The 72,089-nt window shown below is 38.9% G+C and overlaps 2 protein-coding genes across 3 annotated transcripts in view; one reads left to right on the forward strand and one right to left on the reverse strand.

Annotated features, from left to right (window-relative positions):
* The window catches only part of LOC117977873 (variable charge X-linked-like), a 939-nt gene extending 480 nt beyond the window's left edge, over positions 1-459 (forward strand). Inside the window, exon 2 of the mRNA NM_001427532.1 lies at positions 1-459. This exon is cut by the window's left edge and continues 37 nt beyond it. Within this exon, the coding sequence (NP_001414461.1) occupies positions 1-332 (332 nt within the window). The 3' untranslated portion in view covers positions 333-459.
* Positions 460-19,428: 18,969 nt separating this feature from the next.
* FAM9B (family with sequence similarity 9 member B) lies at positions 19,429-29,686 on the reverse strand. Of its 2 annotated transcripts, XM_008964327.5 has the most exons (9): positions 29,088-29,686; positions 28,195-28,311; positions 27,575-27,695; positions 27,364-27,395; positions 25,495-25,594; positions 24,541-24,652; positions 23,064-23,162; positions 20,682-20,781; positions 19,429-20,575 (listed from the first exon to the last, which is right to left on the reverse strand). In XM_008964327.5, exons 2-8 carry the CDS (start codon positions 28,220-28,222, stop codon positions 20,713-20,715), a joined length of 561 nt encoding a protein of 186 aa, XP_008962575.1. In that variant the 5' UTR covers positions 28,223-28,311; positions 29,088-29,686; the 3' UTR covers positions 19,429-20,575; positions 20,682-20,712. The 2 variants fall into 2 exon arrangements, with proteins under 2 accessions (XP_008962575.1, XP_034806745.1); XM_034950854.3 differs by having other exon boundaries at positions 20,243-20,575; positions 28,195-29,686.
* Positions 29,687-72,089: the final 42,403 nt, after the last annotated feature.

Genomic DNA, 72,089 nt, shown 5'->3' on the forward strand with positions numbered 1-72,089 from the left:
GAGGGAGACGCGGGAAGAAAGGGGCTGCGACAAAGATGGCGGCCGTGACGGCACCTGAGGCGGAGAGCGGGCCAGCGGCACCCGGCCCCAGCGAGCAGCCCAGCCGGGAGCTCCCTCAGCACGAGCTGCCGCCGGAGGAGCCAGTGAGCGAGGGGAGCCAGCACGACCCCCTGAGTCAGGAGAGCGAGGTGGGGGAACCACTGAGTCAGGAGACCGAGGTGGGGGAACCACTGAGTCAGGAGAGCGAGGTGGAAGAACCACTGAGTCAGGAGACCGAGATGGAAGAACCACTGAGTCAGGAGAGCGAGGTGGAAGAACTACCGAGTGTGTAGACGGCCAGCTACTCCCCTATCTCCGAGAGCAGCGACTAAGTTCAGGCCCAGCCGCCAGACCTCAGAGATCTCACCAGCGGGGTGCTTGCCATACTGTTGATAATAAAATGAATGTGTTGCAAATTGATCTGAGTGACTCCGTGTTCTCTGATGGTGGGGAGGGAGGGAGGGAGGGAGGGGGGAAGAGGTGGTGTGTGGGGAGGGAGGGAGGGAGGAACAGGTGGTGTGTGGGGAGGGAGGGAGGAAGAGGTGGTGTGTGGGGAGGGAGGGAGGAAGAGGAGGTGTGTGGGGAGGGAGGGAGGAAGAGGTGGTGTGTGGGGAGGGAGGGAGGAAGAGGTGGTGTGTGGGGAGGGAGGGAGGAAGAGGACGTGTGTGGGGAGGGAGGGAGGGGGGAAGAGGTGGTGTGTGGGGTGGGAGGGAGGGAGGAAGAGGAGGTGTGTGGGGAGGGAGGGAGGGAGGAAGAGGTGGTGTGTGGGGAGGGAGGGAGGAAAAGGAGGTGTGTGGGGTGGGAGGGAGGAAGAGGTGGTGTGTGGGGAGGGAGGGAGGAAAAGGAGGTGTGTGGGGAGGGAGGGAGGGAGGAAGAGGTGGTGTGTGGGGTGGGAGGGAGGGAGGAAGAGGAGGTGTGTGGGGAGGGAGGGAGGAAGAGGTGGTGTGTGTGGAGGGAGGGAGGGAGGAAGAGGTGGTGTGTGGGGAGGGAGGGAGGAAGAGGTGGTGTGTGGGGAGGGAGGGAGGAAGAGGACGTGTGTGGGGAGGGAGGGAAGAAGAGGTGGTGTGTGGGGAGGGAGGGAGGAAGAGGTGGTGTGTGGGGTGGGAGGGAGAGAGGAAGAGGTGGTGTGTGGGGAGGGAGGGAGGAAGAGGTGGTGTGTGGGGAGGGAGGCAGGAAGAGGTGGTGTGTGTGGAGGGAGGGAGGGAGGAAGAGGTGGTGTGTGTGGAGGGAGGGAGGGAGGAAGAGGTGGTGTGTGTGGAGGGAGGGAGGGAGGAACAGGTGGTGTGTGGGGAGGGAGGGAGGAAGAGGTGGTGTGTGGGGAGGGAGGGAGGAAGAGGTGGTGTGTGTGGAGGGAGGGAGGGAGGAAGAGGTGGTGTGTGGGGAGGGAGGAAGAGGAGGTGTGTGTGGAGGGAGGGAGGGAGGGGGGAAGAGGTGGTGTGTGGGGAGGGAGGGAGGGAGGAACAGGTGGTGTGTGGGGAGGGAGGCAGGGAGGAAGAGGTGGTGTGTGGGGAGGGAGGGGGGAAGAGGTGGTGTGTGGGGTGGGAGGGAGGAAGAGGAGGTGGGTGGGAGGGAGGGAGGAAGAGGTGGTGTGTGGGGAGGGAGGGAGGAAGAGGTGGTGTGTGGGGAGGGAGGGAGGAAGAGGTGGTGTGTGGGGTGGGAGGGAGGGAGGAAGAGGTGGTGTTTGGGGAGGGAGGGAGGAAGAGGTGGTGTGTGGGGAGGGAGGGAGGGAGGAAGAGGAGGTGTGTGTGGAGGGAGGGAGGAAGAGGTGGTGTGTGGGGAGGGAGGGAGGAAGAGGTGGTGTGTGTGGAGGGAGGGAGGGAGGAAGAGGTGGTGTGTGGGGAGGGAGGGAGGGAGGAAGAGGTGGTGTGTGGGGAGGGAGGGAGGAACAGGTGGTGTGTGTGGAGGGAGGGAGGGAGGAAGAGGTGGTGTGTGGGGAGGGAGGGAGGAAGAGGTGGTGTGTGTGGAGGGAGGGAGGGAGGAAGAGGTGGTGTGTGGGGAGGGAGGGAGGGAGGAAGAGGTGGTGTGTGGGGAGGGAGGGAGGAACAGGTGGTGTGTGGGGAGGGAGGGAGGAAGAGGAGGTGTGTGGGGTGGGAGGGAGGAAGAGGAGGTGTGTGGGGAGGGAGGGGGGAAGAGGTGGTGTGTGGGGAGGGAGGGAGGAAGAGGTGGTGTATGGGGAGGGAGGAAAAGGTGGTGTGTGTGGAGGGAGGGAGGGAGGAAGAGGTGGTGTGTGGGGAGGGAGGGAGGGAGGAAGAGGTGGTGTGTGGGGAGGGAGGGAGGAACAGGTGGTGTGTGGGGAGGGAGGGAGGAAGAGGAGGTGTGTGGGGTGGGAGGGAGGAAGAGGTGGTGTGTGGGGAGGGAGGGAGGGAGGAAGAGGTGTTGTTTGGGGAGGGAGGGAGGGAGGAAGAGGAGGTGTGTGGGGAGGGAGGGAGGAAGAGGTGGTGTGTGGGGAGGGAGGGAGGAAGAGGTGTGTGGGGAGGGATGGAGGAAGAGGTGGTGTGTGTGGAGGGAGGGAGGGAGGAAGAGGTGTGTGGGGAGGGAGGGAGGAAGAGGTGGTGTGTGGGGAGGGAGGGAGGAAGAGGAGGTGTGTGGGGAGGGAGGGAGGAAGAGGTGGTGTGTGTGGAGGGAGGGAGGGAGGAAGAGGAGGTGTGTGGGGTGGGAGGGAGGGAGGAAGAGGTGGTGTGTGGGGAGGGAGGGAGGAAGAGGTTGTGTGTGGGGAGGGAGGGAGGAAGAGGAGGTGTGTGGGGAGGGAGGGAGGAAGAGGAGGTGTGTGGGGAGGGAGGGAGGAAGAGGAGGTGTGTGGGGAGGGAGGGAGGAAGAGATGGTGTGTGTGGAGGGAGGGAGGGAGGAAGAGGTGGTGTGTGGGGAGGGAGGAAGGAAGAGGTGGTGTGTGGGGAGGGAGAAAGGAAAGAAGGAAGGAACAAGTGGTATGTGGGGAGGGAGGGAAGTGGGGTCCCGCGGGGTTGAGGTCACAGGGACAGGTCACAGTTAGCCAGACAGGAGGATAAGGATTGCGTCATGGCTGAGCACTGGAGACAAATTTCCCCTTCACAGGATGACTCCGCTTCTTATACGGTTTGTTTCTTCATGCACTCTTGCTAGCACATACACCAGGTACCAAGAACTGGATTCTACCTACTTAGGTTTCACTGTCAAAATACCTTTTCGGTTATAGAAACCGATGGAAGAATCGTTTCCATCTCTTTCCTTTCAGCGTCCCCTCCCTACAATCTAATATAATTAAGAAGAAAAATTCAAAGTAGAGAAAAATCTATCTACTTGAAAAAAGCCTTTTTATTTTTGCAACTGAGGAGACAGAAAGTACATTTCATATTTCCATACATTAGAAATACACAGGTCTTTTCTATATCTAGTAGAATTTACTATATACAAATATATGTAAATTTTTATAGAAATAAAATATACAACTATATTTACTATAGACAAACATTATATGTTTACATATGAAATATATACATATAGACAAAATATGGAATATATATTTATATATAAAACATATAAATATAAATAAATGTAAATATAGATTACACACATTAGAAATACACGGCTCTTTTTTGTACATAGTAGAACCTATTATGTATATTTATATATTAATATATCTTATCTTTTTATATTTATAGATGACATATATTTATATTCTATATATTATATATAAAACATATTAAACATATATTTATATTTATAAATAATATATCAATATAGACATCAAATCTATATATGAAACCTATCTATAAATATAAATACATGAAAATAGATATATAAATATAAATATATATAAAAGATATATTCTATATGTGATCATTTATTTTAGAAGGTAAGGTGTTGTGATTGTTGAAGCATCCTTCACAGATAAAAAAAGAAAGGAAATTATCATTTTAAGAAAAATAAAATAAAAATAAAAAATAAATAAAGTACAAAATTCCCAGTTGTCAATAATTACAATGAGAGAATAATATAGAACTTGCTATATATAGAAAGGATGGGTATTTCTAATGTGTATATATGTAATGTACATTTATATATATAATTATATAAATGCAGAGATCTTTTCTACATATAATATAATGCACTGCTGTATTTCTAATGTGTTATATATATTAAACCTATATTTATATATATTTATATGAATACACAGGTTTTATACATATTTATATCAATGCACATGTATTTATATAAACATATAAACACACAGGTCTTTTCTATATATAGTAGAATTTTATATAGTAGAATTTATGATACATTTAGAAAAGACTTGTGTATTTCTATATTTATATTTAGAAAAGACCTGTATATTTCTAATGGATGTATATATAGTTTGTATTTATATGTATATTTATAGATAAATATATAATCTCTGTATGTTTATAGATAAATATATAATCTCTATATATTTATATATCTATTTCTATGTATTTACATTTAGATAGAGATCTATTTCACATATAGATTATATAAATATTTATATTCTATGTAAATATATAAATACATATATAAATATGTAAATATATTTATATTTATATAATATATAAATAATATATAAATATGTAATGCATAAAGATAAATATACAATATATAAAATATATATTCTATATGTGATCATTTATTTTAGAAGGTAAGCTGTTGGTATTGTTGAAGCATGCTTCTCAGGCAAAAGGAGAAAGGAAATTATCATTTTAAGAAGAATAAAGTACAAAATTATCACGATTTAATTTCCAGTTGTTAATAATTACGCAGACAGAATAACTCATGTCCTTTAATCTTACAATGAATAGCACGTTAAACTTTTATGTGATTCTGAAAATATGAATTTCCATATAATAAGGGTTTGAGATGTAAAGCACTAACTTTATAGGCAGTTTTCACTTGTTACATACATTGTTCTTATACCTTTAAAGATGTTAAAATTAATGGTGGCTTTGAAGAGATGGTAGCATCATTTGAGAAACAACAAATGAGTTCTGTTTCATCCTTTCCTTGGTGTGGTCAGGGCTTCACTTCATTAGCTTAGGAAGGGATTTCAGAGCTTTTCATGTTGAACTTGTAGCTGCCTCCTATGGAATCCTACGAAATCTAGGCCACTATACCACAGAAACAGGGCGTTGCCCCATGTCCTGAACACCATCATTTTGTGGTATATTTCTTTTGTATTTCTTATATGGAAATACCATATAAGAATGAGCATGCTTGGTATAACTCAAAGCCTGTTTATTTGCAAGGCTGTATTGACCCTGGACAATAAATATTTGTATGTTACGGATGGGAAACAAGTCCGCATGAAAAGCTCCTGCTGTCTTTTAGGAAAGCGTATTGGCTGTGGTTGTATATCTCTTTCCAAAGGGAAATTGGTGAACTCTCTGCTATAGTTTTTTCCATAATGACAGCATAAAAACTGAAATAAATTTATCTTGTCAGTGGCCACTTTTGGGGTTGGTGTATATTAGGGAGCACTTTTGCAGTGTATTTCAAAATTACATTCAAGGATTAATTTAATGCACCTTATTTTAATGCCATATTTCCATTCAAGCTCTGCATGTCACAACAGTCTGTGATGATTCTTTTGGCATTGAAATAATTATCCGTGGCACTTAAACCGTGTTTCTTTCATCATTTCATGGCAGTAGGAGCTTCAACTGCTATTTGTTGGGAACCCATCCTGACTAGCTCTTTCACTAGGGCTTCATGTTTTATTGTGATGATTGGCAGACTTGTGTTTCAGACATTTTCAGATTTGGAAAGTTACTATGATTTTGAAATTATAGATGCAAAAATGTCATTGAATTTACTTTCACAAACTTTTAATTCATTATAGACAATAAGAGGTTTAATCAGAAATCAGGCCAGGTGCGGTGGGTCACGCCTGTAATCCCAGCACTTTGGGAGGCCAACGCAGGCAGATCACTTGAGGTCAGGAGCTTGAAACCAGCCTGCCTAACATGGTGAAACACTGTCTTTACTAAAAATACAAAAATTAGCCAGGCGTGGTGGTGTACACCTGTAATCCCAGTTACTTGGGAGGCTGAGGCAAGAGAATTGCTTGAGCCCTGGAGGTGGAGGTTGCAGTGAGCAGAGATTGCAAGACTGCACCCACTGCACTCCAGCCTGGGTGACACAGCAAGACTCCATCTCAAAAAAAAAAAAAATCAATAATTTAAGTAATCTTTTAATTTGTTGGAGCATTCACAAATACTACATCTTCATTTAAGTCTCTCTTTATTCTACATGTTATACACACAGTTAAACTAGTTAATAAGAGTGTTACATACTTTCCCTCCTTCTCCAACTACCCACAGTCTCAGGCTTAAAATAAACAGTGGAATGAGTAAAGACCCAAAATAATATAACAGCAAAGGTGCTGTTGACTTTTGTAATCAAATGATAAATATCAAAGCTTCCTGACATTTTAGGCAAATCTTCCTGTGTCCCTAAAAGGCAGATCCCTTTGACTGCAGTCATGAACAACAGGTGATCTTGAGATTCTCAGCTGTCAAAGACAGTTGGTGGGAGAATTTGAAAACACCTTGTACATATTAAAGACCTAAGCATGAGATGATGCATACATACATATATCTCTGTCTCATTAGACCGCAGGAAATAGGACACATGGCAGGAAGGCTCATGTTGATTCCCCTTGACCATGCAGCTTCCTCTGCTCCTGACTCCTAAGAACTTTCTGACCTATTGGTCATTCCCAGCTTCAGATCCCCACGCATACAGATTGTTTTTGGCCCCACGTCAGTGATACACAGGACATAGAATTGCTCTCAAAAAACACTCCGGAATTGAAAAATGACAGGAGAAGCTCAACGCGATGGCTGGGTACCAGAGGGAAGGCCTTCCACTGTTTTGAACACTGATGCTAAGCTCTAGAATAACTGCAGCTGCAGCCTGTTGGACCTGGGCATGTGTCAGGCAGGGTGTGAAATGCTCTCCATGCACGACCTCATTTCTCCCTCACATTACCCCTATGGATTAATCAGGGCTCTGTAGAGACACCACCAACAGGTTATCAGCAAAGACAGATGAGAGGGGATTTATTAGGGGAATTAGAGGGTGAAAAGTCTCAGGACAAGCTGTCTGCAAGCTGGAGCCCCTGGGATGCCAGGAGTGTGACTCAGTCCACACCCAAAAACCTCAGAACCAGGGAAGTGGATGGTGTAATTCTCAGTATAAAAAGAGCCTGAAGTTCTGATGTCCAAGGGCAGGAAAAGAAGAGTCTCAGCTCCAGGAGAGAAAGGGAGGAAAGTGCCTTTCCTCTGCCCTGTTTCTTCTATCTGGGCCCTCAGAGAATTGAATGGGGCCTGTCTCTATTGAAGACATCTTCCCCACTCTGTCCACCAGCTCACGCCAATCTTCCCAAGAATACCTGTGCAGGCTCACCTAGAAACAATGCTTTACCAATTCCTGACGTATTCCTTAAGGCAGTCACGTTGACACCTGAAATTAACCATCACACCCTGTAAAATGAGTAGTGTCCCCACTGGACAAATGAGACAGACAGTTTGAGTAACTTTCTTATACTGCTTATAGGTTATAGAGCCAGGATTAAAACTCAGGTCTGCAAAGATCAAATTCTAAACTCCACCCTCTTAAGGACTGCTGCTCAACACTGTGGAAGCAGTACTGTATTAGACACTGTACAAGGATTGAAGAGGCATTCGAGACACATCCCCTGCTTTAGGGACCACATCCTAGCTTGCATTCATGACAGGAGTCATGTTTCTGTGACTACTATAGACCCCGGAACCAAGTGTGAATTGGTACGCTTTAGGTGTGCATACGCTCTGCAGAAATCCTAAGAAAGAGCCAGATAATTATAGGCTCAATTCATATAGGGAAGTTTTTACGAAAATAGCTTTTAGCCAATTCCTGAAAGAAAATATTTTTACTGGCAGAAAAATGTTCTGCTGGAGAATAACTAGTTGAAGGGCTTTGGGGGAAGGGGCCCTGGACATATGTACACAGAAGTGGGGGAAAAAGACACACAGAATAGAAACAGAATTGAGGACCCTTCAGGGAGAGAAGTAAGGAAAAGTGCTAGCCCAGCAAGCTGATAAAAATATATCTGCCCTGTATTTAAAGTTAATTCCATCTCTTGATGTTTTTTTCATATTATTCATTTTATTATATTTGTTAGTATAGTATTATCCATCTTATTGTCCCATATATTATGGCATTTCCCCCTATATGTGAATATATTACCACATAGAAGGAAATGACCTCATTTTCCTAATACATAATTAGACACATGGATTTATTCCTTTACAAGCAAAAATGTGTCTCCTCCATTACGTATTAAAATGAATAAAACCATATAATATTCCTGAGTTGAATCTTGTAGCTCAATACTTGGACAGAAATGTTGCTAATTTGCACATTTTATGTGGTACTGATGACTCCCACATTAAGGAGTGTTTTTATTGTCTGCTTGGTCACAGACCTCAGTGTTTTGATGAAAGTTCATTCTCAGGAGGCCACTGTCATCAAATCAACTTTGCATATAGAAAACTTATGAAAACACAAACCATTCTGTCCTCACAACTTCTGTTCACAACATTGGCGAATGGAGTCACACCTGCATGCTCATAGTTTATCACCACAAACTATGAAACTACTAAAAGAAAACTGTGGGGAAATGCTTGAGGACACTAGTCTGGGCAAAGATTTTTTGAGTAAGACTTCCAAAGCACAGGCAGTAAAAGCAAAGTCAACAAATGGAAAAACATGAAGCTCAACAGCTTCTGCATGGTAAAAAAAAAAAAATCAATGAAGAGACAACCTAAAGAATGGAAGAAAATATTTGCAAACTATACATCTGACAAGAGATTAAGAACCAGAATATATATATATAATATCATATATATATATATAATGAGCTCAAACAACTCAGTAGCAGCAGCAGCATCATCATCATCATCATCATCATCATCATCATCACCTGTGTGTAGACAACTGACTCAGGCTCCGTGGCTCCTGGAAACTGGAAATGTTCACATAAAGGCAGAGAAAACCCTTCCAGAATATTTCTACACTATTTCCTACACGAATCACTCGAGAACCATTTCCAAAAGCAATAAAGTATATCTGGCCAACCCATGCTCAGCACCATGCTCTTGCAGAATTTTGACTTTGCCTTTTTGATACTGACCTTTGATTTTTTAAAATAATTGTTTTGTCCTTTTGCTTCAGAAATTTACAAAGCAAACAGAAAACATTATTTAGGAATGACTGACTCTGTATTACTGAATCAATTATTAAATTTTGCTGAATGATTGATCTTGGAAAATAGAGATGTAACTACTTCTTGATGTCAACTGTAATTCAAATCTCATCTCGGTAAAGAATTAATGAAATGCTTAGCCAGGCATGGCCAATGGAATCAGAACTAGCCCAGTCTTGCCATAACTTTCTGCTTCCTTACCATCCTGAGTTTCAGTGGGCAACAGATTCATTTTTGGAGATTACTATGGAAATCTCTGCAACAGTTTTTCCACTCATAACTTAAGGCGTTCATAATTATTGCAGAAGTTTCTCAGTCTCTCCATGTGAAATTTCTCTTAGCTATTGGATTTTAGATATTTCACAGTTCCTTTTGTGCTTTTAAACACACAAGCCCAATTCTGCTTCTTTAAGTGGTTTTGTGTTCCAGTCGCCTGCTCAGAATATGCCTGTTTAATCCTCCTCCTATAGTGATTGATCTGTTTACACTATACTATACTAGACTGGGGAAGTTTTAAAGTTGAATCCAGCTTTTTAGAATGCAGACAGCTGCTAAATTGGTGACAAAAATGAGATGCTACCTTAAAAAGTCTATCCAAAGGTACCAAAGGTACTTGCTGTATGAGGCATCATAACTTCCTGTGAAAATGAAAGCTATGCACTTTTTGAATTAAAAACAACGGTGCACATAGATATACATACACTCCTGAGCATGCATCAGGTGTGCCGCACACATTCACACACACGCCTCCTCCCCCACACACACACATTATCTTAGAGTGTGCCTTGGCATCCTTCTTCACATAGACATACGACATTGTTGAAGAGACCCAGCTCTGTGTGGTCAGTCTGTGTGCCCAGCATCACCTTTGTCCCTCCACAGCTATGTGCCCACTTTGTGTGGTCTTTATATTCTTCTGAAGAAGAGTCAGGTTACTCATTCACTTTATTTGTGTACACACTTCAAAAAATATATATTATAACATTTCTATAATATCCAATAAAAGGATGAAATTAGAGGATGTAACTTCTGACCCAAAAAAGGACAAAATAAAATGGTAATAATCAAGCTAAAATAAAACAAACGCAAACAAGATAGAATAAAAGTGATATGAAAAGCAAGTATACTAACAGAAAGTACAATATAAGATGATAGAAATGAGTCCATAAACACAATGGATACAAACAGATTAAACTCTATAATGAAAAGATGAAGACACAAAAGGTTTGAAAAGAAAAAGATGGAAAACAAAATACCAAACATGTATCAATCCAAGGAAAAAGGCTTAATTGTATCAACATCAGATAAATTAAATATTAATGCAAAAGTCATTCTTATTGGTAAAACAGTTATCCCTATGGGAAAATCTGTTAAGTTCTCAGATAGCTATAACAATTTAAATCTATATGCATCTAATTAAATGGCATTTATATATAATATACATAAAAGAAAAATTAACAGAATGAAAATAGAAATGAACAAATCCACCATTATACTAGGATAATTCAGCATATTCTCACCAGCTGTGAGAATGGTCTATGACTGGCATAGAGATCAAACTAATATAAATATAAAAGATTTAATAGTTTAATAAGCTCCTTGTAATGGACATATATAGAAAACTACATGAAATAATTGGAGAACACGTTCTTTTCAAGCGTTCCAGAAAATTTTCTAAAACTTGGTTACCCACTTGACATAAAGTATGTCTTCTCAAATTTCAAAGAATCTGAAATTTTCTAACTATAATACAAAAATTAAAAAGTTAATGCCTAAAGAAAACCTTCAATGGCCCTGTATATTTAAAAATGTAAAAAGACACACAAAGATCACTATGAGTTAAAAGAAAAATCATAATAAAAATAAAACTGTGTCTAGGAGAGTTTGATAATAATAACAAACTCCCTTTACTCCATTCATAATTTAAGGCTTTTATAATTATTGCAGAAGTTGACAAAGTACATATTTAAAAGAAAAATTTTACCTTTAATTTTTATGCATGGATCTTATTTGGGCCATAAGCCAAGCACATGAATATGTGTGTGTGTGTGTGTGTGTGTGTGTGTGTGTGTGTGTGTGTGTGTGTGCATCTGTATATATACAAGATATTCTACTCTGGGGCAGGCAGAAATGTCTAGGAGTTGGGATGAAATGGAATTGGCCATGAGTTGATGACTGCGGAAGCTTGGAGAAGGTCTGTAGCTGTTTCTTGGACCATTCTCTCCCTCTCATCCTTCACCCCAACGAGTCCTGTATCTAGTCCCATATAACAACACCACACACTGAGACAAATATTTTTGTCAGCTTCTTACATACACGTTGAGATGACTTTATACATTTACAAGAAACAAGTAAAGGCATATATGTATTTTCCCTTGTTCACATAATATATAGTATATCGTACACGTCCATTTACAACCCACTTTTTTCACCTAACATCATATCTCAGAAAGTCTTCCTTATCATTTGATTGTAGTGGCATTCCCACCATTTGGACACACAGTATTTTATTGAATCCTTCCTCTCCTGAGGAACATCTAGGGTGTCTGTAACTCTGTGCGAAGGCTAGGGCTGCCGTGAACAAAACTGTGCATCTGCCACGTCATCCATGGGCAAGTGTCTCTGCAGGAAACATTCTCAAAAATGGAACAGCTGGGAGAGCTGGGTCCCATATCTAATCATTAATACATTTTATTACTGGTGGATATTACCAAATATTTCTCCTCGGGGATTGTACCAATTTATACTTGTACCAGAAGTGTGCAGGAGTTATTTGCAATACTTTAATAACCCAGTGCCTTTGCCTCCTTTGCCTGGAATATGCATCCTACCCTCATCAGATGCCATCCTCTGGGAGATGATTTAAGAGGGATGCCTTCCATGACAATACCTCCTGGGCTGCACTAGGAGACAGACACGTGCCCCTAGGGGTCCCGCAAATGCATGTCTCACAACACTTCTCACACTGCATTGTGATTGCCAGGGTTCTTCATTTTCTCAAGCTCCAGAATACCAGTTCTGTCTTATTTGTCTTCTTTCACCTGTACTTCCTACCATGCCAGACCCACAGGAAGCTATTGGAGTGTTTGTAACATGAATCTTTAAAAATGGGCTGAGGTCTCTATGGATTACATATACTTCCTAAATCAATTTCCAAATACAAAAAAAAAAAAAAATTCAAGCAAGAAATAAAAAGCACATATTTTAAAAGAGCATTACAGTGTGGAGATTCCTTGAAGAACTAAAAGTAGAACTACCATTTGATCGAGCAATCCCACTACTGGGTATCTACCCAGAGAAAAAGAAATCATTATACGAAAAAGATACTTGCACACCCATGTTTATAGCAGCACAATTCGCAATTGCAAAAACATGGAACCAACCCTAATGCCCATCAATCAACGAGTAGATAAAGAAACTGTGGTATATATACACAATGGAAAACTACTCAGCTATAGAAAGGAATGAATTAATGGCGTTTGCAACAACCTGGATGAGACTGCAGACTATTATTCTAAGTGAAGTAACTCAGGAATGGAAAACCAAACATCACATGTTCTCACTTGTAAGTGGGAACTAAGCTATGAGGATACGAAGGCATAAGAGTGATACAATGGACTTTGGGGACTTAGGGGGAAAGGGTGAAAAGAGGGTGAGGGATAAAAGACTACAAATAGGGTTCAGTGTATACTGCTCGGGTGATGGGTGCACCAAAATCTCAAAATCTCAAAAAAGTAAAGAACTTTCTTGTGTTACCAAATACCATGTGACCAAACACTACCTGCTCCCCAATAACCTATAGAAATAAAAAAATTAAAATAAATGTAACAAAAAAGCATTACAAAATCAAATTCAGAAAAAGAGATATGAACATAAAAATGACCCCAAAATAGCAACTTTCAAATTTTGAACACAAATAAGGATGGAGCTATTTTGTTTGTTTAAGTGCCTATAGAAATTGTATTATAACCAAACAGGCTTTTGTAGTCATTTGTAGAAAAATAAGTACAACATAAAGTGAATACAGTAATAAAGAAAGTTGTATATCTGTTATAAATAAACATATACATTTTTCATATATGTCTATAGGGCAATGTCCATCATTCTGGAGAAGTCGTATGGAGCTGTTTAGGACATTTTAACTAATGTTCCTTAAAAAAAAAAAAAAAGAGGCTGGGCGCGGTGGCTCACGCCTGTAATCCCAGCACTTTGGGAGGCCGAGGCGGGTGGATCACGAGGTCAGGAGATCGAGACCATCCTGGCTAACACGGTGAAACTCCGTCTCTACTAAAAATACAAAAAATTAGCTGGGCGTGGTGGCGGGCGCCTATAGTCCCAACTACTCGGGAGGCTGAGGCAGGAGAATGGCGTGAACCTGGGAGGCGGAGCTTGCAGTGAGTCGAGATTGCACCACTGCACTCCAGCCTGGGCGACAGAGCGAGACTCCATCTCAAAAAAAAAAAAAAATTTCTCCTAAGTTCAGACACTGCTTCATTGATTAATTCATTTGTTAATCCATCCACTCACTCAATATCTCCGCAAATATTTATGGTGGCCTTTTTTTTTTTTTTTTTTTTTTTTGGTAAAGGACTATGCTAGGCCAACATGGTGGCTCATTCCTTGTAGTCCCAGCAATTTGGGAGGCCAAGTGGGAGAATCACTGGAGCCAGGAGTTGGAAACTAGCCTGGGCAACATAGTGAGATCATGTCTCTACTAAAAATAATAGCTAAATTTCAAAAACATATTTTAAAAAAGGACTATGTTAGTGCTATAAGGTATCCAAAATTTATCTGATAAAAATTCCAGGCTCTGTAAATTTATAGAAGAGGGGAAGATAATTTTCTTTTATCAGTAAATTATATCATTGTACTTAAAATGTTTTTCATTGGCTTTGATTTTAAGAAATGTAAGGAAAACAAAATGGTTTACATTAATCATATATTGTATATATTCATATGCAAATATTTACAATATGTATTTAAATGTATATGTGATATATTATTCAATCTTGTTTGTGGATTTAGAAAAAAAAAAGAGATTGATACATTTTAAGAAAACTTCCCTGTATGAAAAAAATTTCTGGAAACCGTAAGTGTGAGCTATCTACATTAGTGTTTCTGTGTTTGGCAAAACAGTATTACAGCCCAAACGGGAATGGTTGAGGACAGATAACTTGGCCAAATCACCCTGGCTAGAAAAGTGAGGAGATTGCATCAAACTCACTCCGAAAGCCAATCAAAGAATAACTTGAAACCGCTTTCAGTCACTTGGACTTTGCTTCCTGGTCCTTAGTGGCAGCTAATGAGGTTTAGAAATAAGCACATGTATGTGTCTATACTGAAGGGAAGAAAATAAATCCACTATGGCACCAGTTCAAAACACTGCATGAGCAGTCGAGAGAAACAATTTACCAGAACATGCTTAATGGTAAATCAGAAATGACATGTATGAAAACATGGGGCTGCAACTTGAAAATATTGGAAAATGAGTCATCTAAATTTGCAGAACCAATCAGATCTTGGACTGATACACTTTGTAAGTTGCAACTGCTGGATACCATGTAGCTATGTGATCAAGAGCATCTGTAATGATGAATGCTTCATGTTCACACAGCTTTAAATGCCTGATTTCTGAAATGATCAATCATTTATTAGCTGTAAGGTAAGGGCAATGACGTATACAATCTTCTCCTGTGCTTAGAGATGTTAAAATTCATGTATGGTACTACAAAGATAAGAACATGCAATAAAAGTTCTAAACTATGTAATAAAATCCAAGGTAGGATTTTTGTGGATTATGTGTTAGTAATGATATTTTAAGAGAATATTAACATTTTGTTAAGCAAATATATTAATATATTAATTATTCAATAATTTTAATTATGATTAATTTTATCATAAGCATTTTCTTTTCTATTTACACATAAGACCCTTACAAATTCAAATAATAAAAAAAGATGTTTTTAAACTGTACTCAGGAATAGACAGACATATGTTTTAAATAAAGAGAGTCTATTTCAACACGGCAAAACCCCATCTCTACTAAAAATACAGACATTAGCTGGTCATGGTGACACATGCCTGTGGTCCCAGCTACTCATGAGGCAGAGATGGGAGGATCACTTGAGGCCGGGGGCAGAGTTTGCAGTGAGCTATGATTGCGCCACTGCCCTCCAGCCTGGGTGACAGAGCAAGACCCTGTCTCAAAAATAAAATAAAAATAAAATGAAATAATAAAATAAAAAACAAAGCACATAGGTCAGCTGGATGCAGTGGCTCATGCCTGTAATCCCAGCACTTTGGGAGGCTGAGGCAGGAGGATCACTTGAGGCCAGGAGTTCAAGACCAGCCTGGGCAACGTAGTGAGACCATGTCTTTACAAAACACACAAAAAAATTAGCCAGCATGGTGGCACATGCCTGTATTCCCAGGTATTCGGGAGGCCTGAAGTGAGAGGATCCCTTGAACTACTGTATACAATTTGCAGCCAGGTGGAAGACAGTACAGACTTCAAAGCCTCCATTAACTCAGCAAACCCGTTCCTCAGCCCATGGACACATAGACAAAGACTTACACTCACATCATTTGCTTATGGGAGCCAGCGTTTCTCCTTAGGAGTAGCAAGGGATGAGCTTTTTATTGTCACCGTGGCTTTTCAGTTTATGCAAGTCAACACCTTTGAACAAGGGCTGAGACCAGGATGGAATCCACGCTATCTCCCTCTTTATAATGGTGCCATTTAAAAAATTATTTTGTAAAGATGAGAGCTTGCTATGCTGGCCAGGGTGGTCTCAAACTCCTGGCCTCAAGTGATTCTCCCATCCCTGCCTCCCAAAGCGCTGGGATTATAGGCATGAGCTACTGTGCACACCTAAAACAATGCCATTTTTAAGATGAGGTGCATTTAAAGAAAGGGTGTATTTGGTAGGCAAAATAAGTACCCTCCAAAGATGTCCAGGAACTCATCCCTGGAACCTGTGAACATGTGAGACGACAAGGCAAGGGAGGAAATGAGTTGGAAGGTGCTATTGACAGGTACCAATCAGCTGACCTGAAGCATGGATATTATCTTGGGTTATCTCTGGGGGAGTCCAGTGGAATCCCAAGGGTCTTTCTAAGTGTAAAAGAGGCAGGAGAAAGGAACCAGAAAGACAGCCACATGACAAGGATCCGACCCCAAAAATGCTGGCTTTTAAGATGGAGAAAGAGGCCATGAGACAAGGAATGGTGGGAGCTTTCAGAGTCTGAAAAACACAAGAAAACAGCTCCTCCCCTACAACCCCCAGAAGGGACACTGCCCCACTGTCATCTTGAATGTTAACCCAAAGGCACTCAGTCCAGACTTTACATGAAACTATAGAACTGCAGGGCAATAAGTGTATGTTTTTACTTTTAATTCCAAACATTTCACTAACTTATTTTAATTGACGAACTTAAATGGTATATACCATCTACACCAGGTTGCTTTGAAATATGTATACATCGTGAAATACCTACACCGAGCTAGTTGACGATTGCATTACTTCACCTAAGTATAATTTTCTTTGTGGTGAGAACTCTTAAAATCTACCCTCTTAGCAATCTTTAAAAATACAATATTATCATTAGCTGTTGTCACAGTGTTTTACAATAGAGCTCTTGAACTTACTCCTCCTGTCTAACTGAAATCTTGTACCCTTTGGCCAAAATCTCCCCAACCTTCCACCTCCCCCGGCTCCTGGAAACCACATTCTATTCTCTGATTCTGTGAGTTCAACTGTTTTAGATTCCACATAGGAGTGAGATAATGCAGCCAGGATCACTGGCTCATGCCTACAATCCCAGCAATTTGGGAGGCCAAGGCAGGAGGATCACTGGAGGCCAGGAATTTGAGACTGGCCTGGACAATGCAGGGAGGCTTCATCTCTAGAAAGAAAAAACGTGTGTGTGTGTGTGTGTACATATAATTATATAATATATATATTATATATATAATATATATTATGTGTAATATATATTATATATATTATATATATAATATATATTATGTGTAATATATATTATATATATTATGTATATAATATATATTATATGTAATATATAATATATTATATATATTATGTATATAATATATCATATATATTATATATATTATGTATATAATATATCATATATATAATATATAATATATTATATATTATATATATTATGTATATAATATATCATATATATAATATATAATATATTATATATTATATATCTTATATATATACTATATAATATATTATATATAATATATATAATATATTATATAGTATATATATAAGATATATAATATATAATAAGACAAATTATATATATAAAATATATATATTTTTTATATATATATAAAATTTGTATTATTATATATCATATAATTATGCTATACATATTATACATCTAATATATTAGATATATAATATATAAAGCATAATTATATAATTATGCTATAGATATTATAGAATTATGCTATAGATATTATATATAATATATAATATATATTATGTAGAATATAATATATATTATATTATGTAGAATATAATATATATTATATTATGTAGAATATAATATATATTATATTATGTAGAATATAATATATATTATATTATGTAGAATATAATATATATTATATTATGTAGAATATAATATATATTATATTATGTAGAATATAATATATATTATATTATGTAGAATATAATATATATTATATTATGTAGAATATAATATATATTATGTTATGTATAATATAATATATATTATATTCTGTATAATATAATATATACTATATTATGTATAATATAGTATATATTATATCGTGTATAATATATAACATATATTATATTCTGTATAATATATAACATACATTATATTATGTAGAATATATAACATACATTATATTATGTAGAATATATAACATAAATTATATTATGTAGAATATATAACATATATTATATTATGTATAATATATAACATATTATATTATGTATAATATATAATACATATTATATTATGTATATATAATATACATTATATTATGTATATATAATATACATTATATTATGTGTAATATATAATATATATTATATTATGTGTAATATACAATATATATTATATTATGTGTAATATAGAATATATATTATATTATGTATAATATATAATATAATATATATTATATATAAGTTGGATGTGGTGCACACACCTGTGGTACCAGCCACTCTGAAGGCTCAGGTGAGAGGATCGCTTGAGCCTAGGAGGTCAAGGTTGCAATGAGCTATGATCGTACCACTGCATTCTGGCTGGGCCAGAGCGACACCTGGTCTCTAAAAATAATATGACTTCAAGTACACAGTTACTCTTTTGAGGTAGTAAGGGGTGGCATGAACATCAACTGTTCCATCATTAAGTACATTGTGGCCTCTTTCTTGTCCTTCCACTATCGAGTAAATAGTAGTCAGATAACCCAGGATGTACAACAGAACTCAGACATGGACCTCTGCAGTGCTTATTTTGGCTCTGTAACTACTGAAAGAGATCTCAAATAAGGATCTTTTTAGAAACTTAAAGTAGTACTTCATAGTACTTAGTAGTACCAACACACGCTTTGGGTAAAAGGAAAATCCTTTATGAAAATGCAAACTTTAGGAATTAAATGCTCCCCATAGGGACTCACTTATTGCTGTATACATGACTGCAGGCAGAAAAACACAATCTGAATGAACTTGTTTTTTTTCTTAAACTTGGAAAACCTAGAAAAGATGAGTGGTATACAGGGGCCAATTAACATAAATAGCACGAGGAAAAATGAGAGGAAGTCACTCCTCTCCTCCCAATGGGAGTACTGTGTTTTGAAGGATTCATGAATGGAATTTCAGAAACTTGGCAAAAGAATACATTTACTTCACTTACTCCATATATATTCTGAATTTCATATTTACTAAATAAAGTGTTTCCAAATGAACATTTCTTTTTTTACATGTAACATGTAAAACTGTTTTACATGTTACATGTAAAATTGTTTTACATGTAAAAACATGTACATCTTTTTAACATGTTACATGCAAAAAATCTTTTTACATGTTGTTATATGTTGTTACATGTGAAAACTGCACATTAAAAAAAGGAAAGGCAGGCGAATTCATCATTCAAGTTTTTAGATGTCCATATAAACTTCCACATAATCCACGAATATTAAACTGGATAAACAAAGCACTCTACATAATTTACCTTGCCACAGATGTGAAATAATTGTAAGCGTACATAAATGTTAACAAAATGCTTTCATTCAATTCTAAGGGGAGGTAGCATTGAATGATGGACCAAAACAAACTAAATAGCATTTTGATGTCTGTGGAAATGACATACCCACAAACCAGTGGCTCAGCACTGATATTAATATATCTTGCTCAGTTGCCTTAATCATTTACAGCAGTATAAATTTTTTTAAGAACACAGACAGTAAGGTGCTTTTAATAATTTTGATGTGGCCATAGAGTATATCTATTTTTTGAAGTCCTACTTTCATTGGAATTGCCTCTTTATCCTAATGAGTAAATACAAAAGAACGCACAGATAAGATAGCTTTTGTCTTCTTCTTCTTGTTTTCTGAGACAGAGTCTTGCTCTGTCGCCCAGGCTGGAGTGCAGTGGCACAATCTTGGCTTACTGCAACCTCCAACTCCCGGGTTCAAGAGATCCTCCTGCCTCAGCTTCCTGAGTAGCTGGAACTACACGTGCGTGCCACCACGCCCGGGTAATTTTGGTATTTTTAGCAGAGATGGGGTTTCATCATGTTGTTCAGGCTGGTCTCAAACTCCTGACCTCAAGTGATCCACCCGCCTCGGCCTCCCAAAGTGCTGGAATTACAGGCATGAGCCACCGCACCCGGCAGGCTTGGTGTCTTCTTTTATTAGAGGAGAATGTACTTTTCTATGCCCGTGCTTTCTACGTTTTTGAAACTGATACAGATCCACAGAGGTGAACTGAAATCTAAATTATCTTTAATGTTAAAATTTAGTTGACCGTGTACATAACTATGCAATCCCTGCTTTCTCACAGAAGTGTCTAGGATTCATTCAACAGATCATAGAAACGAGGTCTGGCATTTAACAGACAAATGACAGAGGAGCTATATGAATTTATACAAGAATTATCAAAACACTGTCATGTAGTTTACTGTAGCTCAAGTTGTGCTTGTATCATATAACATAGGTTCAAGTTCTTTCTTCAGTCATCAGAATAACAGAGGTTGAAGAGACAACTGGGTAAGTGCCAACTTTTCCAAAAGCTGTTTCAAAAAAAAATTTAAGTAACTGTAATACACATTTCTGCAAATAAAATATTCCAGTGCTACATCAATCCTGAGTTTTTAATATTAAATATGCACTACTTACAGTTCTGACATGATTTTATTTAAAAACATGTCTAGTTATCAAGTTCACTGTCTTCATCGGAAAAAACTCTGTCACAAAAGTCTTCAAAGTCCTCAAGAGCCTAAAAGAAAAAGTCTAGTTCACTGACAAACCACCACTTTATATCTCGCATTTTAAACAGGGTTAATTAAATGTCAAAAGGAAACAGCTTTTAATATTCAAAGGATGCCAGTTATTCATTTCAAATAGAAAAAACTATAATCAATACATGGAGCTCCAAATACCCACTTAAATTTTTTAATGCCAGATTTCAGTGACATATTATTTTAGCAGGTCCAACAGTCATGTACTTTGCTTAAATAAAATGGGTTGAAGAACATCTTAAGGTCAAGATGGAGCGAAGACAGAAAAAGACGGGCAGGCTTATATCATGAAATATTATATTTTTTTTCAGCAGGTGGCGACCCATGTATTATCAGCAATAGCCTACATAACATGGTTTCCATTGAAGGGATAAAATGGTTGGTGATATGACCTCATCAAGTTAGAGAAAACGTAACTGTGTTTGAAATATATACTCTTTACTCAACAAATAGTTCAACAGTTCCTACTCCCTAAAATGTTGTGGGTTAATGCTGAGGAAGATGTAAAAAATGAATACACAATCTTCCGTATTTCTATGACATGAGCAAATGCACAAATAAAAAACAAGTAATACAAAACTTGTGTAACTGCTATGGAAGGGCAACTCACTCGGGCATGTAGCCAAAAATGGAGACTGATGTTGATTTAGTTGGCGAAAGGTTTCAATCAGTCAAAAAAAGATTTTAAAAGCATTGTGAGGGAAGAGCATGAGCAAAGCATGGGAGTAACGGTGAGTTCCTTCAGGGAAGGCGGTCAACCTGGAGAAGTGGGAGGAAAGACAGAAGGTGGCAAAACAAGCCTAAGAGGGGGTCATGTAAAGGGGAGAGTCTCTGAATATCTAAGAACTGAGACGGGGCATCACTGACAGGCTGGGAAGACGGAAGGGCTGGGAAGCATTTTAGGAAGGGAAGGATTTTAGAAAGATAATATTGCCAATCAATGAAGGATGGCTCAGAAGAGAAGAGAGAACTCAGAAAAGAGTTTAATAGTACAGGTAAGGAAGAATGAGGTCTTGGACTAGGATAGCCGCAGTGGGAATTTAAAGAAAGAAATTAAAGGACCATTACAGAGGTAAAACTTGCCTCGTGATAACTACATGGGAAGGATAATGAACTCAGAAGAGTCCAAGATGATAGCAAAGTTCCTAACCTAAGAGGTAACATGAAACATTAATACTGACAGGAAAACTTCTAGTCTCATGTTCATACCAATTAATAAATGGTATCTGGGGAACATTATAGCAACATGTTCTCTACTTGTAACTTCTATTTAAATAACTGTTTGTGTATAGATAATCCTCAAGTTGCTTGAAAATTTTATTTTCAAACTCTTTTCCCAGTTTATTTAACACATCTCAGTTAGTGTAGAGAAGTGACATATGAACATGTCTTTTCCAAGGTTATTAAAAAGAATACCAGATCTCCCCAAAAAAGATTCCACTGCTTCCTAAATTATCTACATCTACATGAAGAAGAGGTCATTGTCTGATGATAATTTGCTAATGTGCTGTACAACAGCAGATAATTCGCAATTCACAACGTGTTAATAATCTGCTGGCTTTCCCATTCTGTTATGCATCTGAACCATCTCTTATGATTACAAATTGTCATGTAAAACCATTACTAATAATTTTGTAAGTGAATATGCCATAAAACACTCCTGTGTTTCAGCAAGAAATAAAAGACACACAGTAGCTACGCTTGCCTACTTCCTATTTAACTAAAACTCTTGAAACAACACAAGTAAAAAAGCCATCCAGAAAGGATTTATGGACCTCTTGCCTTCCACCATAGATTTGTCATTGATGTCCTGAAAACTGAAAATAAAATCTTCATTAAAACCCATTTATGCCTAGTGTTCCATTATCGGAATGCTAAGCTTGTGGGAATCATATATATCCTACTGCTCAAGGTCATGGCCAAGGTCTGATTTTTCACACACAAAAAAAATTTGCAACCTCTGGCATAAATAGGTTAATGTGTTAATAAAGTGTCAATTTTATACATAAGATGTGTATTTCTAGGTAAAATTTCCAATTTACCTTTTCCTGTTCTAAATAACTCCCACAAACTATTCATGAATCCTAAAAATACATTTACCAATTATATTATATCTGGAACAATACATTCAAAGTGAAAATGCTAAGTAATTTGAAATGTATAATCAAATGTCTTTCCATACATTCAGAAACAAGCAGACTGTCTTCTATTATGCACGTGTTGTATTTTATAATGTATTATGTTACCAAATAGAACAGACCTTTACGAATTGGTCACGTAGCAGCTTCATCTCTTTCAGCCTCTCTCTCCTAACACTTCTATATTGTTGCCACCTCTTCTGTTGTTCTTGAAATATTCTCTAGAATCCCAAAACAAAACAGTGATAAAAATTGGGTAAATTTTAATACTTACAGAACATAATTCTGCATTAGCTTTAAAGGAATACTGTTTAAATCAATACCTCTGAACACTTTCTTTTAGACAACATTTAGTACCAATTTTAAACAATTGTGTTCACCAATCACATGCTAAAATGATGTATTAACCTTTTTTATCAGTCATTAAGTAAAGAATTTTCTTACTTTTACATATTCAACACATATGTCCTAATTCTTGATTTCCAATGAAGAGTATTTGATGAACCTTCCTATAATTTGTTGACCACAGATAGGTAAGATCTATACAGAAATTAACTAAGAAAAATTCTTTCTAAGATTTTAAGCACGTATTAAATCTCGGTCATTTCAATATGCACATAGATGAACCACCCAATAATGATTGCCTTTCTGCACCCTGACCTAATCTCCAACAACAGTGTTCTCCTCTCCTCTACGTGGCACTCACTCACACAGTCATCCCCTAGATTTTGTCATTCCCAATGACTTCAACACCTACGTAATATTAATAATAGCAATGATAAAGAGCAACCATGGGTCAGATCACATCCTGAAAAACTTAAATAAACCTGTTACACAGAAACCCTTTGATCCTCCAAACAACTCTGACGTAGGTACTCTTACCCTGTCTCCTTTCGTAGATAAGATAATTTGCCCATGGTTTCCGAGCTAGCAATGGTCAAGCTGAGATAAATAATTTGCCCACGGTTTCCGAGCTAGCACAGAGATAAATAATTTTTCCATGGTTTCCGAGCTAGCAATGGTCAAGCTAGAATCCCAAGCAGTGTGGATGCATAGTCCCAGCCCTTGACCACTGTACTCAGCTGTTTCTCCATCTTCCCAACATACAGCCACTACCTCCCTGCCATCGTAGGTCACTCACTTCAGTACTACAGCTCAGGAGTCTGTTGGGACCTGACACCCACTGAATGGAGCACTTTTTACTGCCCATTGCCCACCCCCGTGTGCTCAGATAACTCAGTCCCAGCTGAAATTCCACAGCCAGTCATCATATCCCCATCCCTGCATCTATGCCCTGCCCAACTCTCCTTCTATCAACGTGCGCAGCTACACCCCAACCCAGGAAATTCCAACCCTACAGCTGCTTTTGCACAAATATGTCAACCGGGCTTACTTTAACTTCTTCATCGTTATGATGCTGACTTCAGTTGGACCCCTAATGCTGCGTGGCAATTATATTCCCCTAGTCCATTAGTCCACTAACGGGCCCCCCTCTCTGGGCTCATGCGCTCTTCCTTCTTTGCTGGATTTCTGCATGAACTACTACTACCTGAGACACTGATATAACAGGTTATACATAAAGCTAAGCCTGATACCAACAATTAGTTCTTCCTCTTCTCCCTCTTCTTCTTCTTCCTCTTTCTGCTCGTCTCTGATGTATTCTTCAAGGACATTTAGCAACTTCAGAGAATGTATATAATCACGTTTCTGCCTGTAACACATAATAAGTAACACGGTCATACGTCATAGAGAGATGAAAAATTAATCCTATTCAAACCCAAACTGACTTGACATAATTTATACTATAAAGTAGCAAGGGAGTAATAGCAGCTGAAATCTTCTTTTTGGAAAAAAGTGAAATGAGTTACTCTCATTTTGAAAGGATTCTTTTCTTCCTGACTACTAGAGCAGCTATCTTACATTCTTTACCTGCTGAAGACAAAGGAGGGTTTACTGCACTATAACTTTCCCAGAAACATTTTCTCTAAGAGCAGTTTACTTTCCATTTCCTCTTACTGAATAACATATGGGTTCTCATAAGTAGGTGCAAGAATATCATAGCCATTCATCCCGTAAGATTTCCCAAAAGAAATACTTCACTTAACTATTTCTCCACTTTGGCACACCAATGATTTTGTAAAAGAAATAGTGAAAACAATTTAACTAAAATAGATAACTTATTTACAACATAAGGTTATCCCTTTCTACATAATTGAGTATCGTTAAGGATCTACAGACTAAACAGTGAGAACATTTATCTTATATGCAGCTACCATATTTCTAGAAATGGATAAACATTAATTTTACAGGAAGGCTATTTTTATCTGGAAGGCAAAAAGAGGTCATCTTCATTGGCTTCTAGGTAATATCTCTTAATTCTGTTAAACTGAGGTTATAAAACTAAAGAAACTTACCTACTTAGAGAACAATCAAGTAATATATGTTGTTCACTAGAGACGCCAATATGTACAGGATAGTTTTTGAAATTATTTGCACCAACTAATACAAAGAAATGATATAAATATCATTATGCAAAAAAGCCAACAGTCATACCTTTTAAGTTGTTTTTTTCTCAAAGCATGTTTACTTTTGTTCTTTATTTTGCTGCAAGCTTTATCCATTTTCATCCTTTTTCTTTTTGCAGTAAGATCCTCTTTAATGTCAGTTAGATAGTAAATGAAAATGGATTAAAAGTTAATGTTGAAAAGTAGTTTCTTTGCATATACTGACATCAATATGGGACTTTATGGTTCAGCAATTTCAGAAGGATATTTAAAATATAAAATTCAAAGATCATTTCAAAAAGCAAGATTTACTCACTTATTTTCTGTAAAACCTTTCAGGTATTAACATTCGCATTTCAATTCCAGTTGGTATAACTGAAAATCACTTAATTGACAGATGATGAAAAAAAGCAAATAATTAAAAGTCTCTATTTTTTAAATGTGCAGAAAGAGTTATAAGCACAGACTTTAATTTCTACATTTATAAAATGTCCTACAATTCAAAGGAGATGCTTCCATGAAATACTGCACAATTCATTATGTAAAGCACACAAAAAAGTATCTTATATAATAAAACCCTCAAAAGGGTAGAAATAACTTAATGCACAATAAGAAAAACATTTTTAAGCAATCTAGTGATTGATGCTATTAATTGTATTTTAATAAAAGAAGCAATGGCCATGAGTATAAAATTTTAGGTTTAGGTAAAGAAATACATTCAAAAACACTTTTGAAATGTTTTCTTGGAGCTTTTTATATGACATTTGTACCCATAGTGCTGTGTTTCAGAAAACTGTAATACTGCAAGGAATGCTTTCCTAAACATGATTTCACATCAGAGCTCTACCATCAATTGCTAAGAATAATTTTCAGCAATCATAAAAGATTTGTACCGCAATGCAAATATTTTTTACATACAGTCTCCATCTATAACGCCCAATGTATTAGGCAGCTCACAAAACCAGCACTTTGTCACCAAGCTTTCCAAATATACTGCTTGTATGAATCATCGCTAGAGAAGAGCTGAAAACTGAATTGAGCTTTTTAAAAATAAGAGTATTGTCTCCATCATCTCTACAGAAATTTTCTCAAACTTTTTTGAAAATATGGTCCTATAACAGTGTAACTAATATTTCACACAGCAATATAAAGTTTATGAGTTTTTGGATCCAATTACATGTTTCTCACTAGGTAGAAAAGTTGTCCTTACTTTTCTACTACACAGTTTATTACTGGAATAATAATAGAAAATGATTTTAGAAAATTCAATTTTCTCTTGTACTTTACAGAAAACAAAATCAGAAAGCTGTGACAATAGAACAGCTAAATTAGGAACATGAAAAACTCATATTAAAAACTCTGAGTACAGACGGACAGGAAGAGAGGAACAACACACAACTGGGCCTACTTGAGGGTGGAGGGTAGGAGGAGGGTGAGGATCGAAAACCACCCATCAGGTACTATGCTTATAAACTGGGTGACAAAATAATCTGTATACCAAACCCTGTGACATGCAATTTATCTATATAACAAACCTGGACATGTACCCCCAAACTTAAAGTAAAAGCTAAAAAAAAACCATTGATATATGACTTAATCTGTGTATACTAAAAGGAACGAATAGAGCTGTTTCTCCTCCAATGTCCTCTAATATCCTCCAAACAATTATATTTCCACATGTATGAAAGAAAAGCCATCCATCTCGCTTCACCATTATTAGAAGCATTCTCACATTCCACATCAACAATCAAAAAGGTAAGAAAAATTTATCAAATAGATTACATTAAATACGTATGTTAAATGCTACATATGAGAAGCCATTTAAGACAGTCTTGTCGTCCACTAATTCATATAACCTACTGCAACAGTTGTATGACTGAAAACAATTCATAAACTACAGATAACTCCTAAAACATACCTGCAGTATCTTCTGGCTTCTTGGTATTAGCCCTGTAAAAAAAGTTACATCAAAATTTTAACAAAATACTACACAAAATGCCATGTTTGTTGGGAAAAGAAATGTCTTATGTGAAATGTTCTGCATAGAATAGAACAGTGATGACATGGTCCAAAGCTGACTTTTCCTAAAAGACCCTATCCGACAGGCAAAAGTGACTTAAACACTTTACCCCGTGTGTTCATCTGTTTCAGCAAAAGGTTCTCTTTCCCCATGCTCATCAGTTACATCTTCCTCCCTTGTTTCTGTAAAACGGTTTCTTTCCTCACATTCATCACGGACTGGATCCTTTCCTGCATTAAAATGTAAAAGACAAACCTTTTTTAGAGGAAGATGCTGCTGTGGACATTTTTTGTGGAGAAATGTACTAGTTGTAGACTTTTTTTTTGGGGGGGGGGGGCTCTCTGCCAATTAAAGCTTTAAAGCAGAGCTATACATGGAATCACCGGTTCCTGACCATTTTATCGAGGGACTTTTGGAAGCCCTTCGGGTTCAGGTTCCAGTAAACAACGTACTACAGTTCAGACCCCTTGGATGTCAGGACTGCACCCATGGAGAAGAGCTGCTCTGAGAGCATCTGTAACCCTGCTATGAGGGGGAGCCTCCCACGGGAAGCCTAAGGCCCTTGAGCCTGCTTTGAAAACCTGGCGCATCTTAGCACGTACACAATGGACTCCAGAGCCACGAAGGGGCCTGGGGCCTCGGGCTGCCCCTGTGCCCCCAGCGCAGAAAGCAGACAGACCGTCCTCTTGGGCGTGCACCTTCTTCCGGGTCCCCTTGGTCTGTATTTACCTGCATGCTTCTTCCCCTGGGCCGCCATAAATTGAGCCTCCAACTGGGCCTTGGCAGCCCTCCTGCCCACAGGATCCGTGGCTGGTTGTCCTGGGAAGCTAGAGGCGATCCCCGAACCTGGTGAGCGCAAAGACACACTAAGGAAGCTAAGGAAACCTGGCATCGGAAAGGAAAGCCATTGGGATCACAGGTTCAAGAAGGGTGGGGCTGGCCCGCCCTGGGTCTCATGTGGGAGCAGGAGGGGACGGAAAAGATGCCAGTGTCCCCTCCTGTCCTGGCCCGTCCAGCCCGTCCCCGGGGCTGGCTGCAAAGCTCACAGCTGCCCCTCACACCTGAACTCCACGGCCTCTGCGGGATCCTCGCCGCGCCTGTGGGACAGAACTCAGCCCTACCTCTGAGTCACCCAGCGACCCCATGTGGCTGGGAGGGCCGCTGGGTGACACAGGATCTCCCCAGCCACCTCTAGGGGAATGTCAGGGGCTGCACTGCCACTCGCCCGCCTGGACGCACAGGGGACCCCCGGTGACCCCCGGTGACCCCAAGTGTCCTGTCCTGACGGGCAGCCGGGCAGGAGGGCCTCACTCAGACTGTCCCCCACAACACCCCCGCCTCACTCCCACTTCTCCCCCCCTCGGCCCCTCCCCCCAACACATGCACAAGCCCCCAGGACCCTCCCGGGCCCTAGGGATCACCCAGGCAGCTCCAGCTCCCTCCTTGCCCTGGCCCACCCCAGCCCACCCTAGCCCACCCTCAGGGCCTCGCCCTGACCCAGGCCCCAGGCGACGACGCTGGGGCCATTTCCTCACAGGTCGGCGGGCTGCCCAGCGCTTCACACCCTGGTTCCCAGAGGGCCTCGTGCCTGCGTTCCCGCCTCCCCACCACGAGTGCTTCACCTGAGGGACCCCTGATGTGGCGCCCTCAAAGAACCTGCAGGCAGCGGCACCACTAGGACCTCTTAGAAAACGGGTCCTCTCAGGAAGCTGAGGCAGGAGAATTGCTTGAACCCAGGAGGCGGAGGTTGCAGTGAGCCCAGATCACACCACTGCACTGCAGCCTAGGCAGCAAGAGCCAGACTCCGTCCCAAAAAAAACAAAACAAAAAAACAAAAAAAAAGAAGAGAAAACGGGTCCTCAGTTCTCGTGAGAGCTGCAGGCAGGACTTCCTGTGCTCCTCGCTGATTGGTCGGCTCAGTGCACATGCGTGTGACGGGCTGTGTGGGGCGAGGCCCCCTGCTGGCACGCCCTCACCCTTCCCCTAAGTGACAGCCCGTGGTTGCTGTGGACTGGGGTGGGGGTGGCCCTTTGGGGCCTCTGTCCCCACAATCTTTCAGCTTCTCCTCCTGGGGAGGGACACAAGGACTTGGGATGGAGGCCAAGTGGACAGGGCCTGGAACCTCGCCCTGGGGCTTGTTCCAGCCACCCCTGCCCCGTTGGCTAGAATGGCCATCACCCTGTGGGTGGAGCCCAGGCTCCCTCCCATGCCCTGTGTGCTTCCAACATGCCCAGCTGCGTCCTTTTTAATCAATGGATTGTGCTTTTATCGTTTGTGTTTGTTTGTTTTTGAGACTGAGTCTCACTCTATCGCCCAGGCTGGAGTGCAGTGGCAAGATCTCAGCTCACTGCAATCTCCCCTTCCCAGGTTCCAGCGATTCTCCTGCCTCAGCCTCCCGAGGAGCTGGGATTACAGGAGCCCAACACCACGCCCTGTTGTTGTTGTTGTTGTTGTTGTTGTTGTTGTTGTTGTTGCATATTCGGTAGAGACAGGGTTTCACCATGTTGTCCAGGCTGGTCTCGAACTCCTGACCTCAGTTGATCCGCATGCCTTGGCCTCCCAAAGTGCTGGGATTACAGGCGTGAGCCACCGTGCCCAGCCCATAACCTTTTTTGTTTCCTCACTACTTTTCTTTCTCATCCTCATGCCCCAGACTTGCCCACAAACCTTCATACTCCAGACTTATCCAGACATATGCCACAACCTTCACCCACAAATTAATGCCTTAATACTTATCGTTAACTCAGCTTTTTCCCACCTCCAATCCCCTGTAATAGGGAGAGAGTTGTTTCGGAGTTGGGAGTGAATAAATATTGCCTAAAGTTTGTAAATCAAGATACAGAGTTTCATTATACTATTGAAATTATAAAGGCAGTCATCAGGAAAACTAATCCACAGCCTTAAATGCCTATATAACCAAAAAGAGCACACACAAAGCATACAAATCCTGTAGTAAAAGTTGGAAAATAAAGAAAATACTACAGAGACCATAACATAACATAAAGGAACAGAATTAAGGCCAAGTGAATCTGTTGAGCAAGAAATATGAATGAGATAAACTCGCATTCTAAAGGAAATGACTTCCAACTTGGATCAAAATAAAAACCTAAGTATATGCTGTATGTAAGAATGGAATTAAACAAAATGATACAAAAAGTACATATCAGAAAAATATGAAGAAAAGGAAAATATGGATCTGAGAATTGATATCTCATGAATGTAAAATAATGCAAAAAATAAATGAATAAACTAAAGGCAGAGTACACTGAACAAGAGAAGGGCACAATCTACTCTGACAATCTCACATGAATCATCTTGTGCTTAACACAGCATCAATGTGACTAAACCCAAAACCGTAGAAAATAAAAGCAAAACAATCAATGAAAATGAACAGTGATATGAGAGTTTAAGCTCCGTCTGTCCAGGAGAGACCAAATACAAATGTATTGTCTTGGATACAGGCATAGTATCTTAAATTGCTCTCTTGGCAGTAGAGTGAGCATTTTCTTTCACTTTCAACCAATGAACCCTCACCACATCCTATAGTACTTCCTTGGCCATTACTATCTTCTATTCTACCTACAGTTTCCCAAAAGATTAAAAAATTAGAAAGACTTCATTCTCAGCAAACTATCGCAAGGACAAAAAACCAAACACCGCATGTTCTCACTCATAGGTGGGAATTGAACAATGAGAACACATGGACACAGGAAGGGGAACATCACACTCCGCGGACTGTTGTGGGGTAGGGGGAGAGGGGAGGGATAGCATTAGGAAATATACCTAATGTTAAATGACGAGTTAATGGGTGCAGCACACCAACATGGCACATGTATACATATGTAACAAACCTGCACGTTGTGCACATGTACCCTAAAACTTAAAGTATAATAATAATAAAATTTAAAAAAAATTAGAAAGACTTACATTAGCAAATAGGAGAAAAGTTTTCTTGTTGTTGTTGTGTGTGTACACACCTGCATGTAAATGTGTGTGTGTGTGTGTGTGTGTGTGTGTGATGTTTGTTGTTTGTTTTTTTGAAATGGAGCTTTGCTCTTGTTGCCCAGGCTGGAGTGCAGTGGCGGGATCTCGGCTCACTGCAACCTCTGCTTCCCGAGTTCAAGCGATTCTCCTGCTTCAGCCTCCAGAGTAGCTGGGATTACAGACGCCCGCCACCAAGCCCGGCTAATTTTGTATTTTCAGTAGAGACGGGGTTTCACCATGTTGGCCAGGCTGGTCTCGAACTGCTGACCTCAAGTGATCTGTCTGCCTCGGCCTGCCAAAGTGCTGGGATTACAGGCATGAACCACTGCGCCTGGCCTGGTTTTTTGTTTGTTTGTTTGTTTAATATGAGAGCCAGCACTAAATGACCTTCAAAGTATCTTCAAAACTTAAAATAAATGTTCACATGATATATTTTTCACATTCAGTGTGAGTAAAGCATGGAAGGTAATGTTCCATTCTGGTGCATTAAAGCATAATGGTGTTGTATTTGAGAAGAGAGAAAGGGAGCTGTGGTCTGGAAACTGTTGCCCAGAGCACTGGAAAAACCACCTTAGAGCTGTTTCAGGCTGTTTTAAGTTCCAGATCATTTTGAATTCCTGCCCTAGAAGCTATGCACACTCAGAGAATGAGTTCAGTCTTGACCCATGATATTGTACTGAATACCTCAGCTACTTTTCTACAGATTAAATAACATAAACTCCTTTTACTTTTCTTCACAGTTCTTAAAATGAAACTTTAACAATGTCTCCTTGAAGGCTTTAAGAGGGCTTCAAAATTCTATCTTTCTTTCGTATTGTCTTTTCTTGTTGTTAGTTTGTTTGGTTTTGGTATAAAGGGAGCCTAAATCTGGTTGCAGTTAGTAGGAATCTGAGAAGGCTAAGTTCAAAATCTCAGAAAGATTTTCTTTATATTTTCTATGTTTTATATTCCTTTCATAAATTCTGATATGAATATTTTCCCAGTAAGAATATTTGTATCGTGCTTTAACATTTCATTTATCTTTGTGTGCGAATTAGCATTTGTTTTATTAAAACAATCTAAATGTATTAAGGAATTAGATTATAGGGAAATTAAATTAAAACATAATTTAAAAGAAATTATTATATCCAGATACTGAAAAACAGAGGTATAAAGATGTTGTGACCGGGTCCAGGAGGAAGGGGGTCAGGGAAAATGATGTACCAGACTAATGAGTGGCTTGGACACTGTATTAGTCCATTCTCAAATTGCTATAAAGAACCAAGACTGGGTAATTTATGAAGACAAGAGGTTTAGCTGACTCACGGTTCCACAGGCTGTACAGCAAGCATGGCTGGGGAGGCCCCGGGAAACTTACAATTATGGTGGAAGGTGAAGGGGAAGCAGGCAACATCTTCACATGGCGGAGCAGGAGTAAGAGAGTGAAGGGGAAGGTGCTACACACTTTTAAACAACCAGATTTCATGAGAACTCACTCACTATCACGAAAACAGCAAGGGGGAAGTCTGACCCCAGGATCCAATCACCTCCCACCAGGCCCCTCCTCCAGCATGAGGATTACAATTTGACATGAGACTTAGGTGGGGAAACAGAGCCAAACCATATCAGACACAAAGTTGAGCTCTTCATAAAGCACAAATGTTCCAAACCGGAACAAAGGTAGGTTAGCATTTTCCAAATGCCAACCTCCAAAGACCTCCAGATTAGGACTTCAAACACGTTTCAAGTTTGTCACATGGCTCTCCTTTTACTTGACTGCTCTCCAGGAAAACCAAACTTTACCCCACATGCCTCTGATATTATTAATGTTCCTTCCTAGGCAGACAAATCCTATCAGAATTTCAGACCTACCCTAAATGTTTCCTCTTTAATGTAGCCATTCACCCAGTGCTTTTAAATATGTGAGACACTCTTTCTTTTTGCAACCCATTTAGAGCTTTTATCTGTCATGGGAAATTTGCCTTATATTGCAGTTATCTGAGAAGTCATATTCCCCATTAAACTACATCTGAAGGTCCAGAACAGTTTCCAAGGTATCCGTATAATATGGAGCACTCAATGTACACTGACCATATTGAATCCAACAAAATTGAAATTAATGTAGCTTTTTATCTTTAAAACAGAAAAATAATAACGAAAAAGCCACAACTCACAGAGTACTTGAACTTGCATCATTCTGCTAAGTGGTATTTTTATGAGTCCTAAATGCTCTGCACTATGCTAATGAAAGACAAGGTTGCAAATAATTGCCTGGGCCTCCCAGAGAGACGTTGGTACAGCATTCTGGCCTGCTAGTTTAAAAAAAAAAAAACTTTTTTCTCGGCCTAGAAAAACAGGTTCCTGATTTGTATAGTAGAGGCTAGCTCCTTTCTAAATTATGTGCAGACAACATTGGTCTGTATATTTGAAGTGAATTAGTGTCTTTATGTAATCCCTGAAGGTCTCCATAATTCCTTGTTAACACGATGGAGTTTCTGATGTGCTGTCTCCCTGCACAATCACAGGTTACTACAGAGAATGGAACTCAGAAGTCAACAAAAACTCTTTATCAAGTATGACTACAAAGTAATAGAACTTAGATGGCATAATGTAAATGAACACTTCTTTGTCCTCCAAGTTATATGAGATGCTATACATATAGTACATCCACGCTATCATTGATCAAAATGCTTATGAAAGTACTTTCAGCAGCTAGGGCACATTCTTCTAAACATTCCTAAAGGTGGCAAATCCCCAAAATATGAGGGGCATGTGGGTTTTCTGAATACCCAAAGTTGTTAAAAATCAATTATGGGGCCAGGATCCTAACTTTGGTATGTGTGTACGAACGCTTACACACTTGCAAGAGTGAATGCTTGTGTGTGGGCATGTGCACATGTGCATGCATTCGTGTGCATGGATATGAATGTGCATGGGTGAAAACATGCAATGTATGCATGACATGTCTTTTATCTCTATATCAGCACAGGAAGAAGCATGGAACAATAAACACTAGAATGATACATCTCGCCATCCCTGGGTGTGGGAATTTCAGATACATTTTATAATATATTCTTGTTTATTTATATTTTCTAATTTTTCTATATGCATTTCTTGCTTATGTAAGAAGCAAATAAAGAGAAAAAAAGGAAAAAGGGAGACAAAGAAAAAGTATCTCTAAAACCTTCACAAGTTAATCAATTCTGATGAATGCAGTAGTCTATTAGTTTCCCACTGCTGCTGTAACAAATTACAACAAAGTGAGTGTCATAAACAATAAAGATGGATTATCTTACTGTTCTGGCTGTTAGCAATCCCAAATTTATCTCACTTAGCGAAATCCAAGGTGTCAGCAGGGCCGGTTCCTTCTGAAGTCTCCAGAGGAGAATCAGTTCCTTGCCTTTTCCAGCTTTTAGAGGCTCCTGCACTCCTTGGCTTATGGCCTCAATTTCCATCGTTAAAGCCAGCAACATCATGCCGATTCGTTCTCATGCTGCCAGCTCACTGGTTCCCTCTTCTGATTCTCACTGTTTCCTTTAAGGACCCTTGTGATTACATTGGACCCACCCAGGTAATCCAGAATAATTTCCCCCATTTAAGATTAGCTAATTGGCAACCTTGGTTCCATGTACAATACTGATTCTCCTTTGCCATGTAAACTAATATAGTCACAGATTCTGGGAATTAGGATCTAGACATCTTTGAGAGGCCATTATTCTACCTACTACAGGTGGGTAACTGGAAAAAGTTGTGTTCCTATCACAATTTGGCTAAACTATATCATTTTTCAACACCTACCTTATTGATCAGCATATGGTAGTATTATGCTGAAGAAAGAATGTCAGTTCAACAGTTTTAATGACTCCCCAGACAGCCATTGCCTGGCTGAGACCTCTTGAAAACAATAACTATGGGCATATTTTGGGCTGAGTCACAGATACTATGGAGAAGCTGCTGTATCAGAAGTAGGAGCCTGAGGCTGGACCACACTCAGACACTAATCAGCCAAATGCCATCAACCAAGATGTCACCATCCGTAAACTTAGCAATAAATGAGGAGGTTGGGTCATACACTAACTCAATCCCCTCTACTCCGTGGTTATTTGACAATCATGCAAGAAAAACCTACACCCATCAGTGTCATCTAAAAACATCATTCCCATTCCTACTTCCAATCTATAATACAGGCTTCCCATTCAGGCAAGGAGATCTCAGACTTCATCCCACACACATTGAGCTCACACACAATTGTTTGACTTAGGAAGCTCCCATCAGCAATAATACCCTCCTCTTTCATCTCTACTGTATTCCATATTTTCTAGACCGTTTGATTTGCAAACATTTTTTATTGTATTTGTGATTTCTTCACACAGCAGAAGTTTTCAATTTTGGTGAAGTTCAATTTATTACTTTTTTCTTTTTAGATCATACTTTTGGTGTCATATCAAAGACATCTTTGCCTAATCTCATGTCATGAAGATTTTCCATTATAATTTTACATGTTACATTTAGATCTGTGATCCATTTTGAGTTAAGTTTTGTATATGGTGTGAGGTTTAGGTGAAGTAACTTTTTTTGGTAAATAAGTGCTCAATTGTTTCAGCATCATTTGTTGAAAAGACAGTCCTTTCCCCATTTTTTCTTTGCATCTTTGTCTAAAACCCAACTGATGACATTTGTATGATGACATTTGTGTACTCAGTTTCTTCTATCTGTCCGTGTGTCCATCTTTTGTCCAATACAACACTGTCTTGACATTTGAAGTATGTTGTGTGGAGTTCATAGTTATCTATTGGAAAGTTGGCTACTTTTCCATTTCCTAAAATGCATTGCTCACATTTTACAGGAAACTGAGAAATAATATAAATTTGTAAATATAACTTTCAACAACATTAAAAACATGGTATAACAAAAGTGAAATTTAAAAGGACACTAATAGGTACTTCAATGTAAAATTCTCTGACATGTCTATATTAAAAACGTGTTGTAAATATCTGATTCTTGTATATATACACAGAGTCATCATGAATAAAGCAGTTACCAATTCAGGCTGACTTCAGCTACTTTTTACGGGCATCTCAATCACCACGAATGGCATATTGTGGACTTGATCTTTCAAAATGAAGAAATACTCTTGGTAAACTCATGAACAAAACAGTGTACGGTCTACCCTCAAATTATATAAGAGTTACAATCTTGGGAAAATCCAATGTATATTAAAATTGTGGGGAAAATATTTTTGCTTTACATAAAAGTATTTACTTGTAGCTTCTGATAATTATGAACAGTTTCTCACTTACTTGGATGTCAAATGCCACCTGGATTGTCATGCTGCATTGTTCAATGTATTTGTTGGACACTACCTCACTCTGCGTAGTATGCACTGCAATCCTCTAATAATCAAGACAATTTAAAAATTACCCTATAAATACCCAAAAGTTCCCTAGCAGGGAACCACCAAGCTTCATTACAACTCATGGCCTTATAATGTATTAAATATCTGGGTTTTACGACAAAAACTCTTTTTGTCTTGAATGACCTCTTCAACAACCTGAGTCATGTATAAAGGTTAAATAGTAGTAGCAACTTGGTTTTTATTTCCAAAGCATTAAACACGCTGGGCTCTGATAAACACGCTTCGTGTGCCACAATCAATTAGAAAGCTATCCAGTGTGAATGAGTTTCTGACATTGAGAAATACTGCTGGCATCTGTTAAACAGGCCACAGAGATTGGGCTCCTCATACATACCACTGCCTTTGAGCTACATTCTCCTTCTAATACCAAAGGTAAGGCCAAGTGCTTGCAAAGACAACCGTCCAATAGGAGCTACCTATGCTTTGGGACTAAACATATATTCTATTCTCTTAATGTAGCAGGATTTTTGTGACCTTGGGACAATCTTACGTAGTTCAAAGGTACAAGAATGGTCCACAACATTTCACATGTTGCAAAATGAACTCTATGGACAGCACATTGGCACATAAAACATAAAAATGGACAGATCTCATGAAAACCTTCCTCTTTGGCATCACATCAAATTTTAGTTTAGTTTGACTCATGCTTAGGCAAAGCACCCCTGAGATAAACAGTCTACTTGCTACTGCAACAGGAAAGTAGTGCTTGAAAGGGGAGGATGCCAAATTATATGTAGTGCAGCTATATAATAAAGAGTTATGAATTCCAAGCAATTTGGACATTTCTAAGGTTATATCAGAGGATGGTAACTCTGTGCAATTGAACAAGAAGGAAGGTGCATTTTTTGTCATTTCATAAAAGTTTATTGACTGTAGCAATTCATGATATTAGAAATAACTGCACATTTAGAAGGGGGCTCTTAAGTAAAAGTATTTAAAATTAAAAAAAAACAATTTCCTGACCACAATTACTCAAGTATAAAAATTGAACTTATTTCTGCATGTGTTTCTTCTTTCCAAAAGATAATTTTTAAAATTTTTTCTTTAAAAAAATGGGGATATATGTGCAGAATGTGCAGGTTTCTTACATAGGTATACGTGTACCATGGTGGTTTGCTGCACCTATGGACCCATTCTCTAAGTTCCCTCCCCTTACTCCCCTACCCCCAAACAGGCCCTGGTGTGTGTTGTTCCCCTCTCTGTGTCCATGTGTTCTCATTGTTTAACTCCCACTTATGAGTGAGAACATGCCATGTTTGGTTTTCTGTTCCTGTGTTAGTTTGCTGAGAATGATGGCTTCCTGCTTCATCCATATCCCTGCAAAGGACATGATCTCATTCCTTTTTATGGCTGCATAGTATTCTATGGTGTATATGTACCATGTTTTCTTTATCCAGTCTATCAATGATGAGCATTTGAGTTGGTTCCATGTGTTTGCTATGTGAAACTACCATTGACATTCTTCATAGAATTAGAAAAAACTATTTTAAATTTAATATGGAATCAAAGAAGACCCCATATAACCAAGAAAATCCTAAGCATAAAGAACAAAGCTGGAGGCATCACACTACCTGATTTCAAACTATACTACAAGGCTAAAGTAACCAAAACAACATGGTACTGGTACCAAAACAGACATATAGACCAATGGAGCAGAACAGAGACCTCAGAAATAACACCACACATCAATAACCATCTGATCTTCGACAAACCTGCCAAAAACAAGCAATGGGGAAAGGACCCTCCTATTCAGCAAATGGTGCTGGGAAGGTGCATTTTTAAAAAAATATGAAGCATAAAATTCAACAAAAACACTTTGTGGGTTTTTTTGGGTTTTTTAAATTATTATACTTTAAGTTCTAGGGTACATGTGCACAACGGGCAGGTTAGTTACATATGTATACATGTGCCATGTTGGTGTGCTGCATCCGTTAACTCATCATTTACATTAGATGTATCTCCTAATGCTATCCCTCCCCTCTCCCCCTACCCCATGACAGGCCCTGGTGTGTGATGTTCCCCATCCTGTGTCCAAGTGTTCTCATTGTTCAATTCCCACCTATGAGTGAGAACATGCGGTGTTTGGTTTTCTGTCCTTGCGATAGTTTGCTCAGAATGATGGTTTCCAGCTTCATCCATGTCCCTACAAAGGACATGAACTCATCCTTTTTTATGGCTGCATAGCATTCCATGGTGTATATGTGCCACATTTTCTTAATCCAGTCTATCATTGATGGACATTTGGGTTGGTTCCAAGTCTTTGCTATTGTGAATAGTGCCACAATAAACATATGTGTGCATGTGTCTTTATAGCAGCATGATTTATAATCCTTTGGGTATATACCCAGTAATGGGATGGCTGGGTCAAATGGTATTTCTAGTTCTAGATCCTTGAGGAATCGCCACACTGTCTTCCACAATGGTTGAGCTAGTTTACAGTCCCACCAACAGTGTAAAAGTGTTCCTATTTCTCCACATCCTCTCCAGCACCTGTTGTTTCCTGACTTTTTAATGATCTCCATTCTAACTGGTGTGAGATGGTATCTCATTGTGGTTTTGATTTGCATTTCTCTGACGGCTGGAAAAACACTTTGTTAAGTTGAGGAGATGGAGGCAAAATTAGGGACAACATATAACAAATATATGTTGTTATAATATATATTTCAACAGTATTAGACCAGCATTAACAATATATGTCTAGTTAATGTAGTTATGCTAACTACTTTATACAACAGAGAACAAGAAATATTTGTCATGTAAGAGTTTTGAAAATTGTGTCATATTTTATATGGTCCAGGAGCATCTTGGTAATAGAATTATAAGATATTTCTCTGTTATAAGTGTAAAATATATTTTTATGCAAATAGTTTCCTGTTTTTTTCAGTTTGGCATAATACAGATACTTATGTACCAGTATTTGATGTCCTTAGAATAGATATTTTGAACTATAAAGTACAGAATAATTATCTCACCATAACTTAACAGAAAAAGTAAATTGGAAGTTTAATTGGTAGTCAATTTACATAATCTAAATCAAATATCCTTATTTCTTATCTCCATAACAAAAATATGGGTTTAGTTTGGCATTGTTGAAAAAGCAGGTGTTTTTGTTTGTCTGAAAAATTATCCAGTTATCCTCATTCATCATTTGACTGTATCTTTGAAGACTGCCTGAACATTCTACATTCTTCTCAGTTAAGACAAAAAAATTAATCCAGGTTGCTCGAATTAACATTTGTAGAAGACATATATACAAAATACAACTATACAATATACATTTTTTCCAAGCATTTGGGAAATTCACGAGGATAGATCGTATGCTTGACCAGAAAGCAAGTCGCAAGCTATGAGAGTCCTACAGATTATGTTCTCAGAACAGAAAGGAATTAAAATAGAAATCAATTACAAAATAAGATTAATATCATACCTCCAATTATTTTCAAATTAGGCAACATACTTCTAAAACAACAAAAGCCCAAAGAGGAAATAACAGCTGAAGTTAGACAATATTCTGAGGTGAATAATGAAAATAAAACATTGGATATTGTGGGGTACAGCTAAAACTGTGCTTAGAGGAACAAACCTGCAGTGTCACTGAATGGATGTGCCCTGTTGATGTTTTCCACTTTTGTCCCAGGTCATCCTCATTCTTTGTCTTTTAGGGAAGTCCTATTGTCTCCTGAATCCAATTACATGAAAGCATATTTTTTTTTCTGCCTTAAGCATAATTTTATGCCCTTCACTACAGACTTGCAATGCACAGCTTGAGGCTAAAGAATTGTCTAGCTATGTTTTGCTATTGTTTGTGTATTTCTAGATATTTAGTATCATTTTATTTTTCTTCGATCTACCAAAAACTGGCTTTTGTTTTGCTTTCTTTCTTCTTCCGCTTGACTGATTGCTTAAGGAACAAAATCTGACATATCATCTGATTAAAATGCCAAACACTCCTGTATCCTATCTTCTTCAGATATGCTTCAAAAACATCCCTTATATTAGCGAAAGTCATTCATTCTGCATCATTGTTTATAACTCACTCCCTAGCACAGAAAATAAGGCTCTTAGGAAGAACAAAAGGAAGGTAATTGTTGACTTTCCACCCCATCGGGGCCTCAGATAATAGGTGGAATTTATGCAATCCTTCTTTTGATGAATTACACACAGGACAATAAGACCCACACCATGCTTCACATTTTTGGTAATGATTGTCCCCCAGTGTTTGAGGTGGATGGATATATTAGTCTGTTTTCATACTGCTGTAAAGAACTACCTGAGGCCAGACATGGTGGCTCATGCCTGTAATCCCAGCACTTTGGGAGACCAAGGGAGGCGGATCACCTGAGGTCAGAAGTTTGAGACCAGCCTGGCCAACATGGCAAAACCCTGCCTCTACAAAAAATACAAAAATTAGCCAGGCATGGTGGCAGGCACCTGTAATCCCAGCTACTCGGGAGGCTGAGGCAGGAGAATCGCTTGAACCTGGGAGGAGGAGGTTGCAGTGAGCTGAGACAGCACCACTGTACTCCAACCTGGGCCACAAAGAGAGACACCCTAAAGGAAAGAGTTTTAATTGACTCACAGTTCTGCATGGCTGGGGAGGGAGGCCTCGGGAACCTTACAATCATGGCAGAAGGCAAAGGGGAAGCAGGTACCTTCTTACATGGCAGCAGGAGACAGAGAGAGCTAAGGGGAAACTGCCACTTTTAAACCATCAGACTTCATGGGAACTCACTCACTGCCACGAGAACAGCATGGGGGAAACAACTTCCATGATCTAATCACTTCCCACCAGGTCCCTCCCTTGACATGTGGGAATTACAATTCGAGATGAGACTTGGGTGGGGACACAGAGCCAAACCATATCACTGGACATAATCAACTTTCACCTATCCAGCATAAAAATAAAACTCACTAGTTCCTATCCCAGGGGACTCTAATCTAACCTAGGTAGGTGCTATGCAGGTAGATCAAGCACCCACGGATGGAGTAACAATCAGTCCTGGACTGCTAATGCTTGATGATACCTTGGAGATCCACTAGTTCAGAGAGCTTCACTTCATGCTCTGAAAGCCCCAGTAGTTCTAGGGAGTTTCTCGAGGGCCCCTGCAGGAGACTGGTGCAAGGAAGAACGAACACCACCAACACCCTCTGCCCAATCATCTGGTTTCACACAATGCTAAGGAGTCAGACCATATCTGAAAAGAAGGTACATTCTCCATCTTGCTAGACATCAAAGTGCAGAGATTCCATTGATTTGCTCTTTCAGTTCATTAGAGGCCTATCCAAGCCAAGCATACACATTTCCCAACATGGCAGGTTGTCTTTTGTATCCATATAGAGTTTAAGAAATACTTTGAGATTTCTTTCTCCACGTACTACCTCCCCAGCACCACTCACATCCCACCAAGTGTTTGAAATTTTGGGGGTGGCATTAGAAGTACATATAGTCTTTTTTTCTTGAGATGGAGTTTCGCTCTTGTCGCCCAGGCCAGAGTGTAGTGGTGTGATCTCAGCTCACTGCAACCTCTGCCTCCCAGGTTCAAGCGATTCTCCTTCCTCAGCCTCCCAAGTAGCTGGGATTAAGGTGCTCACCACCATACCCAGCTAATTTTTGTATTTTTAGTAGAGACAGGTTTTGCCATGTTGGCCAGGCTGGTCTTGATCTCTTGACCTCAGGTGATCCACCCGCCTCGGCCTCACAAAGTGCTGGGATTACAGGCATGAGCCACCATGCCTGGCAAATACAGTTTTAAGAAAGCATCTATTACAATGTAAATATATTACCTGCAATGGATCACGAATCCAGTGGCCCCACGATTTAGATCACTCCCTGCTCCCCTACATTTCGAAATATGGGATGTGTCTGTGGCTGAGTGTGGACAGGAGTGAGTGTATGGTGACATGCATATGTGGGTGGATGTGTTTAAAATTCCAGTTGAATAAACCTACGTATATCATGTGTCACTGTTTTCCCTGATATCTAGATAAGTAAATGTGCACCTCATTTCTGTGGGGACCTCAGGTTCCTACGAAATATCTCTTCAGATTCTGGAGTTGGGGCTGAGAATCTCTGGACCATTGTCCATCACCTCTTGCCCTGAGTCCCTGCTCCTTGCTTGTTTTCACAGTAGGTGGGGTACTTCTGCTACCTGTTATCTATCTGTTACCTGCTTGGCTCAATTCTACCTCCTGCAGGCACATGGGCCCTGTCCTTATTCCTATGGCACCACTAATGCAACCCTATCGCATCTAACAGACCTTGCTAAAGACTCAGGGATTTTTAAAAAGGGAAAGGTAGCAGAGAATAAAAAAACTATAATACTTCAAACTGAATATCAGGTACCACCATACTGAAAGCCCATCAGCCATTCTCATCCGGAAAATTCCTTATTAGAATCTTTACATATTTCCGGGGCCTGCCCTTACTCTATAAAGAATCTTTCATTCATCAAAAAAATATTTATTGGAAGCTTGTTTGCCAGACATGGTTCTAGATGCTAGAGGTTCAGCAGTAACCACACAAAACAAACTCCACCATCATGAAATTACATTTTCTATAGCCCTTCTTTTTTGAGCCTTTGAACTTCTGAAGCACCCTGGGCCAAAAAGGAACCATGGAAAATTCGTGTAGCTCTAGTACACCAAGAATTTTTTATCTCCCATTGTTTTAACCTCCTTCTTTCAATCCAGGCAAGGAGCTTTACTTTTCATTAACAAGAGTAATTTTCTTAGGTGTTTTCCTAAATGAAAGAGAAGCTTCCACCTTGATATGGATTCTACCTCCTCTAAAATGTTGAAATGGTTCTAGTGAAAATTTTAAATCAATGTTCCTTTCTCTACATTTGCCTTTTCAAAATCTTCCTCAATTCAAATCATTCCTCAGTTATAATGTTAATAGTCACTATGAAATGTGCTTCTTTATGTAATGAAATATGGATGCCCCACAAAATATTTACATGTAAGCACTAAATAATATTTCTTGAAAAAGCCAGCCAGAGGTTTATAAGTGTATGAATTTAGATTATATAAGTTCACAACTCTAATTTATGAACTATTGACATGAGAATATATTTAAATGGTGATCTCATACCTATTAACCAATAAAAATCATTACAATAAACAAGCAAAAGGAATAGAGATAATATGTTTTACTCTGATACTCTCGTATTGAATACTTGCTATTTGTATGACACTATGTTACATGTTTTAGGGGATGAAAAAGTGTCCTTGACCCTTTATTTATATCCCCATGTCACCCCTCTTCAGAGAGAAGCTTCCTGAAAGAATAGGCATTGCTCAGTCATCATTTTCTCACCTCCCACTTCTTCTGATCTTTGCCATCTGGCTTTCACCCCAGCCACATCATTAAAATTGCTTTTGTCAAAACCACTACTTTGCTTTTTGGCCCTTATCTTCCTTGACCTTTCCACAATACTTGCCATTGCTAGCCATTCCCATCTTTTGGGAACTTTTACTGCCGTGATTGTCAAGGCAACATGCCATTTTGCTTTTGTCTCTCTCATGAGCTCCCATTCCACTGCCTGCCATTTCAATGTTGGTGCTTCCCAGGGTTCGACCTTCCACTCTCATTTCTTGCTCTCATCCTTTCTAAGGGATCTCATTTTATCTGTCATTTCCAACACCCGTGGAATGTCTACAATTTCCAGTGACGTGCCCCTACTCCATTTCTCCTCCTAAGCTCGTATTTTAAACTGCTTACTGGACTTCTCCACTTGAATGTTTTATTCCTATCTCAACCCCACAATAGCCAAAACTCAAGGCATTATCTTTTCTTCCTCCCTTACTTTCATCACCCTCCAGATGCAATCCGTGTTCATGGCACCACCACCCTCTTAATACCACTCCCCCAAATTTTAGAATCATCGTACCATCTTCCCTCTTCATCACCTTTCCAGTCACTAACATTTTTCAGTTCCATCATCTTAACACCACATGTCCTCCTTCTCCTTGTGATATCCACTGCTACAGTTTTTGCTAAGATTTTCAAAATGTATCATCTAGAATATTGTAATTGTTTCTTAATTGGTGTCCTTGAGAACAGTTTTGCCATTCTAATCTATTTTTCATTTTCTTGTGATGTTGATCTTTCTAAAATGCAAGCACAATCAAGTCCTCCTACTATTTAAAGCATTACTAGTTATCCGCATTTCATAATCACAAAAGTCCAAACTGATTGTCATTACATAGAACCTCCTGCACAATCTGCTGCCCTTCTATCTTTCCAATCCCATCTCCCATCTTTCCCCAGACCTCAGTCACACTGAAAAACAGATGGTATCCTCGAGCACACCATATCATTGTTTTCCTCTGCACACTTACACATGCTGTTCTCTTTTCCAAATATGCCTTTATGAGACCCTTGCCTACCTCATAACCCTACATGTCCTTTGAAGCATAACTTCAAAGGGTCTCTTCTCTTTGAAGCATTCCTTGAATCCCCAGGAAAGGTCAACTTATGCGCCTGTGGTCTGTGAGAGATGCATTGGAAATAGAATCAATAAGATTTCACTTGATTTAGATAAAAAGAGATAATGTGAGATGAGTAAGACACTTCAAGGAAGCTGAGCCTAGAAGCCAAGAATGGTGTTGAGCCATTACTAGAGAAAAAGAGAGCAAAAGAAGGATAAAGTTTTACAAAAAAGGTGAAGATCTAGGAGTTTATTTTTTTAAACAAATTCTTTATTGAAATGTAACATATACAAGGGAAAGTGTACAAATTCAAACTGTGCAGAATGTCTAAATTTCAAGATAGACAATACCAACTGTTGGCAAAGTTATGCAACAATACTTATACATTCCTGGAGTATAAATTGGTGCAGCATTTTGGAAAACTGTTAGGCGGTATCTAATTAAACTGAACACGTGCATATCTCATAACCCAACAATCCCATTCCTAGGAATATACTCAACAGATATGCTGACATATGTTCCCCAAAAGACATGTACAGTATGTTCACAGCAGATGTATTTATTATGACAAAAAAGTAGAAACAATCCAAATGTCCATCAAACCTTGAATGGATGAATATATTGTATTATATTTATACCATGGAATGCTATTCATCAGTAAGAGTGAGCAATATATCACATGCACAAGCATGCATGAATTTCAAAAGTAATGCTGTGTGAAATAAGTCAGATACAATAGAGAACATACTCTATCATATATAAAGTACAAAAAGGAACACAATTAATTTATGCTTTTTGAAGGCAGGATGGAAGTTAGTGACCAGAAAGGTGTAGAAGAGGTGCTTCTAAGGTGTTAGGAAGGTTCTATTTCTTCATTCAGTTGCTGTTTACGTGACTGTGTTCTATTTGTGAAAATTCGTCAAACTTTACACATGAAGTATGTGCATTTTCTGTACATTAAACTACAATGAAAAAATTTTCAGTTTACAGTTAATTGAATTTTCACAGAGTGAACAGTGCCATTTAAATAACACCCAGTCAAAAAACAAATGCTACTTGCACTTCAGAAGCACCCTCTGATTAACTGCATCCCCCAAAAGTAATTCTAATTTGATTTCTATCACCACAGATGAGCTTTGCCCAATTTGAACTTCATATAAATGAAACCGTACAGTATAGACTCTTTTGTGGCTTTTTCTCAACATTGGAAAGTCTGCTTTTGGACAGGTTGAATTTGACGTGTCTTATGGATATCCAGATGGAGATGTTCTGGAAGAGTGTAGAAATACCCACATAGAAAGCAGAAAGTTCACTCCCTGGACTTAAATAGTTTTTCTCTTTTCCTCTTGTGCCTCATTATCCTAAAGCACATTTATGGCAGGTAGAGATGCAGAGAAGGAGGGAATACTAATTTATACAGTTTCTCATATTCTCCAAATAGCCCTGCTAGAATGTAAGCTTCACAATGGCAAGGACTTTGTCCTGCTCACTGCTGTTTCCTCTATACCTAGAAAATATCTTGGCTCATTACAGATACTCAATACATAGATGTTGAGCTAATTAGTTATAGGCAAAAATTGGGGAATCAACTAAGATATTTGAAACCTTGGGTTTGACCACACCCATTAAAGGGTAAACTGAGGAAAAGGAAGCTACAACAGAAAAGGCAGTTCCTTGAGGAATGTCTATACTCAGGAATAGAAAGAAGCTATACTGAAGGGGAGACTAAAAAATCAATCAAATTATACTTTTAGTACATAAACCCATTTTAGTAGTTTCTTGCCAGCCTTATAGACATAGATCTAGTTGCCATGACTAGACAATTATTGGTCAATTACAAGCATCGTTGCATTCACAATAGAAGGCTTTGCAATGTGTGACTTAGGAGCTACATTATGTATTTTTTAATCAACTTGAAGACAGAATTTCATTTTCCTTGAATCCTTAGGATTTGAGCTGTCAGTAATTATGCAAAGATCATCAAGTCCATGAAAAGTGCATATCATTTGAAATGCTCATTAGCCACAAAACTGATTTTTCTTTTAGTTTCTGATTCATTAAATCCGATCATATTCGTACTGTGAAAAGTGTCAGGAGCCCTGGTGGGAGGCTGACTAGCCCATCCATTCAAACCTGCACAAAAATTCCCTCTCCTGCCTGAGCCCCAGGACAGGAACAGCTGATGCCCAAGCAACAAACTTTGTCTGCAAAGTATTACAAAATAAAAGCAAACACACAGGTGTGGACTTTCACTAGGTTTCTCTGGATGTGTATCTAGAGTTTCCCAGATGACTGAAGTGTCCACATTCCAATGATTCGCTTTCTCTTCTTTAATTCAATTTATATTATATTTGAATTTCACTTTTAGCATTATCACATTTCTTTCTCTGGATTTGCATAATGTCTAGAGTTTAGAATAAGCTGTAAGGTTCAACGACATGTTCATTTGTACGACTGACGCTATGCTATGTAATTTACATTGGTCTGTCATCCCAATTAGATTAAGTTCCTTGACTTGAGGGCAAGGCTTCGTCATACTAGTTGGATTAAAAACACATGTGGTATGGGACAAAGAAAGTGTGTAAATACTCAAACAGTTGTTAATTAATTAAGATTCTTTTTACATTTAGAAATATTGCAAAATATCCCAGAGTGTTGGCTTTCTATGATGATAACTGAACTTAGAATAGTTTAGGAAAAGATCACAGTGTAACTAATTTATTCATATATATGGGTAATGATACATTATTCCTGGGCAGTGCTCACATGACAAAGAAAGTAAAGAAAGATGGCAGCATCTCCTCATTAATCAGCACAGACAAAACAAGGAGGACTCATGTTTGTCAAAGCCCCGATGCATGTCTCTTTGCCAAGGAGACCCTATCACCTTCATCCCTTCCAGGTGCACAGAGAAAGCCAGGCCTCCCCTAACAAGCCATGTGGCCAGAAATCCACGTCTGCTCCTCAACTGGGCATTTTCAGCTATCACCTGAGCAGCCATTTCCCGTCTTCAGCTATCTTATTTTGTTTTTTGAGTAACAAATTTATTTTGGAAATTGGGAAAATACCAAAAAGTACAAAAATCATGATAATAAACACTCACACTGTTAGTGCTTGAATATAGTTGATTTTTGCTATGAATATTTTATGTGTGATAATCACATGGCATATTCAAAATTGCACATATTTCTAAAAATTAGCACCTATAATTTTATAAATAACATATGTTTACTGTTACTTTTTTTAAATTCCTCACCAAAAAAGATTTTTAAAATGGCCAAAATCAGGCCGGGCGCAGTGGCTCACACCTATAATCCCAGCTCTTTGGAAGGTGGGATTAGACATAGGGTCTTAGGCTTATGGAAGAAGAGAGATGAAGGGTGGAAAGGTGTTGATAGGAATATTAGAAGCAGATAAAGAGAGAGTGTGTCTGAATCATTAACGTAAGTTTTACAAGTGAAAGAATTGCACACCTTTGAGCGCCTGTTGATTTAAGCTGGTTGACTGGGAAGATGGCATTTCATGGTAGTCAATACCAGGATTTCTCCACCTCAGCACTACGGACGTTTGGAGCAGGATCATTCTTTGCTGTACAGGGCTGTCCTATGCACTGTACAGTGTCGAGCAGCATCCTTGGGCTTTCACCTACTAGAGGCCAGTGGCACACCTTCCCCAGACAGCAAAAAATGTCTCTGGACATTGTCAAATGTCTTCTGGGGGGCAAAAATTGTTCCAGGTTGAGGACCACTGCTTTCTATCTACAAGCAGAATAACTGGGGTTTGTGACTGTTTTTTAACTGCATCTTGGCTTTTGTCTTTTTGACTTCCCCATGTATCATTGCAATAAGCCCAGCCAACTGTGGTCACCCTGACAGTATCTCAGCTGTATCTTGAAAATTATATTTAGTGACAGGTTTTATTCAGTGTTCTTTTCTTTGAATAGGGAAGTACTCTGGAATACCCATAATGGATGTGATCAATATTCAAGTCTTTATTACATCACCTTCCATGCAGGGCCGGTGAATTCCTATGGACTATTTCTACATATTTGAGATTATTCTGCATGTACTGATTTTGGCCTTTTTTTTTTTTTTTTTTTTGAGGCGGAGTCTCGCACTGTCACCCAGGCTGGAGTGCAGTGGCACAATCTCGGCTCACTGCAACCTCCGCCTCCCGGGTTCAAGCAATCCTCCCACATCAGCTTCCCGAGTTGCTAGGATTACAGGCATGCACCACCACACCCAGCTAATTTTTTTTTTAATTTTTAGTAGAGATGGGGTTTTGACATGTTGGCCAGGCTGGTGTTGAACTCCTGGCCTCAAGTGATCTGCCCGTCTCAGCCTTCCAAAGTGCTGGGATTATAGGCGTGAGCCACTGCACCCAGCCTGATTTTGGCCATTTTTTAAAGCTTTTTTGGTGAGGAATTTAAAAAAAGTAACAGTAAACATATGTTATTTATAAAATTATAGGTGCTAATTTTTAGAAATATGTGCAATTTTGAATATGCCATGTGATTATCACACATAAAATATTCATAGCAAAAATCAACTATATTCAAGCACTAACAGTGTGAGTGTTTATTATCATGATTTTTGTACTTTTTGGTATTTTCCCAATTTCCAAAATAAATTTGTTACTCAAAAAACAAAATAAGATAGCTGAAGAAGGGAAATGGCTGCCCAGGTGATAGCTGAAAATGCCCAGTTGAGGAGCAGACCTGGATTTCTGGCCACATGGCTTGTTAGGGGAGGCCTGGCTTTCTCTGTGCACCTGGAAGGGATGAAGGTGATAGGGTCTCCTTGGCAAAGAGACATGCATCGGGGCTTTGACAAACATGAGTCCTCCTTGTTTTGTCTGTGCTGATTAATGAGGAGATGCTGCCATCTTTCTTTACTTTCTTTGTCATGTGAGCACTGCCCAGGAATAGTGTATCATTACCCATATGTATGAATAAATTAGTTACACTGTGATCTTTTCCTAATGTCTTAGGCTTATGGAAGGGGTCCAGAAGTTCATTAGTGTTTGCCTGTTGGATAACCATTCCTCATCTTGTAGGAACAGCTCCCTTATGATCTCCCCTGTCCCCAGGCCATGGGGAAGGATGAGCTTCAGCTGGGATACTCCATCCAAATCTGTTTATGCAGAGTGCAACTTCCCAAGAAATCACAGTCGGTCCAAGGATGGGTGCGTCTGAGGCAGCGCAGCATTCTGCAGGGACTTCTGCTGAAACTCTTAGTAAAGAGAAGCAATCTGTTTCTTGCTGACTTAGAATTTAGAGAATGAAGGCTGAGGGAAACGTACCTGGGAACGACGCCAACACACAAGGCAGAACAGAGGGTGACAAAGATGGCATTATTGGTACCCCTGGATGCATTGTGCCTAAAACCAGAATCCTCCTGAACTTCTCAGTTGTGAAAGAATAACTTCCCTTTTCAGCTTCAAGCATTTCAAGATAGGTTTCTGTGCCTTTCCATCAAGTGGCCTGGTGGCTTCCTCTCTTCTATGACTCCGTGGCTTCTGCTTTCTCTGTTTCTGTCTACTCTTTCTGAGTATATCAGACCTAAATTTCTCAATGATATCTCATCAGTAAGCCTGTTAACACCCAGCTGAGAGCTGGTTATGGGCAGAGATGTAAATCAAGCACAGAATGTTTCTCTTGTGTTAATCCCCCTTCCTTGGTTCTAAAGACATTGACTGGTGTCATGGGCTCCCATTATAACAAGTATAACCACCTCTGACCATCTCAGAGGGGGCTGTGGACACAGCAGATAATCCAAACCTTCTCCAAGTAGACGGAAAGCAACAGGTCAACCAGATCAAGTTCTGCAGTTTCAATCAATGCACATAAACTGAACTAAGACATCAAGCATTTGTTCAGGAAGGATTTGTGGGGGCCATATTTTCTGGGTCTCTGCATATCTAAGAATGCCCTTCCTATAACACTTTTCTTGAAAATCTGTAAATTCCTCTCCATTATATTTGGATATTCACGTTTTCAGAGGAGAGGCTGAGATGATGTGAGTTTATTTCGGTTACAAGCAACAAAACCCAATTCACTTAATATAACCCAAAAAGAAGAAGAAGAAATATTGACTCAATGTCATTGGTCTGGCTTGAGTCACGTGCTCAACTCTGTTCAGAGAAAGGGCTTCCTAATTGATGCGCCTGAATCCCATGGTCAATCTTGCACTAGGTGACAGTTTCATTTGATTGATAACACCAGGCAGAAGAGCTCCTAAAATAAATGAAGGGCCACGTTACTTAAAGAAGGAAAGGGAGAACTGAGGAGCAAGTAGAGAGGGAAATTCCACTGAATTTTTAATACCTTATAGATAATTTTTTTTCTCCTTAAGTGCATAAAATGTCAATCCATTTTCTTAGAAGTACTTTCCATAAACTAAAGAAATTTTTCAGTTTTGTCTTTTTTTCCATTTTTCCCCTCAAAACAATCTTAACTACCTCTGATGTCAATTTTAATACTGCTATTGCATTTTTAGTTTCCTTGTATTCCTTCTGGTATCACCCATCTTGTTTCCTCATGTTATCCTTTGTTTTTGTTGTTGTTGTTGTTGTTGTTGTTGTTTATCTTACCCTATTTTCCTCTTATTACTTTATTCTCTGGCCTATTGCCTTACATCATTTTTTGGGATTCTAAACAGTTTTCTAGAACTCTTTTATATTTTTTGATTTGATTCATATTAGAGGTTCACTCTCCCTCTGAGGTTTCAGAATGATATTGTTTTCTAATTCTGCACGTTTTCCCACAGCATCTATATTTGTTTGGTTTTGTTTTGTTCTTGTTTCCTGGTCATATGTAAAAAAGGACTTACCCATTTGTGGCTTCTGCCACAAACAGGCTGCATAGATTGCACTCATCTTTAAATCCATTGGGAATGTTTTTCAAATTCCATCCTTCTATTAAGACCAACTGACTGATATACATAGCTCCTGGTTTGAACCCCAATGTATAGCAAGTTTTCATTTATCATTTGCCTTTTACCTGCTCTACTGAAATGAGATCTTCCTGGTTTTCCAATGCCAGAGTATCCATACTCCATTCCAAAGGAGTCCATGAAAAGCTGCAGTTCTCTAGATGCATTTCGATTTGGTTTATGCCGACTATCCACCGCAGGATATTACATGCAGCCACCAGCTCCACCCAATCCTCTTCCTGCCAAATATTTCCAAAATGCTGTTTTCAGACAAAAATGTGGGGGCTTACAATAGCTACCTTAAAAAAGGTATGGTTCCGTCTTTGCTTTGTAGACCCTGCCTTTCTTTATCATTTTCTTTATTGAGGAAAAATTAATAAATAAAAATTGTATATATTTAGAGACCCTCTATTTCTGGCCTAAGAGAAAGGAAGTGGCAGAAGAGAGATCTTTGCATCTACATTCATGTAGACCAAGAGATCTATAATGTTCTAGCTAGTTCTATCAAATGAAATTAGTGGAATTTCTTCACAATTTATGGCAATAAGTTATCTACTGGTTTTCAGAGGTAATAGGGTGAGAAGTGAAACCCAAGAACTGATGACCTTAAGAGAAACTGGAAAATTTCTCTGATGTTTCATCAATTTTTAAAAATTCTTATAGTTACAAGCATACAAACCTGAAACAAACAAACAAAAAAGTTTCTGTGTGTGTCTAGGGCAGTTTGGCATAGCAAGGAAAAAGGCATTATGAGCTTCTTTGTCCTGTTGTATAGTAAAGCTGGGGGAAGAAGAATCCCCAGATTTAAGGAATGACAGAATCTGCAAAAACAAACAAGAGGAAGAAAACCTGATCTTCTGTAAGGAGAAAGAAGGTCTATGGCTTTGGAACTAGCAACCTAAGACTGTTCCAGCAGCTATAGGCATATATTACAGGTTGCCTCCAGAGTGTGCATGTGTGTTGTGTGCTTGTGTATGAACCAATGTGTGTGTGCACTTGTAACTGGGGCTTCCTCGCATGCTTCTCTGATGGCAACAGCATAACATAACCAGCAAAATCATTAGCCAGAGAGTCTTGGTGTTATAATTACTCTATTATTTCTGCTTTGAAAAACTTGACAGATCTCTTCAACAAATGGTGTTGGGAAAACTGAATATCCACATGCAAAAGAATTAAATTGGACCTTCATCTTACAGCATACACAAAAATCAACTCAAAACATAGGAGAAATTTAAACGTAAGACCTAAAACTTTAAAACTCCTAGAAGAATGCATGGGGGGAAAGCTTCATGACAGTGATCTAGGCAATAATTTCTTGGATATGACACCAATAGAATAAGCAACAAAAACAGAAATAGGCCAGACTCTACCAAACTAAAAAATCCTCCTCACAGCACAGGAAACAATCAGTGGAGTGAAAAGGCAACCTATGGAATGGGAAAAAAAATCTGCAAACCACATATCTGATAAGTTAATATCTAAAACATATAAGAAACTTCTACAACTCAGTAGCAAAAATGAAAAATAATAACCTGATTTTAAAATGGGCAAAGGACCTAAATAGACATTTCTCTAAAAAAGACATACAAATGGATAACGGGTATATGAAAAGGAGCTCAACATCACTAGTCATCAGGAAATGCAAATCGAAACCACGATGAGATATCACCTCACACCTGTTAGGATGGCTATTATCAAAAAACTAACAATAGGCCAGGTACAGTGTCTCACACCTGTAATCCCAGCACTTTGGGAGGCTGAGGAGGGCAGATCACTAGAGGCCAGGAGTTTGAGACCAGCCTAGCCAACATGGTGAAACCCCATCTCTACTAAAAATACAAAAACGAGCTGGACATGGTGGCACACACCTGTAGTCCCAGCTACTTGGGAGGCTGAGGCAGGAGAATCGCTTGAACTCAGGAGGTGGAGGTTGCAGTGAGCCGAGATCATGCCACTGCAGTCCCGCCTGGGCGACAAAGCAAGACTCCATCTAAAACAAAACAAAACAAAACAAAAATAAACAATAACAAGTGTTATCAAAATATGGAGAAATTGGAACTCTTGTGCATGTAAAGGAGAATGTAAAATGATGTAGCCATTATGGAAAACAGTATGGAGGTTCCTCAAAAATTTGAAAATGTGCTCCAGCAATCCCACCTCTGGGTACATATCCAAAAGAATTGAAGTCAAGATCCCAAAGAGATATCTGCACTCCCATATTTATTGCATTATTCACAATAGCCAAGATATGGAAACAACTTGAACGTCCATCAACAGATGAATAACAAAAATGTGGTATATTTTGTCGCTTTGTCACCCAGGCAGGACTGCAGTGGCACGATCTCTGCTCACTGCAACCTCCACCTCCTGAGTTCAAGCAATTCTCCTGCCTCAGTCTCCCAAGTAGCTGGGACTACAGGTGTGCATACAATGAAATATTACACAACCTTAGAAATGAAGAAAATTCTGCCATCTGTGACAACATGGATGAAACTGGAGGACATTATGCTGAATGAAATGAGTCACAGAAGGACAAAGTCTGCATGACGCACTTATATGAGCTCTCTAAAGTAGTCAGACTCACAGAAACAGAAAGTTGAGTGGTGGTTCCTGATAATTGGGCGGAGAAGAAATGGAGAATTGCTATTCAATAAGCATAAAGTTTTAGTTATACAAGATAAATAAATTCTATACATCTCCTGTACAACATTATGCCATATTTAACTTGACAGAGTTTTCTATTGTCAATAACAAAAAAACACCCCACAATTGTGCATTTGAAAAAACCAAAACAGAAATCCATTCAGCAAAAAATGTTTCAGATTTATAAACTAATAAACTGTATACATTTGAGCAGGGTTCATTATCCAGGTCTTCTTGAGGGATGGATTGCTGAGAGGTCAGAATCATGACCTGCCATCCCTCCACTGACTTCCTAGCCTTCTGGTTGACCGGCAGCCCCAGTGACCACAGCAGGGAATGTCAGCTTCTGTCTTAGTTTAGTTTCTTCACAACCAAAAGTTTTTGACTGCACTTTCCAATGTTGCTACTGAGAGTCTCAATTTTCCACTGACTGTGTTTTTCTATCTGGGTACTTTTACCCACCTGTGATCCACTCCTATCGTTCAACAGAGTTTACTTTCCTTGCATTGACTATTACAGTGAACTTTTCCTAGATGCTCTCTGTAGGCCACTTTTAGCAGTGTATAATTTCCTGCTAGTCCCATTCCAAAATAATATATATATGCAAATAAGTCCACCAATACACATTTCAACAATTGCTTTTTCCCAAAGGTTATCTGATTCCTCAATTTCTATCCTCTTAAGGGAGTCAGCAAATATGGGAGGGTGAAGAATAGATTTTTCTTTGCTGCTAAACTTCATCACCAATTACCTTTTTGCTTGCTCGTTGATAGAAAAGGCAACTAGAATCACGAATCAGCAAGTTAATATTTGCATCCAAGGAATGGTTTAAAGTAATGAGCAATAAAAACATATATGAATATTTCATTTCTAAGTCAGTTTCCCCCTTAAGTTTTCTAAATTGTTTATTTGCAGAGTCAAATGCCAGGCTGTCTTTCCCACTCTTTAGAAATGACAATTGTTAGATAGAAAAAGAATCATCATCCATTGCAAATGACCAATATGCATTATAAGACAATGCCGAAGGGATTCAAATCAATGTTAGAGGTTTCAGGGGGGTTTTTACTATGTAAACCCTAATTCTATAATTTCAGAGCTGGTAACTCTCATTTAGAACATATTTTTATGGATTCCATCTCAAATGTGGTTCTACCAAAAAATACTTTGTTTAAATTGCCTTAACATTGTGAATTGTGCTCACTTGATGAGAGCACATGAGGAGTTGGAAGTATAATGATATTCTAAAAATACCAATGATTTGCACATTCTTTTCCATCTCAGAGCAACTGGATTTATTACACATTTTTATCTACTTGCAGGCATGGAGTAAGTGGTTAGCACGGACTCTCCAAGTACTATTGTGCTGTTAAAATGAAATGATCAAACCACAATCTAAATTTGTAAATTGAACCATACTGAGTGTGTTCTCAATGAGACAATGAAGTCCATTCTTCCTTTAAATCAAAAGATAATTTTACATTCTCTAACTCTACTCATCAACTTGCATTTCAGCCTTTCAGCAAATGGAGCTGTAGCAAATATCTTTGCACAATGTCTTTGCCCAGACTCACTCATTCTGTGAGTCTGAATTATATTGATTATCCATCTGTCACTATTATAACCGTCCCTCACCTGGACATTTGATCAATAGCACACAGTCTTTCTTCCTTATCACATATCTTCTTAAATTCTTCTAAATGTAACCACACAACAATCAACAAGGAGAAAAGGGGAATATATATATACACATATATATGTATACATATATACACATATGTATACATATATACACATATGTATACATATATACACATATGTATACATATATACACATATGTATACACATATACATATATGTATACATATATATGCATACACATATATACATATATGTATACATATATATGCATACACATATATACATATATGTATACATATATGCATACACATATATACATATATGTATACATATATGCATACACATATACATATATGCATACACATATATGCATATATGTATACATATATGTATACACATATGCATATATGTATACATATATGTATACACATATGCATATATGTATACATATATGCATACACATATATGCATATATGTATACATATATGCATACACATATATGCATATATGTATACATATATGTGCGTACACATATATACATATATGTATACATATATGTGCGTACACATATATACATATATGTATACATATATGTGCGTACACATATATACATATATGTATACATATATGTGCGTACACATATATACATATATGTATACATATATGTGCGTACACATATATACATATATGTATACATATATGTGCGTACACATATATACATATATGTATACATATATGTGCGTACACATATATACATGTGTGTATACATATATGTGCGTACACATATATACATGTGTGTATACATATATGTGCGTACACATATATACATGTGTGTATACATATATGTGCAGACACATATATACATGTGTGTATACATATATGTGCAGACACATATATACATGTGTGTATACATATATGTGCAGACACATATATACATGTGTGTATACATATATGTGCAGACACATATATACATGTGTGTATACATATATGTGCAGACACATATATACATATGTGTATACATATATGTGCAGACACATATATACATATGTGTATACATATATGTGCAGACACATATATACATGTGTGTATACATATATGTGCAGACACATATATACATATGTGTATACATATATGTGCAGACACATATATACATATGTGTATACATATATGTGCAGACACATATATACATATGTGTATACATATATGTGCAGACACATATATACATATAGGTATACATATATATGCAGACACATATATACATATAGGTATACATATATGCAGACACATATATACATATATGTATACGCATATATGCAGACACATATATACATATATGTATACGCATATATGCAGACACATATATACATATATGTATACGCATATATGCAGACACATATATACATATATGTATACGCATATATGCATACACATATATACGTATATGTATACGCATATATGCATACACATATATACGTATATGTATACGCATATATGCATACACATATATACGTATATGTATACGCATATATGCATACACATATATACGTATATGTATACGCATATATGCATACACATATATACGTATATGTATACGCATATATGCATACACATATATACGTATATGTATACGCATATATGCATACACATATATACGTATATGTATACGCATATATGCATACACATATATACGTATATGTATACGCATATATGCATACACATATATACGTATATGTATACGCATATATGCATACACATATATACGTATATGTATACGCATATATGCATACACATATATACGTATATGTATACGCATATATGCATACACATATATACGTATATGTATACGCATATATGCATACACATATATACGTATATGTATACACATATATGTACATATATGTGTATACACATATATATACATATATGTGTATACACATATATATACATATATGTGTATACTCATATATATACATATATGTGTATACTCATATATGTACACATATATATACATATATATATAGTAATTTCCAGTAAAGAGTCTGAGGGTTGTATTCATGTAAAAATACAAAAAGCATCCTCATCCTTAAAAGTTGAGGAAAGAGGTAAAAGTTACATAAGTTTTTTAATGCAATATGGTTCTCAAAATGCATAACTGAAGCATTACTGCTAACTGAATCCAAAAAGTGAATCTATACAGTTTAGTCATTATAAGAAGGTAACTTTCTACAAGAGCCCTTTTCTGTAAGTTTAGGTTTTTCTTTAGATTCTATGAAAAGGGGATAATAATACCTCTTTCTAGGTATGATATTCAAAATATTTAACCATCATATGGCACAGGTACCAACAAAGGAGAAGGGGCACTAAACAATCACATGGGCCATATAGACCACTGTGGAGGCAGCCACACACCAAGGGGCATTAGTTGACAAACAACTCTCCCTAGTTCACAGGGCCGGTGGGGTCAAAGGATCAAGAGGCAGTGCCTTTAGGGGAGCCTTAAACACAGGATGCACCTGAAAATGTCAGCATGATCCAAATCAGGTCCCTGGCCATGGTAGGGTTATAATGCAATTGTATGCATCATTCTGGAGAGCCTCCTCCTATTAAATAAGGTCTAATTGACACTAAATTATCTGAAAAACGGATGTGAAAACCTCATTATGTTGACTCCTCACTTATAATCCAAAAGAGGAATGGATAGAAACTTCCATACCAGACACAAACTACAGTCACAGATTCAGGGAGAAGGAAAAACATTGATAGACATGAAGGCTTCGATAGCCATATGCCATTCGCAACAATCAGAAAGAAGTCAGTGGAAAATTCTTTTTCTTCCACAATTACAGGGTCTATCCTTAACCACTAGGACTTAGCAGAATGGAACTGGATAAGATCTCCACAGGTGTACTGTGCTCATATTCAGTGTAGTGTATACTAAAAGAAATTGTTGGGAGAATGGAGGTGTCCGATTTATTAAGGGATTCTTCACTGAGTGCCTCTCATATGTCTCATATGTCATGTGTCTCCTGATATGCAGACATTTTACTTGGTTTTTCAGGAATTTAGAGGAACTGGTTTAAGCAACACGTATCTATTAAACAACTTATCTGTCCACAATCCCACTTGCCAAAAGGAAATGCCAGGACGTGTAGCTGCTCTGTTGTCTTGATGGTAACCTCTTCAAGATTGCCCCAGTTGCTATGGAGACAATGAATATCTTGGGTTGAGTTCACAGTGCAGAGCTTCGGGGACAGCACAGCCAACAAGTGCAGGAGTCAGAACCTTGCTGCCATATGGGTTCTGCAGCTGTCACAGTAGAGATCTTAAAGGAGGCATGGTGGGGGTGGGAGGTGGACAGAGGAAGCTTTGTTTTTTATTGAAAATAAGGTAAAAGACAAACAAGCAATGAAGGAATGACTGATTTAAATGCAATTCGAGTGCTAAATGAGTCCACCATAGCCAACGGTATTTTAAATGATCTCCAATGATTAGAAATTAATTTCCTAGCATGACTTTAGTCAAAGAACACAATGTGATGAATTCTCACTCTCTGAATAATTGCAGCTATCAGCCGAACTAACAGCAGGAAGATGGGGAAATGGGTGAATAATCTAGGAGATAAATGTGTGTCCCCTGATGTTCCCTGCATAACTTTTGTAAAAAGCAGGTGATAGCATTTTTCTAATTGTTTTTGAACTTTTCTGCAGAGGTTATATGTCTGAAATTCAAGTGTTGGCTGACAATAATCTCCCATGACCAATTACCTTCCACTGCAAAGGGAGTTAATACATTGCAGAGATTTTTTTTCTTAATTATTATTTAACAGGTGCATAAATATAAATTGACTTTTAATACAGCTTTATGATAATGGAAGACTTTGATTTTTCACATGCTAATAGAAAATTTTGAAGATGAACTGTGAAATGACTTATCAAACAACCCTTCTATTGTTTGGTATTAGCACTGAGAACCCAAATGTTGAAATTGTAGGGTGTCTATCAAAATACTTTGCTTTATTTTTTTTGACTGGAAAGGTTATGTACTGTTAGGGAGACATGTAGTTATATGCTAGGTTTTTAAATTGTTTTTAATTGAAGAAATGAAGGCCAAACAAATGTCCTTCCAAGCATGAGGTCATAGAGGAATAAGAACTGGTTGGGTAATGGTCACATCATTAAATCATGCCTGGAAACCATGCAGCTTCAAGTCATTGTTTGTAGGTAGAAGGGACAATATAGCAAGGCCTCTAAAATTCATTCTGCCTCAAGATATAAAAGGGCTATTTCCATGCAAGGCAGTAAAATCCCAATACTAGGGTCCTATTTCAATTTCTTTTCTTCTAGTCAATACTGAGGTAGAGTTGAACCTTGAACAACATGGGCTTGAACTGCATGGATCCACTTATAAGTGGATTTCCTTCCACCTCTGCTACCCCAAGACAGCAAGACCAACCCCTCCTCTTCTTCCTCCTGCTCAGCCTACACAACATGAAGACAATGAGGATGAAGACCTTTATAATGATTCACTTCCACTTAATGAATACTAATTTTTTTTATTATGATTTTCTTAATAACATTTTCTTTTCCCTAACTTTCTTTATTGCTAGAAACATTATATAATACATAAAACACAAAATATATGTCTTCGCTGACTGTTTATGTTATTGGTAAGGATTCCAGACAACAGCAAGGTATTAGTAGTTAAGTTCTGGGGGAGTCAAAAGATGCATGCAGATTTTTTTACCACACCGGTGGGGTGGTCCATGCCTCTAACCCTTGCATCAACTCTATATTATTTGGTTCAACTCCATATTATTTGGTTCCTTTGACACCTTCTCCTTATTACTAAGCACCCATAAATTTCTAGCACTGAAATAGATACTAGGAAAGAGAGAATAAAGAACAAACCAGTTCCCTTGCCTCAGAGAGCCAAGAATAAAATTTTGTTTGAGTCATGAAAATGGGTGTTTGGAAATAAAATCTAACCTTCCTGAATTCAGCAATTGAAATGGCTGGGAACCATAGAATATTGGAACTAAGAAAAGGCCTCAGAGGCTAAAAGCACCAAGCCTTCTTGTTGTACCAATGACAAAATTAAAACTCAGAGAACTGAAGTCATTTTCTCCAAAACTGCTGTTGTCTAGTCACCTTAAAGCAATGTATGCTGCCCTTGCATGGTAGAAGAAGGGTTGGCTTTTCATGTGTTCAAAGGGTAATTGTCTATTCATGACTGCTAGGTAGTTCAGTGGGAAACCCCTTCTCCCTGCTTTGGGGCCAGGGCTGTGTTCCTCAGGATATAGCAAAAGTTGAGCACAGAGTAAGAATCTAAGTAGCAATGTCTTGCTACTGTTTTTAGTAAGCAAAAACCTACTTAAAAGACTGCTGATTACTGGTTAATGTGAATTTAAAACAGTGAATAATTAGTGTTGTTTATGTTCTCCTACCTTATGCTCCATGCTACCTCACTAGCATGAATTAAAAAGTTACTTTTACAATCTGAGCAAAAAGAACAAAGCTGGAGCCATGAAACTATCAGACCTCAAAATATTAATATACTACAAAGCTGTAGTAAGCAAAACAACATGGTACTGGCATAAAAACAGACACATAGGCCAATGTAACAGAATAGAGAGCCCCAAAATTAATCCACACATCTACAGTCAACTGACTTTTGACAAAAGTGCCAAGAACACTCCTTGGGGAAAGGACAATCTCTTCAATAAGTAGTGCTGGAAAAACTGGATATCCATATGCAGAAGAATGAAACTAGACCCTTACTTCTCACCCTATACAAAATCAACTCAAAATCAATCAAAGATCTAAGTGTATGACCTGAAATAATAAAACTACTAGAAAAAAAAACAGAGGGGAAATACTTCAGGGCATTGGTCTGGTAAAAGACTTTATGAATAAGACTTCAAAAGCACGGGCAATACAAGCAAAAATAAACAAATGGGATTATATCAAACTAAAAAGCTTCTACACAGCAAAGGCAATAGTCAACAGACTGAAAAGACAACCTACAGAATGGGAGAAAACATTTGCATGCTACTCATCCAACAGGGGATTTATATCCAGAATATCCAAGGAACTGAAACATCTCAGCAGCAAGAAAACAAACAATCCAATTTTTGATATAAGCCAAAGATCATAACAGACATTTCTCAAAAGAAGACATAGAAATGACCAACAAATATATGAAAAAGTGCTCAACATCACTAATTATCAAGGAAATGCAAATCAAAACCACAATGAAGTACATCTCACTCCAGTTAGAATGGTTATTATCAAAAAGACAAAAAATAAGAAATGATAGCTAGATTGCAGAGAAAGAGAAACTCTTACACAATGTTAGTAGAAATACAAACTAGTACAGCCACTATGGAGAACAGTACGATAGTCCCTCAAAAAACAAAAAATAGAACTACCATATGATCCAGCAATCCCACTACCGGGAATTTATTCAAAGAAAAAAAATCATTATATCAAAGAGACAGCTGAACCCTCATGTTGACTGCAGCACTATTCACAATAGCCAAAATATGGAATCAACCTAGGTGTCCAACAATCTAGATGAATAGAATAGTATTTATCCATTAAAAAAATGAAATTATGTTATTCATGGCAACTTGAATGAAACTGAAGGACATTAAGTGAAATAAGCCAGGAACAGAAAGTTGAACACTGAATGTTCTCACTCATGTGCAGAAGCTAAAAAAAATTGATCTCATAGAAGTAAAAAGTAGATTAGAGGATATTAAAGGCTGAGAAGGGAAGGAGAAAGGGATAGGGAGAGATTCATTAAAGGATACAAAATTATTGCTAGACAGGAGGAGTAAGTTCTAGTGCTCTATAGCACTATGGGATGAATATAGTTAACAATAATATATTATATAGTTTTAAATAGCTAGAAGGAGAATATTGAATGTTCCCAAAACAAAGAAATGATACATGTTTGAGATGATGGATATGCCAGTTACCCTGATCTGATCACTACACATTTGTGTATTGGGATAAACAAATGGGATATCCCATGAATATGTACAATTATAATTTGTCCATTTAAAAAATAAATTTTTTTAATTGCTTTCAATGTACTTTCTTAATTTAATGGGTTTACTCCACCACTTTAGTTTAACGAAATCAAGAATTTTCATCACCCACCGAATAGTACAATGTATATTGCATTCCACTCACATTCACATTTTCTTATTATAATACTACTTGCCATTTATTGAGCAAGTATTCTGTGCAATACATTATGTAAGTAGCTTTATTTACATTACTTCTTACTCTTATAGCTATTTTTAAAGGTAGGAATTATTATTCCCATTTTTTAGATGAATCATTTATCTTCAAAAAGATATAGCAATTTGGCCAAGATCACAGTGTGAGGACAGAGCTACAAATTCAAACCCAGAACCTTCTAGCTTCAAAGCTAGATTCTCTGCCGTACATCACAGCCTCCATACTTTGTTAGTCCTTCTACAATCAGAGAAAATTAATCATCCATTTATCTGAAAAAGATTATCCATATTTTCAAAAGAAATCATGCCCAACATGTCATCACTACTATAAAGATACTACCCAAGACTGGGTAATTTATAAACAAGGGAGGTTTAATTGACTCACAGTTCTGCATGGCTAGGGGGCCGCAGGAAACTTACAATCGTGACAGAAGGGAAAGGGGAAGCAGACACCTTCTTCACAGGCGGCAGGAGGGAGAAGTGCAAGCAGAGGAAATGCCAGACACTTATAAAACCATCAGATCTTGTGAGAACTCACTCACTGTTAGGAGAACAGCATGAGGGAAATTGCCCTCATGATCGAATCACCTCCCACCAGGCTCCTCCCTCAACAGCTGGGGGTTACAATTCAAGATGAGATTTGGGTGGGGACACAAAGCCAAACCATGTCAGCCATCTATGATAGGCAAGGTTATCACCAACGTGTGCACACTGAGAGATTAATAAACACATCTAGGGTCATACGGCTAAAAAGCCACAGGACACGACTTGATCCATGATGGGTCAACATTTTACATTTTCTCAGTCATCTCCCTGGTAAGTTATCACAGCTAAAAAGAAATAACTATAATACTTTCTTATCCAAATCCTTCCCCCTGGGTTGGGCTGGACAGGGTGCTAGCCAGAGCAGAGAGGATGCCACAGGTTTAGGCAGGGATCTGTAAACGGTGGCCCAAGGGACAAAGCCAGCCTGCTACCTGCTTTTGTAAATGAAGTTTGATGGGAATGCAGCCACATCCATTCATTTACATATTACCTATGCCCATCTTCACATTAAAGTGGCCCACGAAGTTGAAAATATGTACCATCGGGCTTTTAACAGAAAAACTGCCTACCCTGGTATAGGACATGGAGAGCGAAGACCTTTGTCCAGAGAGGATGCTAAAATCAAGTGTGAATAGTCAGTGGAAAGTAAGAAATTAAAGCTCATACAGACAGAAAAGGAAAAAGCATTCAGATCACTAAAATGAGAGGGGCTAGATAGGCATACTGAAATCTGAAACCCAGAACTAGAGATCTGAAGGCACAAGAAGGGGCAGCAGCAGGAAACAAGAGCTGAGAAGGGACAGTAGCTGAGACAGAGGCGGTAGCCACAGCAAAGTACCGCCTGTGGTTACATTGAATGTCACCATGGATAGAGGGCCAAATTTGATCCAACAGGCTAGGAATGGAAGCTTTCAAGTTGCTCCATGTTTCATGATCACTGCTAGAAAGGAGAAATGTTAACATTGCTATTTGAGTAAATTATCCCTGATTGGATTTGTGGTGTGTATTTGTGTGTCTGTGAATAATTCCACTAAATGCATTGCCTGACAGCTAGAACAAACAGTCAGTAAGCCACAAGACTCTAGGGACATTTGTTTAATAAATATTTGTTCTCCAAGCAATTCATTACTCATCTAGATTTTGAACGGGTTAATTTGATGAAAAGGAGAAACAAAAGGCAACCTTTGCAGTAAAATATCTGTAATAAGCCTGACATGAAGTAGTGAAATTTCTTTAAAAAGGCTGGTAGAAATTTTTTTATTTTAATGAAAGAAACATAGAAAGAAAAGAAAGAAGAAAGCCAAAGAAGAACAGGACTTGGCAGCTTCCAAGAGCTGATGTGCTCATCTCTTGCCAACTCTGCATTTTGTCATGTGTTATAGATAGCTTGAAAATAGCCGCGATGGCAGAGATAACATCTGTCATAGATACTACCTAAACTCAACGTATCAAGAAATAGAAGAATACAGAGGTATAAGAGAATTAAAAACCAAAGCAATTAAAAAGAAGTTGCATCTGAGGAATGGCCGTAAGGGTTAGGAGAGAGACAGAGGACAGAAAACTATTACCTTTCATTATGATGAGCTCTTTTGCACACTGAAGTTTCATTTCTAACCAGGTGCATGTGTGTCTTTGATTTAAAAAACAAAGGAAAGTGAATGTTGGAGTCAGAGTAACACTGATGTGAATCTGGTATATGCCACTTACTAAATGTATCACTGGGAGCCACTCACCTAACTCTCAATATCTCAGTTACCACCTTTATGGATTAGGGTAAAAATGGCACTGACCCCCAAGGGCTGTTGAGAGGATGAGATGGAATGCAGTATGTAAAACAGAGAGGCTGGCACAGCGTCAACGCTGGATGGCTGTTCTTACTACCATCCAGTCCCCAGTTCGTTATTCCCTTATCTCTGCAAATGTATGCCTTGTTGGGCATTGAAGCCTTTTGCATTTTTCAGAGTCCTGGGTGCAAAAGCTCACATTGTCCATGACAGTGATTTTTTTGAGCATTCACCAGCTATGACTGAGCATTCACTGGCCAGTACAAAGCAAAAGGGCAGTGTTAAAAAGACATAGTGTGGGAAGAGGAGTTTGAGGAAAGAGTGGGAACAGAGGAGGCCAGCCAGAGAGCAGTGGAAATCCAACTTCTCTGTGGGGCCTCAGAGGCCTTGCACTCTAGGCAAACATGAGCCTTTGCTGCTATGATCAGTGGGGATGAGAAACAGCAGTATCAGGGTAGTGGAGTCACTGTCTGTATTTGCAGGGTTGCAGACGGTGACTCCACTACTCCTTAAGGTATTCTATGAATAGAAGGAAAAAGCCATATTCAAATGAGTGATGCAATTTAGATGCCTACTCCCTCCAAGCATCATTTCCATCTCTGTAAACTATTTTGGAAAGAGACCAGGGCGTGGAAAGTCATTTGCCAATGCAAACTTTCCTTTCTCATTTGCCACAATCCACGTCTGACACTCCCGATAGCCAGCCAGCTCTGGACAGCCAATTTATACAAGCTGCGATGGGACTGCACCCCTGCCCCACCTCATGAGAAACAAGGAGAACATGGCACATGGGATGATGCTGTTACTTATCTCTGCATTACAATGAGCTCTGCTCCCTCCACAGAGAAGCCCTCATTAGATCAACTCAATTTCTCTCTCACCCTTCGCCCACATGGCCCTGCCAGCCCCAGACCCCAGAGGTCCTTTCACCCTGCTACTGAAGCCTTGCCCCATGACACCCCCATGGTGGCGACCTCCATTTCATACCTATCAGGCTTTTAAATGCCAAGGACAGCCTGGATTTTGAAGGCGTTGCCTTCCAAAGTAAAGCAGCTTTCCATATCCACTAATTGGTTTTGCACTGGCACAGCTACACTCTGGAAATTGAGAGAAAAATCATGTGAAACAGAGAATTGTGGAGCAGAAATACCAACTGAATTCCTGAATAACCCCTTTGTTGCAATTGTTTCCTCAGATGCAAAGGGAAATGGTTTGTATCTATATCCAACTTATAGATATGTATTTGTAATATATGTGTATGTATATGTCTATATATTTATAATATTTATGTTTTTGAATGAACTTCATATGTAATATACATTAAAAGAAAGATGAGATTTATTTGTATATAAAAGTTCTTAGCTTATCTGGAAAGAATTTGGTTTAATTGTACCATTCTTACAAATGTGTTGATTCATTCAACCAGTACGTTAAACAAATACTGTGAGGCAAGCAGGATTATAGGAGCTGTGAATTCATTTGGTTAAAAAAACAGACCAAAAAAATCCATCTCTTTTTACTAGTTTACATTGTAGTATGAATGGGGGAAAGCTGACAATAAATAAAATTAAGAAGTCAAATAAATAGAATATTACATAGTGATAAATAGTATGGAGGAAAATAAAGCAGGAAAGAGAAATAATTTTAATATGAATGTATGATAAGAATGGGAAGTAATTATAATAAGGAGGAGCTGAATGACTTCATTGATCATGTGACCTTTTGGGAAATGCCTGGAGGAAGTGATGGAATAAGTAAGGGCCTTACTGTGGCTGCAATGGATAGAACCAAGAAGACAGAAATTGGAGTTGTCAGACAGGTGTGGGATTATATTAGTTATCTATAGCTGCGTAGCAACTTAGCAGAAGCTTAGTGGCATAAAACAATACTTGTTTATAATCTCACATTTTCTATGGGTCAGGAGTCTGGGCAAGACTTCATTGCATCCTCTGATTCAGGGTCTCTGACAGGGCTGTGATCTCATCATCTGAGCATCTAATCTGAAGGCTTGACCATGGAATAATCTGCTCATGTGGTTGTTAGTAGGATTCAGTTCCCTGAGGGATGTTGGACTCAGGGTCTCACTGGCTCTTGTTTGAAAGCCACCCTCAGTCCCTTGTCATATGAGTATCTCCAGCACAGCAGCTTGCTTTATCAAAGCCAGCAGGGAAGGAACTTCTAACAAGACATTCAGGCTTTTGTAAGCCATTCATGGAAGTGACGCCCCATCACTTTTATTGTATTCTGTATTTTATAAGTGAGTCACAGACCACATTCAAAGGGAGGGGAACACATGAGGTTATGAATATCAGGATGCAGGAATCATTAGAGGCCATCTTAAAGGTCCGCTTGGCACAGTGTGGCAGAGCACGGAGGGCTTTGTGGGTCATTGGAAGGAATTTGGCTTTTACAAGGATGTAGAAATTGATGTGATGACAGTTTACATGATGCAGCTGAGAAACTAAGTTGCAGTGTCCATTGGCCAAGTATTGACTTCACAGCCACCCTCATAGTCCCCCATGAGACCCCTCAATTTCCTTGTCTCATGGAGGACAGTGGCAGTGACTTTTCAGCATTCTATGCTGTTCTCACCCCCTCTGCAACCTGTCCCAATGCTCCAAGCGTTTCCCCAATCACTCATCGTCTCTCCTTGTTTCTTCCATTCATACAAATATTCTCCCATTTTCTTCTCAACCTATCTCTTTCCTGTTAAAAGTCACCACTTCCATTAATCGCAGTCTTCTCTTCCTCTTTTGACCAGCAGCACCACTACCAGACTACCAATATCATTAAATTATTTCGCATCTTGGTAAGGGAATCTTCTCATCCAATTCAGAATAGGAGAGATAGCATTGCCACAACTAAGTTAAACTGCAAGGTTTTGAGGCATGTGCTAATAACGGGTGGAGCAGAAATTCAATAACCACGAATGTCAGGAAAATCTGGCCAAATTGCTGTTTTCTTGTAAGCCTACCCAGTTCTTTACAGAGCTCAGACAACATCTTTCTATCTTGCTTCTCTCATCCCACCACTTTTATATCTATATGCATACCTTAGTTTCTCTATTATTGATCTACCTGATCTCCCCAGAAAGCTGCATCCACTGGGCTGATAATGCTGTCCTAATCAGTTTTCTCCATGAACCAATAGTCTTCCCATCCAACCTTGTTTTCAAATGCCTTTCCAGTGATGCTTTGCTCCCCCACGTCCATTTCTGGAGGCTTCTGCTTTCTTGGCATATGAGTAAACTAATAACGGCAAGGTTTTGGCAGAGTCCACTTTTGTACTTAGACCATATGACAGTAATCAAGAATAGCATCATAATAACAGACATTTTAAAATATGGCTAGGTCGTAAAGTGCCATCTTTAAATACTTAAACGAAAGATTGGTGAGATCTTAGTTTCTTAAAATACTTTCAAGCCATTAGACCACAGGGGCCTTATGGGAACATTTTTTAAGGCAGAAAAAGAAAGTTTTTTTGTCCTGATGTTCTTTAATAGGAGTTTTGTTATTTATGTTTTGGGGGGAATTACATTCTCAGAAATGATCAAAATGAGTGTGGCAATGTCTACATTTGCCAGAAAATGTATTTCCCCTCAGGTTTTGAAACCCCTTGAAAACATCTGTAACCTGCTGTCTTGTTTTTATAGTAATTGAAGCTAAATCAGGGCTTAGAGAAAAATGAAGCATGCAACACAATGGAAGGAATTCCATTGTCGGCTGAAGTTTTTCCAGATACTCAAATTTTCCCCCTTGTGTAAACATGGTCTTTATCATGAAACCGAACAAACGTTTTTCTAAATTCGTCTCTCAGGAGCATACCCACGCTGCACATCATGGAACATTTTATCCTCCAAAGATAGGCTGAAAGCCCTAAATTACTCATTATATGGCTTACCGAGAGAAGCTCATTGTTAGTTAATTGGAGATAATGTGACCTTGTTCCTTGATGCAGATATGTTGAAATTGCCAGTTATTTCTGTAGTTAATCTCTTCTGCAAAAAAAATTGTCAGTCGTAAAATTTATCTGCTTATGATAAAATGTATCTTCTTATGATAAAAAATGAGACAACAATAAATACTCAGTTTGTAGAGAAGAGGATGTGGAATACTAAAGAGGAGAGATCCATATTTCTGAAAAATTTGCAACAGGACAGCTCTCCCACGTGCTATGTAACCCAATCATCTCCAAGAAAAATATTTCCATTAGTTGGACTTCACAGGGCCACAGCTAAGTTGAGGCAAGTGCTTAGGGGGTGACCGAGCAGCACTCTGGTGCCCAGGCTGGAATGGAGTGGCATGATCTCTGCTCACTGCAGCCTCTGCCTCCTGGGTTCAAGCAATTCTCCTGCCTCAGCCTCCTAAGTATCTGGGATTACAGGTGTGCACCACCACGCCTGGCTATTTTTTTTTTTATTTTTAGTAGAGATGGGGTTTCGACATGTTGGCCAGGCTGGCCTCAAATTACTGGCCTCCAGTGATCTGCCCACCTCGGCCTCCCAAAGTGCTGGGATTACAGGCATGAGCAACCATGCCTGGCCTCAATTCATTACAACTTAAAACACAGGTAATGCATTCCTATAGTTAACGGACTCTCTACAGAGCATCCTGAAGAAATAATGACCATTAAGATGTAGCCACAGTTATAAGGGGCTTATAATCCAATTGCACAGAGAAGACACAATATTTTCTTCCTGAGCAAAACCTTGCTTGGACCCTGCATTGCCTTTCAAACTAGGATTCTAATGCCTCCTTCCTTAAGTTGCCAAATGTTATCACTCCACCTGCTGCTCACTTTCATGAGAAACACTCTTTTTTACATATGACTTGCATGAAAGCCCTGTTAAACCATCTGAGACCTCCTAATGCACTGCAAACCCAGAACTTTAAGCACCATCCAACATCATTGACCAGAGGCTTGCTATGTGTTGCACAGCCCTTCTTTCTTGAGCATTTCTTCCCACTGTCACTGTGCTTTGCCTCCAATGTTTCTCATCTCTTCCCAATCTACTTTGATAGAATCCTCTTATTATTATTTTTTTTAATGTACCACCTTCTGCCTCAATGTTGACATTGTCTGTGACTTGGACCTTCTCTTGCTGCTCTGCATGATCTCCCTGGCCAATCCCAGCCACTTGCAAAGGTCTACTTTTTAATGCATATTGACTTCCAAATCCGTATCCACGAGCCAAGCTCTTTCCACTGGAAACCACATCTTTTTATCTCTTTAGACACATGTATTAAATAACCACTAAGTTCCTGAGAATTGGGGGGTGCAAAGATGAACCAGATAGCCTCTGAACTCAGATTACAACCCAGCAGAGGATACTGATCACCTCCCCAAAAGTTACCACCACATAATATGTGTTTCAATTAAAGCATAAATGTGGTGCTCAGGGATGACACGGCTCACACTGTCATGTGCAGCTGAAACATCAGAGTATCTGGGTAAAATGAAGGTTCTGATACAGAAGTTCAGGAGTGCAACTAAAGATGTTGCACTTCCAACAACCTCTCAGGTGATGATGCTGTCAGTGGTCTGTGGATCACACTCTGAATATCAAACTTTTAGGAGACTTTCCTGACCCTAACTCAGTCTATAAGGTTATAGAAGGGATACCTGAGATATGTCTGGGGATAGATCTGAATGTACTAGGGAAACAGGTGGGAAAAGACAGTGGGGGAAGATGAAAAGCATGGTCAAAAGGCCAAACATGGAAGAGTGTGGAAATCTGAAAGAATGATGCCTGCACAGCCCATGGCAGCAGACGCAGGAGAAGCAGGTAGGTGGAGTGGCACGTGGTGGGGTGAGGGGACCTAGGGAGAGAATTAGGAGTTACATGGTGATGTGGCCTCTAGCATGTCCAAGAGAGGAGATGTGCAGAATGAAAAGCAGAGGCACGGCTGGAGAGAGAAGCCCTAAGCCACACATGAGGTTCAGTCTGTGCTGTGCACCCCTGAGGATCACAGGGGTAGAGGGCTGTCTCCAGCGACTGGACCCACCTGACAGCCCTTGGCCACTC

The sequence above is a fragment of the Pan paniscus genome, chromosome X (genome assembly GCF_029289425.2).
Source record: "Pan paniscus chromosome X, NHGRI_mPanPan1-v2.0_pri, whole genome shotgun sequence".
Lineage (NCBI taxonomy): Eukaryota > Metazoa > Chordata > Mammalia > Primates > Hominidae > Pan > Pan paniscus.

Coding starts and splice junctions, on each gene's coding strand:
- FAM9B (XM_034950854.3), bottom strand. CDS start 28,357: ATGCCAGGTTTCCTTAGCTTCCTTAGTGTGTCTTTGCGCTCACCAGGT. Junction 27,696..28,194: donor CCAGGGGAAGAAGCATGCAG/GTAAATACAGAC, acceptor ATTTTAATGCAG/GAAAGGATCCAGTCCGTGAT. Junction 20,782..23,063: donor TACGTGACCAATTCGTAAAG/GTCTGTTCTATT, acceptor TTTTTCTTTTAG/GCTCTTGAGGACTTTGAAGA.